Consider the following 72,089-nt stretch of genomic DNA (forward strand, 5'->3'; position numbering starts at 1 on the left):
GTCAAGACAGGTCATCTTTTTCTATCCCTTCTGAGGCTTGTGGGGAGCGCCTAGCGAAGGGAGCTTATTTCGGTAAACGTTTTTCAGTTTCTGGGGTGTCTCCTTTACCTAGAGGCCCCCCTAGGTCCAAAGGTGTTTATGCTCTTACATCAGCAGTTGGCTTGGGGCAAGTTACTCCTTCTTGTCTCCCTTTGGGTGAAGATGTGTCAGAGAATGGGGCTACGGTGGTACAGAGGTCATCGGAAGATGCTGGGCCTTTGCAAGAAGATAATGTTATTAACTCTTCAGACATTGTCTCCATTTTCCTGGCTTCTCGCCCCCCTCCTTGTCACCCGCAGGTGGATTTTGATTCTCCTTTTGGTCCTCAACGTGGTCAATGGATTTGGGTTGAGCATGCTGTTCCTGACTCATCGGAGGCGGATGCTTGTAATCATGTCTCTGGTCATGGTAAGTTATCGCATTCTGGCACGAGCGGCGAGGAGGCGGTAGGTTATTCAGTCCAGCAGGCAGCTCAAGTTTTTCCTCGAAAGACAATTCAGAAACAGGTTTCGCCTTTTGGTAACGTGTCATTTTCATCAAGCGGATCAGGTGCGGATCTTAATATAGCGGCCGGGCTCTCTAATCGGAGGCCTGTGACCAATTGGGAGTTTTACGATGGTGGGGTGGGTGATGGCGAAATGCCAAGTACAAGCAAGGATGTTTTTGAATCTTCAGAGGTGCAGGGTATTCGAGGTCTGGGTTATTTTGATGGTACTGAAGATGTTTTTCCAGAAAAGGATCGTGGGGGTAATGGTTGTTGTTCCGAACATGTTCCTTTCGTGCCTTCAACGGGTGCGGGGGAAACCAATTCTGCTAGTGTCTTACAGAAGTCAAGTGCGGATTTCACGTCGGACCAAGAGCGGCATCGCGATTATCAGCGTCGTGATGATCCTCGGGAATTTCAGAAGCGTGCTGCACAACTAACGTCAGGTAAGCCTCATTGGTGGGCTGCTTGGTCACAACCTTTGGTAGGCAAATTTTTGCCAGGCTCGGTGGGGGTGGACTGGTCAAATACGTCTAAGGTGTTGGGGGTTGGTTTTGGTGGGGATACAAGGGACAAGGTTTTTCGAACATCTATTTCAGGTAATGCGGATAGTTCCAGCAAATGGTCTTCTCTGGGTAGTGGGGTTGCTGAGGTTGGTCCTGCTGGTTCAAGTCAGGTGAAGGTTACTGCTAGGACTCGGCAGAAGCTTCCTTATATGGGTCTTGCCATGCCATTAGGCATACATCTGTCAGTTAACACCAAGAATAAGATTTGGCTGCATGAATTTGTCGACATTTTTAAACTCCTTCATAGGGATATTCAAGCCAGAGAAGGGTCCAAGGAGGAGGAGTGGGAACTTTCTAGGTGGCCCAGGGTCCCAAAGTCTATAGAAAATTGGACTGCAGCTTTTTTGATATATGCTAGCGTGTATTGCGAGAGGTATCCGGACAGGGCTATTTCATTGTTTAAATATATGGACACCATTCGTAAGGCGCATTTGCAGTTTGGGGGCCATGCATGGCTTAATTACGATGAAGAATTTAGGGCGCGGATCAGTATGTTTAAAGATAAACTGTGGGGTGAAGTAGATCAAGAGCTTTGGCTGCAGTGGATGTCCTCTGCTCAGCCGGTTGCGTCAACGCATACTGCAAGTGATCTGCCGATTATATATCGGCCCTTTCTGCCTCGCCCCGCTCCAGTTGGGGCGGGGGTTACAGGAAGGGGTCACTTGCCGACGCCAGGGGCCTGCTGGAATTTTAACCGGGGCTCATGCATTAGGCAATTCTGTAGGTTCAAACACGAGTGCTCTCAATGTGGCGGTAGACATGCCATCACACAATGCTTCGCTAAACAGCCTCAAGGGGGTCCAGGGAGTTTTCCAAGGGGTGGAGCTGGGCCTTTTATTCAATGCCCGTTGGAGAATTTGATAATATCTCCGTTGGGGGTAGTCCCTAAAAAGCGGGTTGGTGAGTTCAGAATGATTTTACACCTGTCATGGCCGGAAGGCCAATCTATTAACGATTTCATTTCCTCGGAGGATTCCAATGTCTCTTATGCGTCCGTGGATGACGCTTTGAGATTGGTACAGGAGGTAGGGGTTGGTGCAGAATTAGCAAAATGTGATATTCAATCGGCCTTCCGTTTACTTCCTATCCATCCATCGGACTTTGAATTGCTAGGTATGTTTTTTAATGGAGCTTTTTACGTTGACAAAGTACTTCCTATGGGGTGCTCAGTGTCTTGTGCTTTGTTTGAAACGTTTAGCACGTTCCTACAATGGTGTTTTTCGGTGAGGAGTGGCCACACACATGTCTGTCATTACTTGGTCGATTTTATGTTCATTGGCGATGCACAACTAAAACAATGTCTTAAAGGTCTCGAATTCTTTCAGGACTTGGCTGAGGAGTTTGGTGTTCCGCTGGCTCCTGAAAAAACGGAAGGTCCTTGCACTAGGCTCGTATTTTTGGGCATAGAGATAGACACGGTAACTATGATGGCTAGTTTGCCAACTGCAAAGGTAGAAGAGATCAGGTATTTTCTTTTGGAGGTTCTTGGTAAGGATAAGATTGAGCTTCGGCAAGTCCAACGGCTTTTGGGCTATCTGAATTTTGCTTGTCGGGTTGTTAGGGCAGGCAGGACTTTTTGCAGAAGGTTGGGTTTTGCGATGTCCGGAGCCTACCTTCCTCACCACAGAATTCGTCTTACCAAAGCCATCAAGGAAGATCTTCTGGTGTGGTTAACCTTTTTGTCAGAGTTCAATGGAGTTTCTTTATATTTTCTTGGTGACAATACTATTTGGCAGATACAGATTTTTTCGGATGCCTCTGGGGCACATGGTTTTGGTCTTTTTTGGGAGGGTCGTTGGTGTGCGGAGGCATGGCCACGCCATTGGTTATCACAAGGGCGCAGTATTGCTTTCCTTGAGTTGTTTCCACTAATTGTGGCCATGATGGTTTGGGGTGTGGAATTCAGTAACAGATGTGTAATGTTCCACATTGATAACATGGCTGTGGTTCAGCTCATAAATAATCAGAAGGCCAAAGATCTACGGGTGTTGAGGCTTTTGCGTTTTTTCATGTTACTCAGTTTAAAATGCAATATTGTTTTTCGTGCAAGGCACATTCCAGGTGTCAATAATTCAATTGCAGACGCCTTGTCTCGTTCTAATTGGCAGAAATTCCGCAACTTGGCGCCTGGTGCAGACACCTACAAAACTCCAATCCCGCAAGACATCTGGGTGCTGGGGGAATGAGAATCATCGAGTTGGTCGAGAAATCGATAGCCCCTGCTACTAGACGCACTTATCTACAGGCTTGGTCTGAATTTTTAACTTTTATGAGATCACACTGTTTTGAAGGTCCTTTAGTGGATTCCAAGTTCTGTATGTTACAGTTTGTTTTATCTTTAGTCAATAAAGGTTTATCACACACAACCATTTCTGGCAAATTGGCTGGGATTTCTTTTTATGGACAGCTATGGTGGGGTCAAGATTTAGTTGGGGATGTTTTGTTGCGGCGGATGCTCTAAGGTTTGAGCAAGGAGCGGATACAGTCCGGGCCTTTACGAGAACCTATTACTTTTGGATTGTTACAGCAGTTACTAGTTCAATTGCCTTTTTGTTGTTATGACCTTTGGGAAGTGTCGCGCTTTCGTCTATGTATGATTTGGTTGTTTTTTGGTGCCTTTCGGGTTTCAGAATTATTGGGGTTGCGAGGACAAATGGGGATTCGGTCCAGTGAAATTGATTTTCAACGTGGGGTGTCAATCAAGTTATTTTTGAAAAAGTCTAAAACTGACCAATTGGGCAAAGGTGTTTGGGTTAAGTTGAGTGGGAGTGGGGTTCAAGGATGTTGTCCTATTTGGGAATGGGATTCATTTGTAGGTTCCCCTGATTTCATACATGGGCCCATATTTTTGCATCAAGATGGGTCAAAAATTACTGATGCTCATTTATTGGCTGTTTTACGCAAATCATTGAAGAGGATTGGGAGGGACCCCTTACTTTTTGGAACTCACTCATTTAGGATCGGGGCAGCTACGGAAGCGGCTAAATTGGGCTGGGACTGGGAGGACATTAAGAGGATTGGTAGGTGGAAGTCTGCATGTTGTTCTCGTTATGTCAGACTATGATAGCTTATCCGTTTGCTATGATACAGGCTAATTTTTACTTTTTCTACCTAGGTCGTGCCATCAATTCTTTTTCCTCAAAAATGCGTACTTGGATCATAGGTCATTCCTTTGTCAAGTGGTCTGCTGTTTTTGCAGAACGTCAGATCTACGGCAGGTCGCTCGGACTTCCTAGCAAAGGCTACGAAGTTCTATGGAAGGGTAAAGGTGGGATGAGGTGGAGCAAGTTGTTTTCTACGCTATCTGAATTATCGGCTGACAGAGGTTTTCCAGACTTGTTAATAATACATTTAGGTGAGAATGATCTTGTACCTTTATCTGGGTTATCGCTCTTGAAACAAATGCAATTGGATCTAGCAGTCATCAAGAACAATTGGGTGGGTACGTCTCTGGTGTGGTCCGAATTTATTTATGGACAACAGTGGAGGGGGGCCCCGCAATCATTCAGCCATGGAAAAAGCTCGCAAAAAATTAAACCGTTCGATGAAAATTTTTTGCAATGCAATGGGTATTCAGGTTTTGTCTCATGATAACATTACCAGTGTCGAGCATCATCTTTTTCAGGAGGATGGGGTTCATTTATCCCAGTTAGGTCAAGCCTACTATATGATGGAATTACGGGACTTGCTGGCGGGTTTTTGGAATGAGAATCTTTGGTGTGATCATCGTTTAAAGTAGAGTATGTTGGTTTTGAGCAATTTTCTTTTGGGGTGGGCCAGGAAAACTCTTTTGGGTTTTCCTGGGTGGCGGTTTTTTGAGGGTTTGGATAGTCTGGAGCGGGCTTATCCTTCCCTCTGGGGCGGGGGGAGGGTGGAAGAAAAGCTGGACAGGTAAACCAAAATAGTCAAAAAGGAAATGATGCCATTGGGGCAGTACATGGGGTAATTTATGGTAAATTTTGGTTGGGGTATTTTTGGAATTGTTTGTGGCAAAAATGTTTGGGAAGCAATTTGATAATATTTATATTGTCTCAATAAGTGGTTCTTAGTTACCTGTCCTAATAAAGTGACCTTTTTTGCTAAGTCAAAGTTTGGTGTGGTCTGTCTTATTGCGCGATGGGACCCGGGGGGACCGCGGCGCGAGCCGGGTGTCCCCCTGGGAGGTTTCGCGCGACGGTACAGACCACGCAGCGAATTACGTGTTAGGTAGGGGGCGGGGCTTAGGTTTTCACCCGGGAGAGGCGGTTGGGCGGGAAACGAGTGCTGAGGCAGCGAGACGGTCGTTTTTTGTGACCCTCCCTCCCACCCTCTTTTTCTGTAAAAAAAAATAAATAAATAACAATAATAATAAAATAAAAAAAATAAAAAAGAACAATAATAATACATTTTTAAAAAAAAAAAAAAAAAAAGAAGAAGAAAAAAAAAATATATATATAAATATAATAATGAATTTTTGATCTTAAGTCACGTTTAGGACAGGTGACATTTTGTTTCATTTCATGTGTGTGTCTTTCATGCGGTTTTTTGAGGGTTTGGATAGTCTGGAGCGGGCTTATCCTTCCCTCTGGGGCGGGGGGAGGGTGGAAGAAAAGCTGGACAGGTAAACCAAAATGGTCAAAAAGGAAATTATGCCATTGGGGCAGTACATGGGGTAATTTATGGTAAATTTTGGTTGGGGTATTTTTGGAATTGTTTGTGGCAAAAATGTTTGGGAAGCAATTTGATAATATTTATATTGTCTCAATAAGTGGTTCTTAGTTACCTGTCCTAATAAAGTGACCTTTTTTGCTAAGTCAAAGTTTGGTGTGGTCTGTCTTATTGCGCGATGGCTCTCCGTAAATTACCTGCGCACCATGTATCTTAAACTGGTCCCCATATTAAGCAGCACTATTGACAATGATGATACATACTTTGTTCAATCGTTTGTACGATTTACAAACAGTGAATACAGGTGGCTATCTGTGACACTTATTTGGGATTACAACTGAAAACTATTTTCCATCTCTCCCTAACATTTTGTGGTTTTTTTGTGGGTGTGAGATCGTTGGCAGTAATCTCCCCATAGCTTTCTGTGACATCACAACTTATGTAAAGATGAAATATGTATATTTGTATATTTGTAAATATTGTATAGAGAGTAGGTTTACATACATGTGAATTCTAGTCAGTTGACCTTCTGACTGTTTATGGATACTGTAGGTCATCTGTGTTTGTTTTTTATTATATTTTAGGAATTGTGAAAACATGGCTACCTGATGAAGGCAGAACGCCGAAATGCGCGTAGACTATGTCTAGCCATGCAAGATAATTAGATTGAGTATCTGCTGTTTAACCCCTTTTTTCCTTTTTTTTTTTTTTTTGTGCCAATCATCAATTTCAGTACACATATATATTATATGTAATGAATTACAAATGTATGAACGCATTTACAATTGAATATGCATAAAACTGAATCAAAAGGACATGTATCCTTATGTGTAAAAAAGGAAAATAGATACATTATAAATATGTGCACTACTTTGTAGATTTATATAATAAATGAAAAAGTTATAATTGCACTCTTAAATTGTCTTTGGTCTCTTGACTGTCACATGTATTTTTATTAATTAGCCTACCAAAGAGAAAGTTTCCTATATATTTTTCGCAAAAAGATTTTGTAGACCCTGATATAGGAAACTACATTAGGGGTACCCCTGTTATAATGCAGTGGGAGTGCATGAATGCCGCTTTGTAATAGGTTCAGTTTATTTTCTGATAGAGTTTAGATTTGATCTCTGAAGGGAATGATGGAGAGTCACTCATGGGCACTGCCTATGCATCTATGTGAGAACCTTAATGTGCCATAACTGTCATGGATTCCAACCTACGTCATAATCCAACTCCTCAAGCACTGAATGCATTTAAGTGTAAGTGCCCCTCTCACCCCCCCCCCCCACCCCCTTTTGGTGCATTCCGGGGACGGGGGTGAGTGAGTGCATGGTCTGAGGAGCTCTGGGCCTGTGACTCTACATTATGGGGAAACCTCAAAGGGGGGCCCGCTTCATGAAGTTGGGAGCATGCTTTTACCGTATTGCTATAAGTAGGCACGCAAGCACACCAGCGCCTTACTTCTTAAATGCCCTCAGTTAGGAAGGCTCAGGATTACCATGGCACATATATTAGGTGCACAAGGATCACAGTTCCTACTTTGTTTCATAAAGGCATTCCTCTCAGGAAAGGCAATAACGTTTCCCCGCTAAAGGGAGTACAGGTGTTCCTGTGGTTATGTGCCTATAATGTGACAGATATGCTTTTTCTGCTGCATTTCATGCCCTGTGCCTACAGGTAATTCTTTTCATAGGGCTCACTATACTACGGTATAACATGTAATAGGAGCGCTGAGTGGCTATACCTATGTGTTTCCTTCAGTTGTATGCGTTTTACCCTAAGTGTTTCCACTTCAAAAGCTATTGTTTGTGCTGTGCTGTAAAATCTGGGAATCACTCATTTATCTGCACAGATTGAATTGTGGAAATCACTGCTGAAGATATAAATATCGCAATTGATGCAGTACTTCAAAAGTCCATAAGATGGCGCCCCCGGTCAGTTGTTGAGACAATAAAAGATGCGTGGTTGGAATTAGTGAAGCCACAAGGAGTGTATGGGACATCCAGCGTCTCTCATGGTTGCTGGCAGAGTTGCCAGCATGAATAATCCCTGCTGATAATGTTTTTTATTAAAAATGCCACGATTTGTTCTGTATAACTTGTATTGTGCAAAAACAGTGCAAATGGACTTGAGGTGTCAGCTGCAGACTCCCTCGCGCACTTACACTGTCTTACAGAATTACACACACACACGCACGCACGCACGCACAAACACACACACTCTTTCTCGCTCTATCTCTCTCTCTCTCTCTCTGACCTTACTTTTCAGGGCTGTTTTTGCTGGGACACTTCCTTGTGCACTTTTCAGATCATATTGTACATTTTCTCTTTCTGTTGCCAGATCATTTCAAATCATTGCTTTGGAGAAGCTCTCTTATTAGCAGGCTCAACTTAACTTACTTGGCACAGCGGCGCTGTTGGCTTTACTCGACGTGTGGACACATCTTTAGGGGTTTGTCTTTCTCCTGCAGAGCATTTTGTTACTTATTCTGAATGACTTCCTCTCAGCTATTTGATTATATCCTTTTAATTTGGCGTCTATTTTGCTTCCATAGACTTTTAATGTGCTCTGTGCATACAACAGATTTTCTGTTTTGTACTATTTTTGTAGGCTGCATTTCCCCAGTAAATGTAACTATATTTACGAAAAAATCTACTGATAAAAAACGGAGTTAGAGCCTTTTAATAAATTATTTTAGCACAATTTTTAATACACTTTGCCTCTCACTGATCCTGCAGATTGACGCTTTTTAATTTATGAAAAGCGTCGATACTCAAAGTGGAGTATCAAGAGCACTTCGGTATCATGAGCACTTCGGTATCAAGAGCACTTCGGTATCATGAGCACTTCGGTATCAAGAGCACTGTATCAAGAGCACTTCGGTATCATAAGCACTTCGGTATCATAAGCACTTCGGTATCAAGAGCACTTTGGCATCAAGAGCACTTTGGCATCAAGAGCACTTTGGCATCAAGAGCACTTCGGTATCAACAGCACTTTGGTATCAAGAGCACTTCAGAGCACTTCGGTATCAAGATCACTTTGGTGTCAAGAGCACTTCGGTATCAAGCACACTTTGGTATCAAAAGCACTGTATCAAGAGCACTTCGGTATCATGAGCACTTCGGTATCAAGAGCACTTCGGTATCAAGAGCACTTTGGCATCAAGAGCACTTTGGCATCAAGAGCACTTTGGCATCAAGAGCACTTTGGCATCAAGAGCACTTTGGCATCAAGAGCACTTCGGTATCATGAGCACTTCGGTAGCATGAGCACTTCGGTATCATGAGCACTTCGGTATCATGAGCACTTCGGTATGAAGAGCACTTCGGTATCAAGAGCGCTTCGGTATGAAGAGGACTTCGGTATCAAGAGCACTTCGGTATCAAGAGCACTTCGGTATCATGAGCACTTCGGTATCAAGAGCACTTCGGTATCAAGAGCACTTCGGTATCATGAGCACTTCGGTATCAAGAGCACTTTGGCATCAAGAGCACTTTGGCATCAAGAGCACTTCGAGAGAAGCTTGGCGTGTGATCTTGTGTGGATTGTAGGAGGAGCTTGTGTATAGACTCTACAGAGGCAGTTGATGGTAAGCATGTCAAGCAGACAATTTAAAGCTAAGTGCAAATGTAATCCAGCAATCAAGATTGATGCTATCTACTTGTCATCACAAATTAGTTTGTGCAGACCTGTCAGCCTTAGAGTGGCCTCCGCCCAAATATTTTGCCTTACTCCATATTTTTCTGAAGGATGGGGTTCATTTATCCCAGTTAGGTCAAGCCTACTATATGATGGAATTACGGGACTTGCTGGCGGGTTTTTGGAATGAGAATCTTTGGTGTGATCATCGTTTAAAGTAGAGTATGTTGGTTTTGAGCAATTTTCTTTTGGGGTGGGCCAGGAAAACTCTTTTGGGTTTTCCTGGGTGGCGGTTTTTTGAGGGTTTGGATAGTCTGGAGCGGGCTTATCCTTCCCTCTGGGGCGGGGGGAGGGTGGAAGAAAAGCTGGACAGGTAAACCAAAATAGTCAAAAAGGAAATGATGCCATTGGGGCAGTACATGGGGTAATTTATGGTAAATTTTGGTTGGGGTATTTTTGGAATTGTTTGTGGCAAAAATGTTTGGGAAGCAATTTGATAATATTTATATTGTCTCAATAAGTGGTTCTTAGTTACCTGTCCTAATAAAGTGACCTTTTTTGCTAAGTCAAAGTTTGGTGTGGTCTGTCTTATTGCGCGATGGGACCCGGGGGGACCGCGGCGCGAGCCGGGTGTCCCCCTGGGAGGTTTCGCGCGACGGTACAGACCACGCAGCGAATTACGTGTTAGGTAGGGGGCGGGGCTTAGGTTTTCACCCGGGAGAGGCGGTTGGGCGGGAAACGAGTGCTGAGGCAGCGAGACGGTCGTTTTTTTGTGACCCTCCCTCCCACCCTCTTTTTCTGTAAAAAAAAATAAATAAATAACAATAATAATAAAATAAAAAAAATAAAAAAGAACAATAATAATACATTTTAAAAAAAAAAAAAAGAAGAAGAAAAAAAAAAATATATATAAATATAATAATGAATTTTTGATCTTAAGTCACGTTTAGGACAGGTGACATTTTGTTTCATTTCATGTGTGTGTCTTTCATGCGGTTTTTTGAGGGTTTGGATAGTCTGGAGCGGGCTTATCCTTCCCTCTGGGGCGGGGGGAGGGTGGAAGAAAAGCTGGACAGGTAAACCAAAATGGTCAAAAAGGAAATTATGCCATTGGGGCAGTACATGGGGTAATTTATGGTAAATTTTGGTTGGGGTATTTTTGGAATTGTTTGTGGCAAAAATGTTTGGGAAGCAATTTGATAATATTTATATTGTCTCAATAAGTGGTTCTTAGTTACCTGTCCTAATAAAGTGACCTTTTTTGCTAAGTCAAAGTTTGGTGTGGTCTGTCTTATTGCGCGATGGCTCTCCGTAAATTACCTGCGCACCATGTATCTTAAACTGGTCCCCATATTAAGCAGCACTATTGACAATGATGATACATACTTTGTTCAATCGTTTGTACGATTTACAAACAGTGAATACAGGTGGCTATCTGTGACACTTATTTGGGATTACAACTGAAAACTATTTTCCATCTCTCCCTAACATTTTGTGGTTTTTTTGTGGGTGTGAGATCGTTGGCAGTAATCTCCCCATAGCTTTCTGTGACATCACAACTTATGTAAAGATGAAATATGTATATTTGTATATTTGTAAATATTGTATAGAGAGTAGGTTTACATACATGTGAATTCTAGTCAGTTGACCTTCTGACTGTTTATGGATACTGTAGGTCATCTGTGTTTGTTTTTTATTATATTTTAGGAATTGTGAAAACATGGCTACCTGATGAAGGCAGAACGCCGAAATGCGCGTAGACTATGTCTAGCCATGCAAGATAATTAGATTGAGTATCTGCTGTTTAACCCCTTTTTTCCTTTTTTTTTTTTTTTTGTGCCAATCATCAATTTCAGTACACATATATATTATATGTAATGAATTACAAATGTATGAACGCATTTACAATTGAATATGCATAAAACTGAATCAAAAGGACATGTATCCTTATGTGTAAAAAAGGAAAATAGATACATTATAAATATGTGCACTACTTTGTAGATTTATATAATAAATGAAAAAGTTATAATTGCACTCTTAAATTGTCTTTGGTCTCTTGACTGTCACATGTATTTTTATTAATTAGCCTACCAAAGAGAAAGTTTCCTATATATTTTTCGCAAAAAGATTTTGTAGACCCTGATATAGGAAACTACATTAGGGGTACCCCTGTTATAATGCAGTGGGAGTGCATGAATGCCGCTTTGTAATAGGTTCAGTTTATTTTCTGATAGAGTTTAGATTTGATCTCTGAAGGGAATGATGGAGAGTCACTCATGGGCACTGCCTATGCATCTATGTGAGAACCTTAATGTGCCATAACTGTCATGGATTCCAACCTACGTCATAATCCAACTTCTCAAGCACTGAATGCATTTAAGTGTAAGTGCCCCTCTCACCCCCCCCCCCCCCACCCCCTTTTGGTGCATTCCGGGGACGGGGGTGAGTGAGTGCATGGTCTGAGGAGCTCTGGGCCTGTGACTCTACATTATGGGGAAACCTCAAAGGGGGGCCCGCTTCATGAAGTTGGGAGCATGCTTTTACCGTATTGCTATAAGTAGGCACGCAAGCACACCAGCGCCTTACTTCTTAAATGCCCTCAGTTAGGAAGGCTCAGGATTACCATGGCACATATATTAGGTGCACAAGGATCACAGTTCCTACTTTGTTTCATAAAGGCATTCCTCTCAGGAAAGGCAATAACGTTTCCCCGCTAAAGGGAGTACAGGTGTTCCTGTGGTTATGTGCCTATAATGTGACAGATATGCTTTTTCTGCTGCATTTCATGCCCTGTGCCTACAGGTAATTCTTTTCATAGGGCTCACTATACTACGGTATAACATGTAATAGGAGCGCTGAGTGGCTATACCTATGTGTTTCCTTCAGTTGTATGCGTTTTACCCTAAGTGTTTCCACTTCAAAAGCTATTGTTTGTGCTGTGCTGTAAAATCTGGGAATCACTCATTTATCTGCGCAGATTTAATTGTGGAAATCACTGCTGAAGATATAAATATCGCAATTGATGCAGTACTTCAAAAGTCCATAAGATGGCGCCCCCGGTCAGTTGTTGAGACAATAAAAGATGCGTGGTTGGAATTAGTGAAGCCACAAGGAGTGTATGGGACATCCAGCGTCTCTCATGGTTGCTGGCAGAGTTGCCAGCATGAATAATCCCTGCTGATAATGTTTTTTATTAAAAATGCCACGATTTGTTCTGTATAACTTGTATTGTGCAAAAACAGTGCAAATGGACTTGAGGTGTCAGCTGCAGACTCCCTCGCGCACTTACACTGTCTTACAGAATTACACACACACACGCACGCACGCACGCACAAACACACACACTCTTTCTCGCTCTATCTCTCTCTCTCTCTCTCTGACCTTACTTTTCAGGGCTGTTTTTGCTGGGACACTTCCTTGTGCACTTTTCAGATCATATTGTACATTTTCTCTTTCTGTTGCCAGATCATTTCAAATCATTGCTTTGGAGAAGCTCTCTTATTAGCAGGCTCAACTTAACTTACTTGGCACAGCGGCGCTGTTGGCTTTACTCGACGTGTGGACACATCTTTAGGGGTTTGTCTTTCTCCTGCAGAGCATTTTGTTACTTATTCTGAATGACTTCCTCTCAGCTATTTGATTATATCCTTTTAATTTGGCGTCTATTTTGCTTCCATAGACTTTTAATGTGCTCTGTGCATACAACAGATTTTCTGTTTTGTACTATTTTTGTAGGCTGCATTTCCCCAGTAAATGTAACTATATTTACGAAAAAATCTACTGATAAAAAACGGAGTTAGAGCCTTTTAATAAATTATTTTAGCACAATTTTTAATACACTTTGCCTCTCACTGATCCTGCAGATTGACGCTTTTTAATTTATGAAAAGCGTCGATACTCAAAGTGGAGTATCAAGAGCACTTCGGTATCATGAGCACTTCGGTATCAAGAGCACTTCGGTATCATGAGCACTTCGGTATCAAGAGCACTGTATCAAGAGCACTTCGGTATCATAAGCACTTCGGTATCATAAGCACTTCGGTATCAAGAGCACTTTGGCATCAAGAGCACTTTGGCATCAAGAGCACTTTGGCATCAAGAGCACTTCGGTATCAACAGCACTTTGGTATCAAGAGCACTTCAGAGCACTTCGGTATCAAGATCACTTTGGTGTCAAGAGCACTTCGGTATCAAGCACACTTTGGTATCAAAAGCACTGTATCAAGAGCACTTCGGTATCATGAGCACTTCGGTATCAAGAGCACTTCGGTATCAAGAGCACTTTGGCATCAAGAGCACTTTGGCATCAAGAGCACTTTGGCATCAAGAGCACTTTGGCATCAAGAGCACTTTGGCATCAAGAGCACTTCGGTATCATGAGCACTTCGGTAGCATGAGCACTTCGGTATCATGAGCACTTCGGTATCATGAGCACTTCGGTATGAAGAGCACTTCGGTATCAAGAGCGCTTCGGTATGAAGAGGACTTCGGTATCAAGAGCACTTCGGTATCAAGAGCACTTCGGTATCATGAGCACTTCGGTATCAAGAGCACTTCGGTATCAAGAGCACTTCGGTATCATGAGCACTTCGGTATCAAGAGCACTTTGGCATCAAGAGCACTTTGGCATCAAGAGCACTTCGAGAGAAGCTTGGCGTGTGATCTTGTGTGGATTGTAGGAGGAGCTTGTGTATAGACTCTACAGAGGCAGTTGATGGTAAGCATGTCAAGCAGACAATTTAAAGCTAAGTGCAAATGTAATCCAGCAATCAAGATTGATGCTATCTACTTGTCATCACAAATTAGTTTGTGCAGACCTGTCAGCCTTAGAGTGGCCTCCGCCCAAATATTTTGCCTTACTCCATATTTTTCTGATCTCGTTTTTGTTGGCCTTAGAATTGGTGAACGATATCACTGCTAACCAGTGCTGAGGTGTGTGTGCTCACTCCTTGAAACATGGGAACATTGGCCTATCCCCAGTTGGGGCATTTAATTTACTTGTAAATCCAAAGTGGTGCCCTGAGCTTGTAAACTAAATGCTACTAATGGGCCTGCAGCATTATTGTGCCACTCGGTTAAGGAGCCCTTTTAACAAGTCTCATGTCTGCCAGTGCAGCCTACGTGTGCAGTTTTAAACAGTCATTTTGACCTGGCAAAATAAACCTCTTGACAGGCTTGAACCTTTCATTTTAACACATATAAGCTAACCCTAGGGTAGGCCCTAAAGAGAGCAGAGTGCACTGTATTTAAAAAGCAGGACATATACCTGTAAATTCTACATGTCCTGGTAGTGAAATCCCCTAAATTTGTATTTCACTATTGCAAGGCCTACCTGTCCCTTTGGATAACATTGGGGTTACCTTATTACACTTAATAAGGATAGCTTCCAAGTCAGTTCATGTTGGGTGTCTTTGGAATTATAATGAAATATCCTCTTTAATGGTAAAGTCGAATCTTTAATTACGATTATGAAAATGCTACTTTAGGAAAGTTGTCATTTTTCTGCCTAAGCCATTTAGTGTTTGAAGCCTGGCTCTGGGTGACATGACTGGGTGAAGTTGGCAGTTGATCTTTGTGTATTCCTTCAAGAAAGCCACACACAATAGAGAGCTTCGGTGTTCCTGGATGTGCCATCTATGGCAGTATGGGAGGGAAGAGCTTGGCACAGCCCCTCTTACTCCTGAATATGCTGCATAATACCCCCTATCATTAGTGTGGCTCAGGGCCGGGGAGGCAGAAACACTGCACTTCAAAGGGAAACCTCTAGAAGCTTCTCCCATTTCAAAGGAAGCACCAGGTATACTTAGATTCCGAACCCTAAAAGAGCATCGACTCCTCCTCCCACCAACATCCCAGACCTGTTAGGGCAAAGACACTGGCGAATATCAGGGTTTCTGAATTATTTCCACAGGGCCACCTGCTAGACCCTAAAAGAAAGGGTATTCTGTCAAGAAACCCTCCCAAATCTTCTATGATTTGAGCTAAAGTACTGATGTTATGATTAAACTGTTATCCTGGAATGTGGCGGGTATAAGGGCCAAGATTAATGATCCTTAATGGGACGTTTTTATTAATTCTCATCATATTGTCTTATTGCAGGTAACTGGGCTGGTGGAACCCCTTCACTGACCAGGGTACCTTTCTTTTACAGTACATTCTATAGCATCAAAGGCAGGTAGAGTGGGATTGCTGGTTTGGCTAAGAATGGATGTATTTAGTAATGCCAAGATCATCTCTAACCCCTGCAATGACATCCTCGGTACTATGATTATGACTGTTACTCCCCCTAAGCTTCACCAGGTTGCCATTTTTAATATTTACATTCGCTCTGTTCTCAATAGCTCTGAAGCAGGCCCTTTAGTCCAGTTGTCTATAATGCTCGATTAACTACACCCTGCCTGCTTTAAAATAGTTGCTGGCGATTGTAATACACCTATTTCGATTGTGGAATCCTTGTACTCGCCAGTTGTCGAAAAAGATGAGACTTGTGGGGTCCCTTCTGTATCTGCTATTGCCTGCCAAAAGCAATCTGGGATTGCGGAACAAATTATGGATATATTGGTGACCCACAGGCTTGGATCTCTTAACTGGAGAATTCAATATTATTAATGTGTTTGGTGTTGTATATTTCCATAGAGGTCTGAGACATTATGACTAAGTTAGGAGTTGTAAATTATGTGGACGTGCCCATTAACACTAAGTCACAGCTCAATCCAGGGTATCTCATCATTTAATCCAAGAAGGTTTGATCGCACGTCTCAGATCCTAATCACTCTGAGCTGGCTCTCCATTGAGGCAAGAGGTGTGAATAAACTGTCCTTCATTACTGACAGGGCAGTTCCCTCTGACTGCTTATTTTATCTACACACTATGGGTCTCATTTACAAAGCCCCTATCAGCACTTTTGCGCCGATGGAGCGTCACTTTATTGACGCTTCAGTGGCGCAATGTGCCGCTGCATATTTACATGACCACGCAAAGGCACTTCGTGAGCCTTTTCATGGCCTTGTAAATATGCGCCCCTTTCACGCAGAACACTGCATGACAGCGGCATTCCTTGGGTGTTCCTGTAGGTGTTCCCATGCAACAACCATCGAATCTGAAGCATTCCCAGATTTATGAGGAATTGTAAACCTGGGAATGTGTACGATTCTCATGCCACCCCCGGGGTGGCATTAGGGAGGCGCAACAAAGAGAAATATCTTCTCGTTTTTCCTCTTTCGAAAGAGGAAAACACCTCTCAAGATTGTTTTTGTGCAGGAAGGTACCCCTTCCTGCCCAAAAAAGTCACCCCTACAAGGCAGACACCCTTTCACCATGGTGCAAGGATGCTTGTGCATGCGCATGGCAGGCAATTGTGCGCCAGCGCAGGGGAAAAGGACAGCAATGCGCCATATCTCATAGATACAGTGCATTCTTGCCCTTTTATTTTGATGCAGGGCAACACAGCAAGATTCCTTGTGGCACTGCCCTGTGGCAAAACCTCATAAATGAGGCCCTATATTTGACTGTCTCGAGTGACCATGACATGTTTGAGACTGAGGGCCAGAAGTACGAACATCAAGAATAGTGATTTCCCAAATATTGATTTTTACTGAAATGCTATTTGGAAATCAATATTCTCAATGTACTAAACTTTACATTTTAAATTAAGAAATTCCTTTTGGGTCACAAATCAATGTACCTCATCAATATTTTGAGGTAGGTCACTGTTTGTGACCCATTAGGAATGATAGCCATCACAGGGATGGCGGCCTGCTCAGGTCAGCAGTTCACCATTTTCCATTTGAAAAGAAAAAATAAAACATTTAAGTTACATTTTTGAGGACTATGCTTGCTCTTAAATATATTTTTTTATCTTCTGAAAGGGGTAGAGGGTCCCATGGAGTATTTGGAAGGGATCCCATCTGAAAATCGGGCCGTTTGTGACCTCAAAAATACTTTGTACATCTGGTCCCGAGACTCCCTACTACTACCCATGTTTCAAATACTCAAATCCTTCACCAGGAGCACCCGTACGGCTTGGTACTCCATCACTTCATACATCAGGGCTATAGGTGCTGACAATTCATTTAAGAAAGAATTGAAATTTCTGCTGTCCCTATAGTATATCTTCCTGTGTGGAAGGCATATCACTGTGGAACAGTTATTATTTAAAAAAAACAAAAAAAAAACACACTTTTGTAACTCTGACTGACAGATTCCCACTTTAAGATGTTATACTACCATGTTGGCTTTAGGGGGGGTCCCTCTATTTTGTACTGGTATTTGTATATTTCTCATTATCAAAATACGACATGCCTAATTTTTTTATGTGTGTAGTTCTCTGCCCTGACTGCGGAACGTCAGCAGTGGTAAACTTACTATTAACCCCTTGCATGCCCGCCCCTTTCCCCGCCCAGTGCCGCGCTTTTTATTAGCGGGCGGAGTTCATGACAAGCTGGACTCGTCATGGGCACAGCGCCACCGCAGCCCATGACGAGTCCAGCTCGTCATGGGCACTGAAGGGGTTAAATCGGAGTTTGTGAATTCCAAAACAAAGGTAAACTTACACAAAAGAGTAAGTTTACCTTTATGAATTAGGTCTCTCAAATTACATGCTTTTTTGGAGAGGACTGTATGTTAAAATATCGTTCAAATGAATAGTGTCTGACATGAATATAATGTCCTAAATATTGTTTAGAAAAATATCCAATGTGATGTAGATTTCCAAATATTTGTTCCAGCGGGGCAATACCTCTGCAAATGATATTAAGGACGCAATATGTCTGTGTGACAATAGTTTTTGAATGATATTCTGGCAGCATAGCCTAAAGGAAGAGCCTCTATGTCAGCATTTTGGAACAGTTAGGTGCACTTGAGAAATGAAGCAAGTAAAGTTCCCCACACTGTAATCCAGCTTGTTTTAAGTCTGCCCAATGCAGAAAGACAGGATCCACCCCCTGAGATCAACATGGAAGAGTTTATAGAAAGAGGGAAATGATTCATTTTAGCTGGTGGCCCTCCGGCACTCATTCTCGTGTATTAACACTTATCTTATGTTATGAGAGCAAGAGAGGGGAAAACACACAAAGTGGAAAGACTGAAGAAGAGGAAGGCAGAAAAGCCACAAAAGGGGAAAGCAGGAACCTGCAAGAGTGAAATAAAAGGGCAGGGAGTGTCTGGTAGACCTGAGAAAAGTGAGAACAATTGTTGTACCATGTTGTCCCATAGTACCAAACCCTTCAGTGATCCTCTACCAGATTCCTCATGATGCAGAATGGTACACAGTCATCGACCTGTGTCATGCCTTCTTTTCCATCCCATTGCACCCTGACAGCCAACAGATTTTTGTGTTCTAATTCGGCGGAAGTACCTTGGCATGGTGCCGAATCCCACAGGGGTATACAGAAAGTCCATCGATATTTAATCAAATTTTAAAGAAATCCCTGGAAGATCTAAAAATGCCCGAAAGCTCAGTATTAGTGCAGTACATTGATGACCTTGTGGTGGCATCGAGAACTAGAGAAGCCTGTGTGGTAGATACAGTTGCATTGTTAAATCATTTGGCAGATGGAGGACTTAAAGTATCCCCATCAAAATTACAGTTTTGCAAAAAGGAAGTACAATATTTAGGCCATAAAATTGAGAAGGGTTTGAGGAAAGTGACTACAGACAGGATCAGAATAATAAAAGGAATTAAAGCACCAATGACTCAAAGAGAAGTGAGAATGTTTCTTGGAATGGTTAGATACTGTCGTCAGTGGATCAGTAACTTTTCACTGATTGCAAAACCTTTGGTGCGATTAACGAAGAGTGACGTGAAAGATCCCCTTGAATTGATCCTGTAGCTGTGGCGTCGCTGGTTGTTTGAAAGCAGTGGCTGCTACCTGTAAGAGCTTGGAACAAGGTGAAGGAATTGTGATGGGATATCCTGTGAGAGTGTTTGTAACGCATGATGTGGTGATCCTTTTAACAAGGAGCCGCACCCAATTTATGACGCATAGTCGTCTAACTAAGTATGAGAAAGTCATTTTGGGAGCGACACATGTGAGCCTTGTGAGGTGTCTCAATGTAAACCCCTCAACGTTGTTGCCCAATGCTGAGAATGTGGAAGTAAAAGATGATGTAGATCATGATTGTTTGGAAGTGCTTAACTATTGCACCAAGCCGCGTCCGGACATTAAAGATGTGCCTCTGAAAGAAAGTGACTATGTGATGTTTGTGGATGGGTCATGTTTGAGAACAGATGGAGGGATCTTGAGTGCACCATACGCAGTATGTTCTGTAGCGGCTGTATTGGAAGCGTCTTGTTTAAAAGAAGTGAGATCAGCTCAAGTTGCTGAACTGTTTGTGTTGACAAGAGCAGGCAAATTGGGAAAGAATCTGAGAATCACTGTGATTACAGATAGTCAGTATGGCTTCGGAGTGGTACATGACTTTGGGCAGATATAGTCCCAGAGGGGGTTCTTGACATCGATTGGAACTCCTTAAGGAATGCTGAAGTGGTTGGGAGGTTGATTGAGGCGATACAGATGCCTAAGCAATTGGCAGTAGTAAAGCGTGCTGCCCACTCAAAGACCGCTGACTATGTGTCGTCGGGAAACGAGTTCGCAAACGACATAGCGCAATACTGTGCGCGCAATCAGAATTCGGTAAACAGAAACAGGGGAAAGGAAATTAATTCATGTCCCTTACTTTTAACTAACACTGTAAATACATGGGAAGAGGTGGCGCAGTTGTAGGGAGAGGCAGGAGATGAGGAAAAGAAACAGTGGATAAAATCAGCATGTGCACCTCGAGAGTCAGACCGAGTTTGGGTTTATCGGGATGGAAGACCAGTTATGCCTGATAGCATGGTCTCTACCAGGGCACGGATGTACCATGGACAGGCACATGTAGGAAGGGATGCTATGATCAGACTTTTCAAACAGACATGGTATAATGCAACATTTCGTCTTGTAGCGGAGAGACTTTGTCAGAGATGTCTCACATGTCAGCAATACAATCCAGGAAGAAAGACAGCGGTGAGTCTGGGAACGATAGGACGGGAAGGAGGTCCTTTCACTAGAATGCAGATTGATTTCATTGAAATACCCCCATGTAATCGGCTAAGATATGTCTTAGTGGTGGTTTGTCTGTTTTCACGGTGGGTAGAGGCGTACCCAACCAGAAGGAGTGATGGGGTTACAGTAGCCAAACTCCTATTGAGAGAGTTAATTCCTAGATTCGATTTCCCAGTTACGATCGAGTCAGATAGAGGAAAGCATTTTAAGAAGGAAATCATAAAATTGATTTGTGAAGCATTGAACTTACAACAGAAACTGCATTGTGCCCACCGTCCAGAGGCTTCTGGGGTAGTGGAACAAGTAAATGGCACCATTAAGAACAGACTGGAAAAAATGTGTTTGGCCACAGGGTTGAAATGGGCTGATGCCTTGCCTCTAGTGCTCATGACTGTTAGATCTATCCCTGATAGGAATACTGGACTGAGTCCTCATGACATTATTATGGGTAGGGCGATGAGACATGTTTTCATTCCTGTCAACAAAATACTGCCTATATCTGATGACTTTGTGTTGGATTATTGCAAGGGGTTGGCTGATTCCGTTCATTCTGTGTTTCATCAGGTTGGATCGGATGCAACCACTCTTGAAAAGAAGCCAGCTCATGATTTGAGTCCAGGTGACTGGGTAAGAATCAAAGTACATAGAAGAAGAAATTGTCTGGTTCCACGCTGGGGAAAGCCACGTCAAGTGATTTTGACCACGACGACGGCTGTGAAATGTGCCAGAGTAAAGAACTGGATACCAGTTCTGAGTCGGACTCAGAAGAATCAAGAGCCAGACCAACGCCAAAAGGAGGAGAGTTGGAACCAAGTCAAGTTACAGAACCAGAGAATTTGCCATTAAGAAGGCGATTGGAGATTTCTGATACTAGCTCAGAGTCAGATCCTGTACAAGAGAAAATACAGGAAAATGTAAAAGAGAATATTGTAGAAACTGTCAAGGAAATTCTTGATAAAAAGGCTCCACATGCAAGTGCCAGAGAAATTCCACCGGAGGTCGTGGAAATAGAAGGTGAGGAATTAGATACAGAGAGAGAGAGGGCAAGATTGTTGCGGAAGACCCCCGAGGAGGTGTAGGGAAACCACACATCCAGGTAGAAGAAGGGAAAGTTAGTCAGCAGGAAGATTGCGTGGAAGAAACACGAGGAGGGACAGATAAAGATAGGGAACAGGAAATTGTGGAAGAAAAATCGACAGAGGGTAAAAGTCAAAGTGAGACCGAATCCGAGGACAGTGAAAGAGAAGTACAAGAGGGACGAGTCTTGAGAAAGAGAACCTGGAAAGCCGAGAGAGGTGAACAGGGGAATAAGTTAAAAAGGCCAGCAAAGGAGGAAATTTGGCCAAACAAAGTAAAAAGACTGAGATATCAATTGACATGAGTGAAGTCATCTAAAGCAGAACAAGTGAATGAGGTGTCGAGCCAAGAAAACTCTGAAGACACTGATCAGACACACTTGAAGAAGGGAAAATGAATTAAGAGACCCAATCAGAGGTATAAGTCACCAGAATGGATGTATGTGGCACTTCCTGAAGTACAAAAGGAAGCAGACAGCCAAGAAAGTCTAGGTGTGACTGTACCAGAAGTGGTTGAGGAGGAAGAAGATTCGGAAATCCTGAAAGTTATCTTGTCCGATATCGGAGAAGAGACGGATGTTCAGGAAATTCTGAACCAAGATTGTGAAAACAAAGTAAAGGATGATCAAATGCCAGACTGAAGCAACAATAAGAGGTTACAGAGAGATTGAATTAACTGGACAAAGGCATATAACCAAAGGAACCAAGTAGGCGCTCAGAGCCTTGGGTTTAGACAAAAGCTAGTGTGAGTAGACAAGGCTAAGTCAAAAGACACTGATCATTTCCAAAATGGCAAACACAGAAGGTAGAAAATCTACGTGTGTGTTCCTTCGAAGATGGTGCAAAGTGTGCTGTTGTTGTACAGGATTGCTAATGCTTCTATGGAGTGTATTAGCTTTAATAGTTTCATTTAAAGTTCGAAACGATAGAGGGTCATACTGAGAATAAGACTAATGTAGAAAAGATTCATGATACTCATGCAACTAGATTGATAGACAGAACTGACTTACATAAGGATAGGTCTATAACCGATTTTTCTAACAACCTTTTTTCAAAGTTTTTGTATGAATATGTAAAAACCATGGATGTTAGAGATTGTTACGTTTGTATGCAATTACCCGCATCAGTGTCAGAAAGGGTGACATATCACCACCTTCCTGTGACTTATGGAATAACATGTAGTTTATTAGCAAGTTTGTTGTACAAAACAGGGTAATTAGAATACTATGTCTCGGATGTAGATAATATTTTCTCACAAGTACCTGTAATTCCAGAACTAAACAAGATAAAACCTGGTAATGTTTTAGGTGAATATTTCTTAGAGACTAGAGTATTGACTTTAGAAGCAGTGTTTAAGAATAATCTTACTTGTAGTCAGAAGAAGGAAGAAAAGACTTTCTTGGACATGGTGGAAGAGAGAAGAATTAAGATGCAAAGAAAGATACCTGATGGGAAAAGGGGAGACGACAGTTTGGGACGTAGAAAGAGAAAAACATTTGAGGGGAGAAACCAGCTATGGATTTAGATTGGCCTTAGAGAGGAAACATGTTTATCAGAAGAAATGAAACTGTGTATGATAACTATTTTATAGGTGCGAGCAAATGCCATGATACATATAGAATCATGGGAGGATGGGGATTTAAAGGAGGAAACGATCCGGTATTCCCTGGGTTATATTTTACAAAGCTTATTATCGGTTGCCGGACCATTGGTATGGCACATGTTATCTAGGCCTGGTCTTCCCAAAGATATTCCATGTGGGAAGGGGAAAGGATGGTGCGCATGAGATAGGTAGACAATTAACACGTAGGAGGAGGGAAAGTTGGTCAGAAATTTTAGGGGATATTTTTGGAGCACTGACACCAGCCGTTGGAATATCTCTGAATGCACATAAAATCAGAAAATTGTCTACAGTAGTGGATCGTTTATCGACAAGCACTGCTGGAGGGTTCTTACTGGTAAATACCGAAATGGTAGTCATGAGAGCCATGGTAATGCAAAATTGACTTGCCCTTGATATTATTTTGGCGAAAGAGGGAGGAGTCTGTGGAATGCTGAAAGTGCAACATTGTTGTACTTATGTTGCTGACGAGAGTCAAGACTTAAAGAAATATATTAAGACCATTACGGACTTGCATGAGGAAATTGTTCCATTGGAGGTTGAAAGTGTTTGGGAGAAGATTGGTAAAGGATTTTCTACTATTAAAAACTTCTTAATTAAATTAGGTAGTTCATTCATAGGTAAAATTCTTAATTCCAGTAACTTGTGTGGTGATATTAGCATTAATTTTAAGATTAGGGTGTGTATGTAGAAAAAGAAGAAAGCTACAAAATAAAATAAAAGGAGAAGTTGCCAAGAAAAGAGAGAAAGAAACAAAGGAAAGAGAAATGGGCCATATAGAACTGGAAGAATGGAAAGAGAATATGTATAAGAGAACAAGAGAGGATGAAATGGGGGAAACAATGATGTAACGTAACATATTGTAAGGGAACTGAAAATCATTTCTATAAAATTTCAACTGAAATTTAGTGCGATTTGTGGTGATATTAAAAATCACCGAAGGGGGGATTGGTGGAGCAGGTAAAACAAAATGTTGTATACCTTCTCTATTTTGCATGAAAATACGAATTACCTAATCATTCGAACTACTAACTTGTACTAATTGTTTGGAGAGTTGGTATTATTCAACAGTACACCTTAATAGACACGAATTATACGCGGGACTAGATGCAGATTGCATGGCAAATAACCCTAATGAATAAATATGGTACTCATATTGACGGTAGGTTGAGTTGATATAAAAAATTGCATGATTTATGGTGCTTTTGTAATGTTCTGCGTTCCTGATGGGACGAAATGGTGAGTATTATTGCTTTAAATGTTGCTAGAAGCTAGGAAAATACTAATATATAAAGGGATTAGTGTGGGTTTAAACATTAGAATCTTCATTTCCATATACTAAGTACTTTTATGTTTGTTTCGCTTAAGTTGGCATTCGGGCCTACTAGGCCACAATATCCAAAATGGAGTTTGGAAGTGGCCACCGTCATGTGAGCGTGATGTCCACTGCGCAGACTTGGATGGTTCTGAAGATCTCCAGGCGTCCTCTTACCGGGTCACAGTGTTCCTCGTCAAGGATAGGAACGTGGAGGACTGCCAAAACTCAACTAGTGTGACTGACAGAGAAGACAAAGCACACCTGTCCTTAGCAGCCTGTATATGGATACTTTGGACCCCTTCATATGAGAACTGCCCAAACCAGGACATGACATCTTTGGGGTTTCATGAGAATCAGAGACTATGGGAATCTTGTCCGATATTGCAAAATTTGACGGCTTAACCAATCACAGTCATTCCCAACTGAGCAAATGTAGCATGTTACCCACATTTTATTATAAAAGGGGGGTCAATAGAAGGGTGGGAGGTTGTTGCGTTCTAGGAGTGTGATCCGAATCCCCATTGACAGACTTGCTCGCACGATTGATGGGCCCCCGGAGATCTTTGGGACTGTGTCGTGCCGAGCGAAAAGGACTTTTCTCCAGACTGATTTGGGTCGTAGCCTGCATTCGATAGAAGAGTCACACCGGAAGGAATTTGACTTATGCAGGGTTAATAGGTTGCGGGAGAATGATCGCCAAAATCAGAAATTAGGTAAATATAATTGTCATACTGATTTATGCCATGGTATTAAAATTCTGACTGACTTTGATGCCAATTATGCCAATGAGAGGGAATTTAATTAGATAAACTAAACATGTATAAAACGAAAATGAGTTTGTGATTCTTTAATGACCTCTCAGTCTCCTGATCCACTTCCCTTCTTAGAATCCAGGGAATATTATGAATTTTATGAACTTTGGCACAGCGTCTCATTTGAGTATTATCCTTCAGAAATACCCTTCCAAAGTTCCAATCCTTCCAGGAAAACCCTGGTATATTTATCTTTGAAACCACATCCCCTTTTTTCTCCCCCCTCAGTGACCAAAACCTGCTCCTGACTATTGGGGTCCAACATAACACCCAACGCTCTCTGGTCCACCCACCCTAGAACAGATGGGCCATATTCTGCGAGATAGATTTTGCTGACTGTCCGTCTCCTTTTGAATTCAACAGTCTACCTACGATACCCAACCAAAGGAATGAGTTCACCCATGAAACTCTCTGAAGCCACATCAGACGGGTTTAAACTATCCCCCAAGACGCCCACACACGTATCATCCCATTCAGTTCCATCCCTGGTGTATGGAAAACCCGAGTCAGTGACTATGGGAATACCCACCCCACCTAACTTAACATCACATACAGGTTTGTTTTACAAAAAAAGTTCACACTTCCACCCTCCTACGTCTCCACAATTCCAAGCACACACTTATTTGGTTAAAAAGACCCCTCTTCCGTAGACTTATCTGATTGTGAGTCTTAATCCAACTCAGATTCTTCCACAACCATACCCACTTTCTTGTTAGACTTACTCTTTCTGCAGACTTTGGTAAAATGTCCTAAAATTCCACAGTCCCCACATTTTTGATTTGGTGCAGGACAATTCCTGTTAAAGGCTAGGTGGTCTTTACTACCACACCTATAACATCTTTTTTCCTGTGGCTTAGAAGATAGTTTATAAAAGATTTTCTTATTCTCATCTTGACTCTGCACCTCCTTCTTTTTCTTCTGTTTGATCTTGCAAACCATTTCTTTCTGCTTGTCTTTGGAGTTTCCCACTTCTGCCAAAACACATTTATATGACATTTCAGCCTTCTTAGCCACCAAAACAACGTTACTAAGCGGAGCTTCTCCATAAATCCAGAGTCTCTTCTGAATGTGTTCATTGTTTTCCTGCATGATGATCTGATCCCTTATTAATTTGTCATGCAGGGAAACAAAATCTACGTTACCGTTAATCTCTTCAAATCAAACACATACTCCTCAATAGGTTCAACCTTATTCTGCTTTCATCTGAAAATAATTATGCCTGTCTATCACTATACAAACAGAAGTTGAATAGTATTTATCTAAATCCTCTAAAACATTTCTCTCCATACCATTATATCCACTAATCCCTTGTGAACTAAAAAAAATACAAAAAAAATGTTTTCTTTCTTGCCTGAGTAAGCTCCTCATCCCCTATAATATTTATATAATTGAAAAAAATACTGTTTCCACTCATTCCATTTGATGGGTGGATCACCCATACCTGTTAAAAATGTTTGTGGAGGTGTAAGGGAGAATGTATGTGAAGCACACATTTTAGCAACACACAACACCAAAAAAGTACAGAATTGCCAGAATTCACAAACCTGCTTTTCTTTACTATTCACACCACTTGCTGCTTTGTCCAAAGTTCCCTGCAACGCCAGATTGAGAGTTCCATCCAAAAGGAAGTGCAGGCAAATGTCAGAACTCATTGCTTCAAATTGCAAGGCTAAACATTCCAGGAATACCCCACGTGCAGAGTAAGCCCCCACTGTGACTTCACCTTATGATCCACTGTTACTTTCAGTAACTCTAATACATAGAACTCCTTAACAGTAGCCTCCAACATGACAGCACATAAGCTGGTACCCTTCCAGATCACAGGAACTGATGCGGTAGATTCAGCGCTGAGCGGAACATTCCCACATGAAGACTAGGGCCCTTCCCACATGATTCCTCTCAGAATAGTGGCAGAGACCTCCACAGTTGCTATGACAACAGCGTCTCAATGCTGTTGGAATGTATGAACTCCTAATATGGCAGCACATCAACAATGTCATTCTGACCTCCTCAGTGATTGATGTAAACTTCATCCACTGAAATGCATGTGCACGCTCTCCTCAGTCATGCACCACACGCACACAGTCTCGTGCAACCAATTCTATTACAGGACCGGAGGCTTGGGATTATGCTTTCTCTTTCTTTACTGTTAAAATTTCAGCAGCCAAAGAAAAACATTTAACATTTAAAAAATCTACATTTACCATCCACCAATCACAGCCTCTCTGTCCCTATAACCAAGACTTTCCACGTAACCATATCCCCTTTCTTTGCTGCTCACAGCCAAGTATAGTGCTCTTCACATCTGTCTCTATCGTTCATTGTATTGTGATTAATCTATTTGCTTGTCCTCTCACTGAATGAGCGTAATGGTGATGTGTAGATTGTTGTTACGGTGCTTGCACACTTTAGCATAATTGTGATTCTTGAATTTATTTAAGTATCTCATACCGGTAATGAGCAGACGCGGGCAATTTTTACGGTCGCGAGCTGGTGTTCGCTTCTGCCAATTACAGGATTTATTTTTCAGGTCTCGCCTAGCGTTGCAGCGCGAATGCGCCGCCATCGCTATGTGAGGCATGCAGTATATACTGTACTGTGTAAGCTTCATGGAAGCTCCGCCCACTCTCTGCCCATTGGCTTTTGTCTCTTAATGCTGTCTTCCGATTGGTTTGAGGCTTGTTAGTCCCTCCTCATTCTTCATTTGTACCTTTCCACGCCTATTGGCCCCTTTACTCCTAACACTATTTTCTTTTAGGTCTCGCCTAGTGTTGCAGCACGAATGTGCTGCCATCGCTTTGCTAGACCTGCAGTATATACTGAAGTGTGGAAGCTTCGTGGAAGCTCTGCCCACTCTCTGCCCATTGGCTTTTGTCTTAAATGCTGCCTTTGGATTGGCTTGCAGCTTGTTAGTCCCTCCTCATCCATCATTTGTATCCTTCCCCGGCTATTGGCCCCTTTACTCCTAACACTATTTTCTTCCTTGTCTCCACACCCCACTGCCCCCTCCCACAGTCTGTGACTTCTCACCCTCCCCCATCCCCCCCACTCCAGTTCATGTTTTTTTGCCTGCCTGCACTTCCGTTTTCATCTTTATTATTGCCACCTTGAAATATGCGAGTTCAAGATGCGTGCTGTACAAAAACTTTTCATGTTTAATGAACTAGATTTTAATGTTACTCTATATATATTAAGACTCCAGGCAACATTCGGGGTATGCATGGCAACTGACGCCTCTCAGTTCAGAAATGGCATTGTTGTCAGGCGGGAGGAGCGGCAGTGTTTTAACTCATGCTTAAATGAGCACTTTTAATAACTTCCTCTCAATTCAGTGCTATAATCTTGTGTACTGAGGTGATGCGCTAAAGAAATGAACTTTTTTGAATTCTGAAGAGACATTATTGCACATTTACATCATGTTTACTGTATGATTAACATGCCGATCATTTTCACGGCTCGCCCACTGGCTCGTATACGTTTGGCTCGTCTCCGGCTGGCTCTACCTGCTAATTCATATATTGGCTCGCGCACCTCTAACAAAGAGAGATGAATGGATACATGACAGTGAGCCCGGTAGATAGTAGAGAAATAGACTGGTGCAGACAAACTGACAAAGTCAGTCTCCATTGCCTCACATCAGAATCATCTCTTTCAATAACCTGGAAATCTACCAGAAACTCCCGCATGCCCCAACCTCATCCCCCTCACCTATTCTTAGCAGGAGCTGCAGATTATGAGCTGTGCCCTGTTGGTGTAGAGGAGCACGGCAGACACTCTAGAAGCGCTTGGATCCCGAGCCTCTCCAGGCGGGCACCTAAGCCTTCCAGGTGCCTTCACACTCAGGATAAATGAATACATTTTGTTCTGTGCTTTATTCGCCCCTCTGTGAGCACTGTCTGGTAGATGAAGCTCTGTGTTAATAAACACATTCAGAGAGGTGGTTGCGAACAAACAACAGCCACAATACCGTATGTTTTGAACGTGTAGTTAAATACCTGCTCATCGAGTACCTCATTGGTTGATCTTTCCATGGCACTACCAAAATTATATTTGGACACATTTGCTTAACTGTAAAACACTCTCTTTTAAGGGTCATTTAACAACTCTGGGCTTTGGGGTTAGCTAACCTACTTTGGATGCTGTGTAAAAGAGTAATAACAAAAATTTATGCAATGAAACTAAGCAACCAGTACTGTCTAAAACACTGAAAACTGACACGCATTCTGACATTTTGTTTAGTTAATGTCGATTATCTCATAGATGCGAGCAACGTACTCTTAACATCTTGCACACTTTTAACTAATAGCACCGGGCGACCTTTGACAACTAGGCAATAAATACATTTTCATGTACCGCCGAAGCCTCCCTGCCCCCCACCCCCTTGGCAAACTTCATTGCCTCCCAGTGTTTGGAGGATAACCAAGATGCAGGAGAGTGAGTCAAATAGTCTAGAAAATGAAAGAGAAGCCGGGATTCGGATTCACATTCTCCGATCCCAATCGCGTTGATTAGTCTGTATGCACTACTTTTATTAATGAGTTTCGCATCAGTAAAACACCACGGTGTGCATGTGTGGTGACACTTCACCCATGAGGTAAGTGCCAAGCAATTGTTGACACAATCCACACTTTGCGTCTTTTTCAGTATATTTATTACGAGGTGCAAGACCTTTCCAAGGGATTTTGCAAACTACATACATTCACTCCAAACATAAAATATGTAGCTAAAAAACATTGCCATTTACAACATCAATAGCTATAACTCACAAATGCAAGACCTATTTGCATTGCAAATGCTTGTTTTGTTTTCCCCTTGCATGTAGTTCAGGCCGGTTTGGGTAGACGCAGGCCGCGTTTTGGGGTCACGAGCCGGTGTCTGCTCTGGCCGGTTGCCGTTTCTTATTGCCTGTTTTCCCCTGAGCGTGCCTCAATAACACTAGCGCATGGCAAGCTTCGCCACAGAGCCTCCGCTTATCAGGCCAGCGCACGTACCATGTAATTTTGAGAGCTTGATGCGCTTAGCCGAATTGGACTGGTTTGGGCTTCTTTTGGGCTACGTGATGTCATGATATGATTTTCCTTTTTTAACGCGGAACACCTCACAGATCATAATTAGCTCTGTGTGGTCCTACGCCTACCCAGGCTGCAAGAACTGGAGCTAGCCCAAGCGTGTGCAGGCATTTGTATAGATTTCTTGGCTCTCCTGACACTCTTTGGACTGCAATAATCCTTATACAGCTGGGCTGTGGAGCACAGGTCTTTTATATAAAGTGCACTAAGGGTTGCTGCCCCTAATTGATTCCTTTCGAATTGACTTGGCCAATTTAGCATCTTCAGTTAATTATATCCCCAGAATGGAGGATTGGGCTACTTTTGAGGAGGGCAATTATGGTTACTATGAGGGGCAGCCGGGTTCCTATTTATAGGACATGTTGGTCAACACCTTGGACGCCTCGGTTAAACAGTCTGTTAATAGAGCCATTGATTCGGCTGTCCTTCAGACTGTCAACCAGGCATTGACAGCTGCCCTCAAACCAATAACTGCGCAGCTGGAGAACTTCGCCTAACGCCATGGGTTACAGTCCCAGACGATTCAGTACCAAAACCGGGCCCCTCCAATGGGGCATTTAAATCCAAAGCCAAGTCACCTACCTACATGGCCTCATGCGCAGGCCTCAGCCAAGCTTCCCCAAGTTCCTTCAGAGGACCATGAGTACTCTGTTCCTCCCACTCCAGCAGGTGCAACACCAGTGTGCAAGAGGACCACAGATACAGGAACAGATACAGACTCCTCGTATCACATCTTTCCCCCTAAGAAGTAGAAGGCAAAAAAGGCACACCTAAGCCAGCCTTCACCATCCAATTTCCAAATTTCTACCCTATTTGATTTCAACCCTCAGAATATTGTCCATCCACAGTCCTTCGATTGGTTCTCTGCCCCAGAGGTCGCAGAGTATCTACATCAGAATTTACGCAGAAGCTTCGATAAAGAAGTCCACAATTGACTGCGAGTGGAATGCCCACGTTCAGATATCCCAGACAAGGTAGCTGAAATCCCGGTTATTGATCCAAAAATGCTGGCATTCCTCAAGAGGTTTGCCATCGACCCTGAGAAGGGTATCAACTGTACCTGGTGCGGCTGTCAGGTCAAACTTCTGGATATAACTGGCCCCATACAAAAATTCTGGAAATGGCCTTAGTGGCTAAAGACACAGGCTCTCCTGTAGATCCCAACATCCTTGCTTGCTGGACATTGTGCACTATTTTTGGGGGGGAATGCCAACTGCACTGTATCAGCTGAAAGACGCAAATCCCTTCTCATGAGAATGGGCTCTAACCTCCTTGAGCTTGCCTCCACTGAAGTGGGTCCCCTGGCTGAAGGCCCCCTCTTTTGGGACAGGTTTGTCGAGGAAATATCAAAGTACGTAGGCACCTTCACCTCTCTTGATAAGGCCCCAACAAACATCAAGAGGGTGTTTCAAGCTGGCCTGTTTGGCAGGGCGAGGTGAGGCAGGGGCTGCTCACAAGGCCGCCACTACTACCAGGGACCTCCTAGAGGTGGCTACAATTGTGGTAGAGGAGACTGGCAGAATACCTCCAGAGGTGGCATCTTCTACCCCACAAGAAGTTCCCACCATCGCTTCCATCGAGGCAGACAAAGAGCAGGCTTCCAGATGCAGATTACATCAAGAAAGACCTCTAGACCCTTTTTCTATTCCTCTGGGGGGTTGTGTCCGTCACTTTATGCACAAATGGACGACCATTACTCAAGATGCGTGGGTCCTGCAAACCATTCATGGTTTCCACATAGACTTTTATCAGACCCCGGTCAAAGAGTTTCCCCCACCAGTTACTTTTTTCCCAACAAGATAGCGATTTTATAGACACAGAAATAGAGGATCTGCTCGCAGAAGAATGCAGTGGCTTTTTGTGACAACTGCCCCAAAGTTTTCTGCAGCAACATCTTCCTACTACAGAAGAGAGTAGGTGGACACAGTTCAGTCCTCAATCTGAAGGAATTCAATCAGTTTGTCAGCTATAGACACTTCAAGATGGAAGGTATCCATCTGTTGGTGGATTTGTTAAGGGAAAGCGACTGGATAGTCCGTTTGGACATCAAGGATGCATATTTAACTGTGCCAATCTTTCCTCTGCACTGGTGTGTCCTACAATTCCAGTGGAAGGACTGATGGCTGGAATATTTTGTTCTTTCTTTTGGGCTTGCTATGGCTATCTGGTGCTTCTCCAAGCTGATGAAACCAATAGTGGCCCATCTAAGGGAACAAAGTATACGGCTAATAATATATCTAGATGACATTCTCATCATGGCTACGTCACTTTCCTTGGCATCACTTCACCTACAGATGACAATGTCCCTGCTACAGGATCTGGAGTTTGTCATCAACACTTCCAAATCTGTTCTGTGTCCAACCCAATCAATAGAATTCCTGGGATTTGTAATCAACTCACAGATGGCACAGTTACAACTGCTGAAATCTAAATTAGGAAACTTGAAGAAGGGAACTGGAAGTAGCCTTATCCAAACGAGTAATGTCTTGGTGAGCAATAGCTCACCTAGTGGGTCTCCTGCCTTCCTCAATGCAGGCCATCTTCCCAGGTCCCCTCAATTATCGGGCCTTACGAGCCTTATGATGCCTCAAATATTCCTCAAAATATGCTACCTTCAGAAGGGTTTATCCTACTAAGATCAAGCTACCCTGACAGTCGACGTCAGGGAGGAGATCCAGTGGTGGCTAGCCGATGTGGACGCCTGGAATGGCAAGACAATATTCGGGTCTCTCCCAGAGATTGTGATAGAGTCTGATGTTAGCTGGCAGGCTCTCTGCGGAGAAGTATCCACAGGGGGCAGATGGTTCCTCTAGAAGTTGTCCCTTCACAGCAACTGCCTGGAGCTTCTTGTTGAATCATTTGCAATTTTAGACCCTCTCCCCCAAGTCAGTATCTTGTTGCATCCTTCTTCGGATGGGCACTATATTGGCGTGCATTACATCAACAAGCTGGTGGGCAGGAGGTATCCAATGTTGGTGGAGATCGCCAAGGAATTCTGGCATTACTGCCTCTCCCACCAGATTTTAGTGTTAACAGAGTACTTACCGGGTCAGACCAACACAGTAGCGGACTGTCACTTGAAAGATTACAGCGATTGGCAACTCCACCCCTCCTTATTTCAAATGATTCTCTTGATCTGGTGCCCTTGTGCTATAGATCTGTTTGCCTCCAGGCTCAATCGCCAACTAGAGATCTTCTTCAGCTAGAGGCATCATCCTCTAGTGAAGGCCACTGATGCTTTCTCACAGGACTGGTCGACGACCTTGAACTATGCCTTCCTTCCTTTTGTCCTAATCCCCAGGGTGTCGAACCAGATCTCCCTCAAAAGGCGGAGATCCTCATGGTCAACCCTCTGTGGAAGGCTCAATCTTGGTTCTCTATGCTGTTGGAGCTGGCATGGACATCCTCTTTTTCTTCCATTGTCTCCGACGAGGCTCCAAGGCCCTAAGGGGGAGTTACATCCACGAGTACTGTCTAGACAACTATCCCTGATGGCCTGAAGGCTTTCAGGAAACAATGGGCATTTACAGGAATTTCAGAAGCAGCTTCAGACTTTATCCAGCAGGCCTGGGCCCCTTCCATGAGGAAACAGTACTCATCAGCATGGCAAGGCTAGTTGGGTTGGTGCATGGAAAAGCACATGGATCCCGTGGAGGCAGAGTTATCTCAGGAGATTCATTTTCTTTTGTATAAAGCCTCAGAAGTGTTAGCGTACAGATCCGTGAACAATTTTCGATCCACCATCTCGACAGGACATGCCCAAGTGGATGGCAGACTGGTGGGGATGCATCCATTGATATGCAAACTGATCAAAGGGATTCGGGTGGTAAACCCACCTAAGGATACGTATTCTGTTTTATGGGATGATTCTAAAGTTTTTTACTTGTTTGAAAGATGGCCAGACAATATGCAGTTATCTAGAAAAGAATTATTGGACAAACCAGCCATGCTTTTTTGCTTATCTGCTTGTCGATGCATCTCTGATGTGAGAGTTTTTGATTGGGTAGGTACAGTATTCTCCTCAAAAGGGGTTTCTTTTACTATTTCTGCTAGAACTAAAATGTTTTCACGTTCAATCGAATATAAGGCTTTTCGTCTAATGCTAAACTGCCTGTGGGTATGAAGAGTACACTCAACTAAAGTCTGGAGGGTTGTAAAAGAGTAATAATTACGTTACAAAAGCGTTTCAAGCCTGTTACATCTGCCACTATTGCAAGATGATCGGTCATGGTAGAGACTGGTATTGACACGCAAGTGTTTGGCGCTTACTCTGTGAGAGGCGCAATGGCGTCAAAGTCGTATATGTTAAGTACAGATGCGCAAGACATAATGAAATCAACTGATTGATCTTCTACGTCTACATTTAAACAGTTTTATTACAAACCTGTGGGCTATATTTCATCTGTTGTTCTTGAGAAGCGTTAAACTAGCATAATCCAAAACTTCCGGTCCAGTAATCGAACAATACATTTGCTATCATTCGCTCCAAAAACTTTCTATTCTATTAAGGACACGGATGAGAGGATTATCCCGCCCAATAAAATCATAACAGTTGTGATTTATTACCTGCCCTTATGTATGGGTGGTTTCTCCTACAGTTATTACGGGTTCATTTTCTGTTGCAGATACAGAACAGAAAGAGGAGTGATCTTTTGCCGTCTTTTTTGTCTAAGTTGACACTTTGTGTCCTGGTTCATGTTTGAACTATTGTTGAAGTCAGTTAGGACCACCTGCAGAGCTGTCAACGTGGGACTATTGCAGGTATTAAGGACATTACTCATTTTGAGGCAAAGAAAGGAGAAGATAGAGAGAGCAGCACAATGACACACTACACATAATTGGCCAAGGAGCTGGGAGGGTCCCCTGGAAAAGAGCAGGTGACAAAGACTTCAGGACAGGTTTTCAGGACAGGATTCAGGACAGGATAGATGTCCTCTTCCAGATAAGACGCCTGCGTCGCACCCCTCTCTGACACTATCTTTCTCCTCGATTCTTCCGCGATCTTCTTCTATTATGTGCCTCCTCGATTCTTCCGCGATCTGCTTCTATTTAATTTGCTCAAATTCTGAATCTGAAAATCGATTCTTCTTCAGCATTTATTCAGTTCTCGGACAGCATCCGGGTCTCTCAGCATCTCGGCAACACGAGCATAACTAACTAACTAACAAATTTTGAAAACCGAGCAAAGGGATTCAGAGTAAAGATCATGTAATGGTGCACGTACACATCAAAATTAAAGTTCTCTGATTAAATTCCAGATGTTCATATCTTGTCTTTATTTCTTGAAAAACTTCTTCGCTGCAAGCCCACTGCCAGCCAACACGTGTTTCGTCCTGACTTTAATAGGTCATGGACTTCATCAGGGCTGAAGACAAAGAAATAACCGAATTTCACAAAGTATATACTAATGGTAACAACGGAATACGTGCAAATGTTCTAACATCAAAAACTAAGAAGCATAAATAAAAAGACATTGAGCTACTTTAAAACCTAATAGACAATCATGATGGTTGGAGCAAGGAATATAGTGTGTAATATCACCGAATAGAAATAGAAATGATAAGTAGTGTGTATAGGAAAGAGGGGAGACTTCAGAGAGGGAGTGGAGATTGTAAAGAAAAGTAAAGGACCCTGTAAGAATAAATATATATAGAGTCCAATGCAAGTCGTCAGAAGATTTATAGAATCTAATGAAAATCAAAAGAAGGTATGATAACCAAGGAGAATAAAAGACTAATTAAACTAAACACTAGTGCCCATAATGGGGGCATATATAGAGAGGGACTGTTATCTTGTATATAGAAAAACTAAGTCAACCTGACCTACCGGTGAAGATGAACTATTGACAAATATAATATACAATCAATTATTAGGGATTTAATCTGGAAATAAAATGTATAATACAAAGGACTCACCAATAAATATTGTTATCAGTAAACGTATCATATAGGTCCAGGAGCCAAGAAAGCAACGTCTGCAATCTACAAGTGAAAGGTTGTATTGCTAATATTCTGTTCAAATAACTAAAGTAATTAATGAGCCAGTGGCAGTTAATAATAGAAAGCGTACCAATTAAATCTCGGGCTGGAGGCTCCAATCCAGGAATTTTCAAATGTATCGGTCTGATGTATTCAGCTCTAGATATCAATCATGTGACCTGAGACAAAAAGTAAACTAAACTTCACCGAACAGACAGCAGTAATTAAAGAAGGTTTAAGTAATGCCTTGCTCGACAGAAACAGTTATAAAAGGAACACTAGTTAGTAACACTATATACATAAATCCATAAACAAACTAGCAAACACGACGTAAGACCGTGTAGGTCAATGGTGTATAGTAAGGCAAAAAAACAGAAATCAAGTTACCCGTGAAGTGTATAAATGGGCAAATTCTCTAAATAGCAAATAATATCAGTGATAATGGCCTGATATGTACTACCTCGGTAACGCGCTGATAGACGCTCTAAATTCACAGTGCTTATTCTATCTAAGTGGCCAATAAGTAAAATACAACAATACACCTCAATACCTTAATAAGTATTCCATTGTCCAACTACACTAAATTTAACTCGTGGTATTCTCGGCGTCTGCAATAAGCGCCATATTGGTGTGGGAATATATAGCCCCTCTAGAAGACGGACTGTGTGACTAATAGTTAATACCTCCGATATGCGCCATGTTGAAGCGGTAACTATATTTATAGATCGGACTAAGTAAACGGCTAAAATTATACAAACTAAAAGAGTCAAAGGCTGTAAGTAAATAGGTTAATTTGTGAAAAAAGATTACCATAAACGGGTCTCAACTCTAGACAACTTACTATGTCCAAGGCGTCTAAGTTACGCGCCATCTTGGGTTGGACTCAACGCACTATGATCAAGGCGTCTAAATTACGCGCCATCTTGAAAGGGGCTGATCTGCCCCTAGCGTAACTGAACAATATTCAAAACTAAAATAAATCCCTATTCAAACTCTAAATGACAGTCACGCCTTACTGTTAGATACAATCTCTAACAGAATAGGTTAACTAAGTAGATAAAGGATCAAAGTAATAAGTATAGGTAAAAAACTCTAAGTCTCAATATAAAATAGTATTAAACTCTACAAGAAAAGAAAAAAATTTAAAGGTGCAGGAAACCAAAAGACCCCACAGTGATAAGGTTTCTGTGAGAGAAAGGCATATGATAATATGATACATATTGATTCGTGTACAATACTTCATCGATTTGACGACATCATATTCTTCAAACAGCCTATATATATTGCTGAAAGATCATTTAACAAAGCGAGAATTTACAGTCATCCAGTAAAACTAAGAAGAGGCATAAGGGAAGGAGTACATAATAAATCTCAAAGGAATTCCACAGTGAATATACGATCTTTAACAAAATTGGTTAGAGATCAACTTCATAACCAGTGTCTAACGTTAGATGGGAGTAATTGAAATACTAACATTGAGTTATGTACCCAAGAAGTACTGTAATTCATTTTCAATATTAATACCCATATTTACCGCATGTAACCTCAGAATCTTCAGTCTGCCGCAGCTTTAATTCTCGATTACCACCTCTAATATCACTTGGTACAGGTTCCAGAGCATGGAATTTAAAGCTCTGTTGTTTACTCTGCTCTGAGCATTCTAAATCATGATGAACTATTGGGTATCTATCATCCATATTTTTCAACGCTCTGAAATTCATATTTCATATTAAATGGATTACTATTTAGATGTTCAAAAAAACCATTTAATTCATCCATACTCCCTGTCCAAATTAAAAGACAGTCATCTATGTAACGACCAAGAAACATTATATATTCCTGCCATCTGGTACCAGATGGGCCCCAGATGTGCCCCGCCTCGAACCACCCCATGAAGAGGCAGGCAAAGGACGGCGCAAATCTGGAACCCATCGCAGTACCGCACGTTTGTTGGTACCACTCTCCCCCAAACAGAAATACATTGTGTTCTAGAATCAATCTTGACATATCTATTATCATTTCCGAATGTTCCAGGAATTCAACTGGTCTCTTGTCCAAAAAATAACGCAATGCTAGTAAACCTTGTTCATGTAGAATATTGGTGTAAAGTGACACCACATCTAATGTAACTAGGGTCATAGACTCATCCCAAGTAATGTCAGTTAATGTGTTTAAGATATGTTTCGTATCTCGAATGGTTGATGGTAAGTTGTGGACATAAGGTTGCAAGAAGGTGTCCACAAACTCAGAGATACGTTCGGTTGGTCCACCAATACCCGACACAATTGGTCTGCCGGGGGGTGAAGTAGCATTATATAATGTTTCTTGGTCGTTACATAGATGACTGTCTTTTAATTTGGACAGGGAGTATGGATGAATTAAATGGTTTTTTTGAACATCTAAATAGTAATCCATTTAATATGAAATTTACAATGGCTCATAGTAAACAACGAATTGTGTTTTTAGATGTGGAACTATTTGTTGAAGATATGTGCATTCACAGTCGCATGCACAGAAAAGAGACAGCCTGTAATTCAGTGCTGCACGCAGCAAGTGCTCATCCTAGGACGCAAGTTAATTCCATTCCCTATGGAGAATTCCATAGAGCACGCCGTAATTGTAGTAAGGATACTGACTTTATTAAAAGTGTTACAGACATTGAAGCAAGATTTTTGGATAGGGGTTATGATAAAAATATAATCAATAGAGCAAAAAGGCGAGCTAATCAACTTAACAGAAATGATACTTTAAAATCATATCATAACCCCAATGACAAACAAGAACAACAAGTGAGAATGATAACTAATTTTCACCCTTGGTCTCATAAAGTGTTTAATATACTTAAACGTCATTGGAAACTTCTCACATCAGACTCAGATCTTAATAAAATATTGACCAATCACCCAAGTCTTACTTACCGGAAAGGTTTAACCATTCGGAATATGGTTAGCCCAAGTTATCCCAAGAAAAATGTGGATACTATGTCTTGGCTCCAAAGCAGAAATTTGGGTTTTCACAAATGTGGTGATTGCAGTATGTGCAAACATGCTTTATCTGCAATAAAAGAATTCACATACAATGGATCTAGAAAATTTCACATAACTCAGTATATTAATTGTAATACCAAGTTTGTGATTTATGTTATCATTTGTAAATGCTCAATGATCTATGTGGGCAGCACAGTTAGAAATCTCAAAACTAGAATTGCTGAACATTTCAGAGCGTTGAAAAATATGGATGATAGATACCCAATAGTTCATCATGCTTTAGAATGCTCAGAGCAGAGTAAACAACAGAGCTTTAAATTCCATGCTCTGGAAACTGTACCAAGTGATATTAGAGGGGTAATCGAGAATTAAAGCTGCGGCAGACTGAAGCTTGTTGGATTCTGAGGTTACATGCGGTAAATATGGGTATTAATATTGAAAATGAATTACAGTACTTCTTGGGTACATAACTCAATGTTAGTATTTCAATTACTCCCATCTAACGTTAGACACTGGTTATGAAGTTGATCTCTAACCAATTTTGTTAAAGATCGTATATTCACTGTGGAATTCCTTTGAGATTTATTATGTACTCCTTCCCTTATGCCTCTTCTTAGTTTTACTGGATGACTGTAAATTCTCGCTTTGTTAAATGATCTTTCAGCAATATATATAGGCTGTTTGAAGAATATGATGTTGTCAAATCGATGAAGTATTGTACACGAATCAATATGTATCATATTATCGTATGCCTTTCTCTCACAGAAACCTTATCACTGTGGGGTCTTTTGGTTTCCTGCAACTTTACCTTTGTTTCTTTTCTTGTAGAGTTTAATACTATTTTATATTGAGACTTTGAGTTTTTTACCTATACTTATTACTTTGATCCTTTATCTACTTAGTTAACCTATTCTGTTAGAGATTGTATCTAACAGTAAGGCGTGACTGTCATTTAGAGTTTGAATAGGGATTTATTTTAGTTTTGAATATTGTTCAGTTACGCTAGGGGCAGTTCAGCCCCTTTCAAGATGGCGTGTAATTTAGACGCCTTGATCATAGTGCGTTGAGTCCAACCCAAGATGGCGCGTAACTTAGACGCCTTGGACATAGTAAGTTGTCTAGAGTTGAGACCCGTTTATGGTAATCTTTTTTCACAAATTAACCTATTTACTTACAGCCTTTGACTCTTTTAGTTTGTATAATTTTAGCCGTTTACTTAGTCCGATCTATAAATATAGTTACCGCTTCAACATGGCGCATATCGGAGGTATTAACTATTAGTCACACAGTCCGTCTTCTAGAGGGGCTATATATTCCCACACCAATATGGCGCTTATTGCAGACGCTGAGAATACCACGAGAGGTCAAGATATTGGACCCTATTAAATACTTCAAGGTAATTGCGGGTATTAGTGTAGTTGGACAACGGAATACTTATTAAGGTATTGAGGTGTATTGTTGTATTTTACTTATTGGCCACTTAGATAGAATAAGCACTGTGAATTTATAGCGTCTATCAGCGCGTTACCGAGGTAGTACATATCAGGCCATTATCACTGATATTATTTGCTATTTAGAGAATTTGCCCATTTATACACTTCACGGGTAACTTGATTTCTGTTTTTTTGCCTTACTATACACCATTGACCTACACGGTCTTACGTCGTGTTTGCTAGTTTGTTTATGGATTTATGTATATAGTGTTACTAACTAGTGTTCCTTTTATAACTGTTTCTGTCGAGCAAGGCATTACTTAAACCTTCTTTAATTACTGCTGTCTGTTCGGTGAAGTTTAGTTTACTTTTTGTCTCAGGTCACATGATTGATATCTAGAGCTGAATACATCAGACCGATACATTTGAAAATTCCTGGATTGGAGCCTCCAGCCCGAGATTTAATTGGTACGCTTTCTATTATTAACTGCCACTGGCTCATTAATTACTTTAGTTATTTGAACAGAATATTAGCAATACAACCTTTCACTTGTAGATTGCAGACGTTGCTTTCTTGGCTCCTGGACCTATATGATACGTTTACTGATAACAATATTTATTGGTGAGTCCTTTGTATTATACATTTTATTTCCAGATTAAATCCCTAATAATTGATTGTATATTATATTTGTCAATAGTTCATCTTCACCGGTAGGTCAGGTTGACTTAGTTTTTCTATATACAAGATAATAGTCCCTCTCTATATATGCCCCCATTATGGGCACTAGTGTTTAGTTTAATTAGTCTTTTATTCTCCTTGGTTATCATACCTTCTTTTGATTTTCATTAGATTCTATAAATCTTCTGACGACTTGCATTGGACTCTATATATATTTATTCTTACAGGGTCTTTTACTTTTCTTTACAATCTCCACTCCGTCTCTGAAGTCTCCCCTCTTTCCTATACACACTACTTATCATTTCTATTTCTATTCGGTGATATTACACACTATATTCCTTGCTCCAACCATCATGATTATCTATTAGGTTTTAAAGTAGCTCAATGTCTTTTTATTTATGCTTCTTAGTTTTTGATGTTAGAACATTTGCACGTATTCCGTTGTTACCATTAGTATATACTTTGTGAAATTCGGTTATTTCTTTGTCTTCAGCCCTGATGAAGTCCATGACCTATTAAAGTCAGGACGAAACACGTGTTGGCTGGCAGTGGGCTTGCAGCGAAGAAGTTTTTCAAGAAATAAAGACAAGATATGAACATCTGGAATTTAATCAGAGAACTTTAATTTTGATGTGTACTTGCACCATTACATGATCTTTAGTCTGAATCCCTTTGCTCGGTTTTCAAAATTTGTTAATGAGTGAGGTAAACTTTGTTTGCCTAAATTACGACGCTGGTGGTCGTCGTATTGTTTACCTTGTAGCAAGGGTTCCAATTCATAGGCAGTATTAATAATTTCATTTCTCAGCGCAAATTGTCCCTACCACTGTGGTTTTTTGATAACTAACTAACTAAACTACCTCAATTATACCTTCCTAATGGTGTGTACCACCCCTTAATGTTTCAATTTCATGGAAGCCCTAATTCTGATTGGACAAGCAAGGAGGATGATCATCACACCATGCTAAGTTTAATAATTTTCTTTAGTTCTTTGTTCAATGTTCCCACCCATTAATTTATTTTCCCAAGTTTTATTTCTCACCCGCATTCACATCTTTATCTACAATTTGTATACATGTGGCTTTATTCTTGTTCAAATTTCAGATGTCCATCAGGTTCCCAGGACATGTTGCGAATATGGCATTGGCTGAGATTCAATTTCACCATCATGGTTTCCCTGCTTGTTGATACTGCGCATGCGTGAGTAGTCAAGTGCTATACAACCATTAGCATCTCTCAGTGGCCCAAATACGAACTAGTAGAGAGGTCAAAAGAAAGCATATTAAATTCAAAATAAAATGATTTCACTGTATACCACCTATCTCTACTCTAACCCCATTTACTTATAGTAGATCTCCCTGCATTAGCATTTAGTACATAGCATGTTTTAGTTTCAGCAAAGCAGATGCTTAGCATGTGCATTTTCAAGCGGCCATATTAGATGCTTATGTGCAGCTGCAGAAAATTCCCTCCAAGCAAAAGACCGCCATACTGCATAGATGCAGTTGACGCATGCGCAGTACAGTTTCCCGCGTTAGCAGCCATTTTAAGTCTCACTCAGGTTACTTGTTAGTAAAACACATATGCAAGCTTCATCTTGCTAAAAAAAAAATTATGAGGTGCATGTTAATTTACACAATACTTTATTAATACAGTGTTATAAGTTACATGAGAGGTTTGCATCCGAGCAAGTCTCTTTTATACGTGCCCTTGCTCCATCAATCCCCTCTCTGATGGCATTTGTGCCATCACAAATGTACCCATCACCAAACCAAATGCCAACTTTAGCATATCTCAATTCCCTTGCCAGTATTTTCAGTTCCTTCTTCGTTTTTATCTTTTAAGTTTTTCATCTTTTTGTATAGCTCGCCTTTCATTTCTTCTAATTGAATTTCTTCATACTTTCTTTTCTTTCCTTTTTCACTTACTTCATGTCTCTTTCTTTTTCCTCAACATTTGTGCTATGTCATTAATGCTAAGACTATTATTATTATTTCAAGTATAGGTAATATTATTTGACCTATAAGACCTTTGCCTATATTAGTAAACCAAGTCCCTATTGAAGTAAGACTGTTTGTTAATTTCTTCCATACACTATCAACTTCCAGTGGTTTCAAATCTTCTTCCAGTTTTGAAATATTTTTAATGTACCCTCCGATTTCAACACTTTTATTAGGAATGTAAGCGCAACAATGTTGCACTGTCTGCATTTTACAGACTCTGACGTCTTTTGCTAGTAATATATCAAGAGCAAGTCGGTTTTGCAAAACCATTTATCTAATTGCAACCATTGCCGTATTGATCATCAAGAATCCTCCAGCAGTATCAGTCGATAGACGATCAACCACTGTAGATAACTGACTAATCTTACGTGAATTTAGAATGACTCCCACTGAAGGTATCAATGCGCTAAATAGGTCACCTACTATTTCTGAAAAACAAGCTCTTTTCTTACGTGTTAGTTCGTTTGTATTTTCCTTGCCTCCAGTGATTCTTTTTACATGATAGACTTTAGGGACTACCATCCCAAAATAGCAACTCCTATACCATCATGCAGGCAGCCTAAAATAAGCTTTATTCCCCCACACATAATAAACTCCAGGAAATACTGGATCTGTTCCCCCGTTTAGTCCCCATCCTCCAATTACTAAAAAGTTAAAAGTTATGTTCACATTCACTGGAACCAATAAATATATTGTTATAGTTAGTCTTTAATCTATGGAGACAGATCTTCCCTTTCTTCTCAAAATATAGGGACATCGCAGCATGAGTCTTGCCAGGCGTATAAATTCCCTCTTTTTCAGCCCATTGAGGAATCTGAGGTTCCTTTTCAGAAGCCTTTCTTTGGAAGTCCTGTCTCCTTTCCTCCACAAATTCAAAAATATATTTTCTTCTTCGTGTAATGAACATGTTAGATTGTTTTTATGTGCTTCTGCTATATCTATTGTCTTCATAGTTAGGAAATATTCACACATAAACTGTGCATCTTTAGTACTAAGAACTGGATTCAAACTCTTACGAATAGGAACTTCTGAAAAAATCACATCTACGTTAGAATAGTAATACTGTAACTTTCCTGTCCTATAAAATAAGCTTGATAAAATACTACATTAAATATCATATGTTAATGGTAAATGGTGATATGATACACCTTCTGCTACTGCTGCTCGTAATTTCTTACATACATAACAATCACTAACCTCCATAGTGTCTACGTACTGAACTAATACCTTTGTGAATACATTTAAAGCAGTGTCATTATTTGTCACAGGGTGATGTAAGTCTACCTCATCTGGTGCTTCTGATTCTATTCTATTTCCTTTTATGTTAGCTACCTTTCCATTAGTGCCTGTGTTATTTTTCTTTTCTGTTACCATCAAATAAGGGATGGCTATTGTTAATATTAACCAAAATATGAGTACTAAAATTATGCTACATATACATATTCTACAACATTTCTATATACAATTTCATTTTGGGCTTCCAGTAACCCTATCATCAGCCATTTTATTTTAAGAAGATTTCTCTTCTTTTTTTTGCTCTATTTTATGCCTTTTGTTTATTTGTTCTCCAAGGAGCTCTCACTTCTCCTTCATCAATCTGTTCAACAATTAATTCTTCTTCACTTTCTTCATTCAAATCTAGATTTTCAAAGTCTTCAAGAATTACATAGGTCCATTCAGGATCTTTGAACTTATTGTTCAAAATTCGCAGTCTTTGACTCCTTTGCAGGGGTTTTGCAATCAATCCCCAGACTGACTAGAGATTCCATTTACTTGTTCAGGTTCTTCACTTATTGTTTATAAGTGATATTTTAATCTTTTAACACCACCTGGCCAATTATCACCTTTTCTGACCTTTTTGGCTTATACTGCACTGTCACTTTCCTCCTCTCTTTCAAGTATTCTTTTATTTTTGTTATGTTCTGGCAAAATTTGATTATCTTAATCTTCAGAGTCCCTCTCTACCTGTCCTTGTTCAGGGCTTACTTTTGTGACATCATCTGCCTGAACGTGTTCTTCTTCCTCTATCTGATCCTGTTCAGGTCTAATTTCGACTTGTTCTTCTTCCGGAACTTGTTCTTCTGATCCTAACTGGTCCTGCTCAGGTCTTACTGCACTCTGTGTTTCTGCAGCCTGAACGTGTTCTTCTAATCCTGACTGTCCCTCCTCAGATTTGTGAATGTTTTGATTTACCTCTGTCTGAGTATATTTTTCTCTCCTGGTCTGGTCCTGCTCAGGGTCTCCAACAGTTTCATTCACCCTTTCCTGAGCTTTTTCTTCTACCCCTGCCTGATCCTCACTAGTTTCCTGCCTTTCTAGTTTTGTTCTACTTCTTGTTTTAATAATCACTTCGGGTATTTCAACCACTGGTATCCAGTCTTCCTGACTTGTGTTCGGTTGTTCCTGATCAGCTGCTTCAGAATCTGTTATTCTAGATCCTTCAGCTGCACAACCTTCAGTGGCCTCAACTTCAGGAGTTAGTTGAGGTCCCTCTTCGTCAGAAGCTGGAACTCTTGTAGTATAACTGGCATGGATCAAGTTAGGTATACCTGCACATTTCACTGCTGTTGTTGAGACCAGTATAACCTGATGCGGCTTATCCCACCTGGGTGCTAGGCACGACTCATGGGTGTGATTCTTCACCACCACCCAGTCTCCGGGATTCAGATCTTGTGCTTGATTTGGCTGCCTGGTAACTGTGTCTTCTCCGACCTGATGAGAGACAGAACGCACTAGGTCAGCCTATCCTTTACAATCTAATACCAGTCTAATACCAGACCATCAGTTATATTCAACAGTTTGTGTCCAGTTATAAATCCTTGTCTCATTGATCTTCCCATGAGAATTTTATGGGGACTCAATCCTGTGTTTCTGTCAGGAATACTTCTGAGTCCCATCAGAACAAGAGGTAATGCATCTGGCCATTCCAGTGAAGTGGATGCATACACCTTTGCCAGTCTTGTTTTGATTGTGCCAATCATTTGTCCCACCACTCCAGAAGCCCCTGGGCGATAAGCACTTTGCAGTTTTTGCTCAATTTTAAATGCTTCACAGATTAATCGAATTATTTCATTATTAAAATGAGATCCTCTATCTGATTCCAAAGTTACTGGAAGACCAAATCGTAGAATTAGCCCCCTTAACAGCAGTTTGGCAACGGTTTTGCTGTCATTCCTCCTAGTTGGGTATGCCTCCACCCACCGGGAACACAAACAAACAATAACAAGGACATACTTCAATCCTCTGCAGGGTGGTAATTGTATGAAATCCACCTGCAACCTTGCAAATTGTCCTTCTGCTTTTCCAATTCTTCCCCAACTGACCACTGTTTTCCTGCCTGGATTTATTTGTTGACAAGCTAAACATCGCTGGCAAAGGCTCTCTAAGACAGCCCTAAACTTTGTATTATACCAATCTTGTCCAAAGAGCCTGATCATGGCATCCCTTCCTACATGTGTGTCTCCATGATACATTTTGGCCATTTGTGAAAGTAAACAATCTGGCATTACTGGCCTACCATCTAGATAAATCCATACATCATCCTCTGTTCTCCTCTAGCATCATAATTTTATCCACTCCTCCTTTTCACTCACTCCCACTTCATCCTGCAGTTGTCGTACTTCCTCCCATGTTTCTATTCCTGAGACTAGCATAAATTGGCATTTGATTCCACTTGTTTCAATTTTCCTGTTTAGTGCCAGTTTATTCCTGGCACAGTACTGGGCAACTTGGTCAGCATATCTATTACCAGCTACAACATAGTCATCTCCTGACTGATGAGCAGCACATTTGACCACCGCCACTTCTTTTGGCTATTGTATTGCTTCCAACAGTTCTTTCACAAATGTTCCTTTTTTAATTGGGGATCCTGAAGAAGTCATGCAATCCCTCTGCATCCAGAGCTGGCTAAAGTCATGCACAACCCAGTAACCATACCGGCTATCAGTGTAAATGGTTACTTTCCAATTTTTCCCAAATTCACATGCTTTAATTTAAGCTATCAATTTCGGTACTTGTGCAGACTTGACTCCTGGTAAATAGGATGCTTCGACTATTCCAGTCAATGTGCATACAGCATAAGCAGCACTTAATCCTCCTTCCTTATGTCTCATGCACGAGCCATCTACAAATAGCTTTCAGGGCCCTTCTAGTATGCCTGGACGGGGCTTGGTGCATAATTCAGTAACTTCCAAACTGTCATGCTCGACTTCATCTCTCACTTCCACCCCACGTACATCTGGTAATAAAGTAGCTGGATTAAGTATAGTACACCTGACCATAGTCACATTTTCTGCTCCTAAAATGAAACTTTCGTATTTAGTCATTCGACTAAGGGTAAGGTACTGCGTTCGATTCTTGTTAGAAGAATTTCGACTAAATGTGGAACACTCACTTTTACCGGATGTCCCATTACAATGGACTCACTTTGTTCTGGACTCGTGCAAGTAGCAGCTACTGCTTTGAAACAACCAAGTAATGCTGACACTACAAGGTCCAAGGTAGCAGAAAAATATGCTACTGGAGGTCTCATCAAACCATGTCGTTGAGTTAATACTGAAAGGGCACAATTTTCTCTTTCACAACAAAAGAGTGCAAATTCTTTTGTATAGTCTGGCATACCTAGAGCTGGAGCTTCACACAAACAATTTCCTAATTTCACAAATGCTTCCATGCTTTTATCACCCCAAACTACTGGGTCCTTTGCCCACTTACGTGTCATTTGTATTAGGGGTTTGGCTAACAAAGAGAAACCTACAATCCACTGCCTACAATATCCCACTACACTAAGAAACATCCATATTTATCTCTGAGTTTGTGGTAACTGCATTTGCTTTATTATTTTTATTCTTTCAGGGGTCACTTTTCTCACTCCTCTTTCTATTTGGTGTCCTAAATATTTGACTCCAGTTCGGCAAAACTGTAATTTTTCTGGAGATACTTTGTGTGCCCCATCCGCCAAATGGTTTAACAAGGCAATTGAATCAGTAACACAATCATCTCTTGACTTTAAAGCTATTAACAAGTCATCCATGTACTGGACTAGAACTGATTTTCTAGGCATCACTAAAGTTTCTAAACACTTCTTCAAAATGTGATTGAATATTGATGGACTTTCTGTGTACCCTTGAGGAACTCGATTCCAGACGGTCCTCAAACTTAAACAAACAAAGGTATTGGCTGTCTGGGTATAAAGGAATAGAAGAGAATGCTTGACATAAATCAATTACAGTAAAGAATCCTGCATTCCATGGTATTTGATACAGAATCACTGCGGGATTTGGCACTATGGGACAACGAGGCACAACAATTTTATTGAATTTTCATAAATCTTAAACTATTCTGTATTTTCCGCCAGGTTTCTTATTGCCAATTATAGGTGAATTACAAGGACTGCTCATTATTTCTTTTAAAATACCTTGTTTAACCTTTCGGTCAATTTCTGCGGCAACACCTGCTTTAACTTTGGGGCTCATTTTGTATTGCCTTCTATTTGGGTAAACTGCACCTTCCTTTATAGTCACCTTAACTGGGTCTACATTTACCTACTTACCTATATACTTACCTACTTACCTATATAGACCTACTTACCTATATATACCTACTTACCAACTTACCTATATAATTACCTACTTACATTTACCTACCTACCTACTTATCTACATACCTTACTTCCTTTCCAGTGAAATCCCACACTTCTGGATTCACCGTGGTTTTGAGTTCATCTGGTAAATCATCTTTTGTCATCATTTCATACATCTCATCCACTTCTATACCTTGTTTTGCCTGCATTATTTTATAGACACCGTCTTCACCAGGGGTCTGAATCGCAACACCATCCGGTGTGCAAAACATTGTGCAATTCATTTTGCACAATAAGTCTCTCCCTAGCAAATGTACTGGACTAGAATCACACACTACAAATTTGTGCATCTCTCTGAAATTACCAATGCGCACCTCCATGGGTTCTGTGATTGGGGTTCTAATCTGATTATTTGTAACGCCTACAACTTGGATGGCTTCTTCCGAGAGGGGTAGGTTTGGGATGTCTGCTGTTCTCACAGTAGAACCGGTAGCACCAGTGTCCAACAAAAAGGTAATATCTTTTCCTTCTACATTCCCATCAATATATGGACCTGACTGATCTACTGGTAAGGATGCGCCAAGTACGCACTCCTCTTCGCCCCCCTCTCAGGCACTGTCATTGATCTTCTCCAAAAAGGTGACTGTCCTGCAAAAGAAACTGTGAAGTTACAAACATTTTCTTACCACTTTCTTCAGGAAATCCGGTGTCAGCACTGTACTTTGCTCTGCTCACAACATTTCGCATAGGGGCAGGTTGCAACTGACTCTGTGGATTTACAACCTGCTGCGGTTGACTCATTATCACCTCATTCTGCGTCTGTGGATTTAAATTTTGATTTCGGCCATTATTATTCTGAAAATTTTTACACTTGTTCTTCCAATGCCCCAATTTTCCACACACGTGTAAAGGAAATGTCTTCTTTGCTTCCTCTCTACTCATCCGTCCCCTAGGTTTTCCCCCATTGTTATCATTCTGACCCTGTCTTTTCACTTGATCATCATTCTGACTATTTTATTTTTGTTCACGATGTTCTGCCAATTTTACTTGCGCCCACATCACCTTTTCTTCCAACTTTTTACGTCTATTATCAATGTCATCTCCGCAATACTTGGCATATTTCAAAATTTAATCAATATGTTTTGCCTGCCAGCACAACATGTGCTGCTGAATCATCTGGGAGATTTCTGGTCTTAAACCAGACACAAAACGATATACAAAATGTCCCATGCCCTTGTCTCTAATATTCTCAAATCCACTACACTGCTTGAACACCTGTAACAGGCGCTTATAATAGGCATGTATAGTCTCATTTATTTGTTGTGTTGGTCAATCTATTTTTACCCAATTTGTTTCTTTTGGTGGGATTTTCCCTTTCAAGAAAGTGATCACCTGGTGATATTTCTTCAGTACCTCCTCTGAAGGGGCTCCTGTTTTCTCATCTCTCGGGTATTCATCACTAGACCAATCAACTGTAATCTTGCATTCTGTCCATAAATCAACAGGCACCACTATGTCAAATAGACCATCCAAATCCTTCAACAAAACCTTCAAAACCTTCACGAACCTTTCAACCTGCCGGTACCATTCAATGGGTTTTTCTCTTAATTTTGGAAAATCATTAGTAAATGACAAAATATCTTGTCGAGTCCAAGGAACATGTACATATCCTCCTCCTGGAACTTCTCTCATTGGACACAATCTTTCTACCTTTCCAGATTCTTTCAATAATAATTCAGATGTTGTTCGATTTGCCTGCGCTTCTTCTTTTTTCCTCATGCACCTAGCTTTCCATTTGTGTAAATCTCCCCATTTTTGTAAAATGGTCATTAATTCCTTAATCTGTAATCTTCTTCTGGACACATTCTTATTTTCCAAATCTTTATCAGTAATTCTGCTCTATATGGCTTCTGTAGTACTTTTGATCTCCCTATTTCAATCCCCATTTCAGAGGCAAGATCTGTCAATTTTTCATGAAATATCTTTGTGTTTCTAGTGATACTTCTACAAATGAACAGTAATTCTTCCTCGCTGTAAGCATTCAATCTATCTAATCCCACATTTCCAGCTATCATTTCTTACAAATCTACTTTCAGTTTGTAAATATCTCAAATCTTCATTTTTTGTTTTGGTTTATCTACTCCCTGTGTCCATCTCTCTGATTCTTCCGGGTACATTATTGTGGCACTTTTGGTTCCTGTAGATGTTTCTAAATGTATCTCTTTTGAACAACTGGCTGGAGAGGGCTTGGAGGACAGGGTACAACATTAAAAATAAAGAAGAGTATAAATAAAGTCTTAGCATTTATAAGAAATTACTCTGAGAAACTAAGGGCCCGATTCACAGAACTAACTTAAGACAAAATCCTAAACTTACTACCATTTTCGTATTCACAGAAGGCACTTACTCATTTTGGTATTCACAGAAGAGACTTACTCACTTCGGTATTCACAGAAGTTAGGAGTCCTAACTTTAGGACTCCTGAATGCCTTCTGTGAATACTGAAAGTCTTAAAATTAGGATTTTTCTCAGTTTAGGAGTCCTAAAGTTAGGACTCCTAACTTTACTACTACTAAACTGAGAAAAATCCTAATTTTAAGGCTTTCGGTATTCACAGAAGGCATTTAGGAGTCCTAAAGTTAGGAGTCCTAACTTTACTACTACTAAACTGAGAAAAATCCTAATTTTAAGACTTTTGGTATTCACAGAAGGCATTTAGGAGTCCTAAAGTTAGGACTCCTAACTTCTGTGAATACCGAAATGAGTAAGTGCCTTCTGTGAATACCAAAATGAGTAATTGCCTTCTGTGAATACCAAAATGGTAGTAAGTTTAGGACTTTGTCTTAAGTTAGTTCTGTGAATTGGGCCCTAAGAAAACTTACTTCATGGAGCAGATAAAAGAGGCCAAATCCTCGTCCAGAGAACTGTTTACGATCATCACTAACCTTACGAATCCAACCAAACCTAACTCACACAGTAGCCTGGCACTGTGTGAATCGCTAGCTTCCTTTTTCCTTAATAATATGGAAGTTATCTTCTCCTCCTTTTCCAATGCTCAAGGGGAGGTGGGTGATGCGGTAACTCGCCCCAAGTCGGTGGTGATGTCGGTTTCAGATATGCTAGAGGGTTTTAAGCCTCTTCAGACCTCAGAGGTCATAAACCTTTTGCTGGCATCTCGGTCAGGGTCTCCTAGGGACCCTTGTCCAGTTGCGGTGTTTAAAAACATTCCTAAGGTCGTTGCAACCACCCTTACACCCTTGTTTAACACCATCATTGACTCAGGCCAATATCCCAAAATCTGGAAATCCGCGTCAATACTTCCCCTGATAAAAAAAACGAATTTGGATAAAAACAATCTCAACAATTACAGACTCATATTCCGACTCTCGCTGACAGCTAGGACGATAGAGAAGGCCATCAACAGGCAACTCAGCTGTTTCTTTCAGAGTACCAATGCTCTTGACCCCACTCAGTTTGGCTTTGGTGCAGGACACAGCATGGAGCTGGCCCTTATCAAAGCCACGGAGGAGGTTAGAGCAGCAGTTGACCAGGGAGATGTGGCGGTCCTATTTTACTGGACCTGTCAGCAGCCTTTAATACGGTCCATCTTGATGTTCTCATGGACTGATTATCAAAGGCGGGGGTGCAGGGTAGGGCCTGGAGCCTCTTAAAATCTTTCCTGACTGACAGAATTCAAACAGTAGATTTGGGGCGGGGGTAAATATAAGCCTTTTGCTCTCCCTTACGGGGTGCCACAGGGGTCCTCCCCCAGTCCCACGCTTTTTAACATTTATGTCAGTCCGTTGGCGGCACTGATAAGATCCTTCGGACTGCAACTAACATCTTATGCAGATGACACACAAATTGTGTTGTCCATACAATGAGGGACTGAAGCGGCTATGGCCTCTAGATGTCATGATTGCCTGAAAGATATCTCTGGCTCGATGGCCTCCAACTGCCTGAAATTGAACGCAGGCAAGACGGAGTTCATTATATTTGGGAACCATCCCAATCTCTGGCAACCTGACCTGTGGCCCGAAGTAATGGGCAAGCCACTAGCTCCCACAGTTAAAGCCAAGAACCTGGGAGTGATCAGGGATCACAAGCTTGATTTTGGAGACCAGGTCAGCGGAGTTGTATCAACTTGCTTTAACCTCCTTAGAATACTGAGGAAAAAAAAAAATTCCTTCCAGATGAGTGTTTTAGGACAGCAGTCTCAGCCCTCATTTTGTCACGGCTGGATTGTTGCAATAGTCTGTACCTGAACTTGAAAATAAAACATCTGTACAGACTCCAGCTAGTACAAAATGTGGCGGCCAGGCTGCTAACAGGCATATCAAGGTCTGCCTCTGCTTGAGATGGACTGCATTAGCTGCCAGTAACAAAACAAGCACAATTCAAAGCACTGTGCACTCTCTTTAAGTCATTGATGGGCAGTGGCCCGGAATTTCTGAGCAGGTGCTTTGTATGGTATGTTCCAGGTAGAGCGTTGCGCTCTTCTGAAGGAAAACTAGTATCTGTTTCCCGAATAAAAAAAAGCTAGCTGGGGTGGTAACAGCTTTTCCTTTTGTGCTGCGAAAGCCTGGAACAGTCTGCCGTTGTATCTTAGGAATGCCTCGGAGCTCCTTTCTTTTAGAAGGGGGCTGAAGACATGGTTATTCGCGGTATAAGACACCCCTCCTTTGGATCCTGTGAGTCCGTGCTTAGCGCCAGGACACCTTTGAGTATAAGTGCGCTTTAAAAGTTTCTATAACATAACTAGGTGTAACTCTTCTCGGGGTGTCATTTATTTGTACTCTTATCAGTAAATCCATTAGTGAAATTAATAAATCACACTCACTGGCTTAGTCAATGCTTCAGAGTGTGTATGCAATTGGGGTATTTTCTGTATTAATTCTTCTCTATTTTTATTTATCGCTTCTCTTTTCTTTTCCTGAAGTGCCCTTCCATTCATTGAATCATGTATCACTTGTGGAACTAAAGGTTTTCCTAAAACAGGGCACTCGGGGTAGTTATACTTGGTCCTTCCTGATATGGTGGAGGATTTTTCGTTAGGATGTCCTCCATAAACTCATCTTTTGATTCCCCATAACCTGTAGTTGTCAAATGCTTAGTTTTCTCTGTACACTTGCTCCCTGGCTGTTCTTCAGCCATTAATACAGGATACAGTCCTTCCGTAATCATTGCTTGTCTCAATTGTTTCATTTGGCTTTCTCGTGAATCACACATTTGTCTAGGGAAAAATCCCCTAGAACACCTACAACTTCTGGATCTGTCGCGCTCAAATGCATGAGTTTCCCGTTCTTCTAATGCCTCATATTGTGTTAATCTAGGTCGGGGCTCTAATTCATTCATCCGCAATCTTAAATTATGAAGAATTCTACCTTTGAACGTACCATTTTCTGGGAAAGCTAACACTCCATTAGTTTTAGTATATTCTATCCAATTTTCTAACCACACACAGGTATGGTAGCCTATCCCCATCATCATAAATGAGGCAGGTGTCTTCAGTGGAGGGATAAGAATTCCTTCTCTAGTCTTAATGAGTTTATCTTTTTTGAAATAATTTTTAATTTTCAGCATAAACAACATTTTTCTCTTTTCCCCGTACATTTTAGGTGATGATTTGTTTATATATTCTTCTCTTGCAAATCCTAAATATCTCCTGTCTGGGCGATTCCCTATTAATGTCGGATCATATTTCCACATACAAACTCCACTGTCCAATATTATTACGGCTTCTATTTTTGACAACCAATTATATTCTTACTCACACTCCGAGTTTCGACCAATCCCAGTGCCGCTTTTATTCTTTTTGGCCAATCCAACTCAGGCTCACTCTATTCATCTAACCAATACTACTATTCACCCGCTATTCACTTCCCTGGAATTTCCAGACAACATAAAACATAACACAAATGGATTTGTTAAAACATACAGTTATAGCCAATAATCACCATACTAGTCAATATTAACCATAGCTCTGCTACCAGAAAACTGATCCAGCGGGTTACCAACCTCAGGTACTCAAACACCATATACTCACCTGGGCCCATAAACACACTCACTATCACATAGGCTAGTAAATACCGCTGGGGTCAATTTTATAATATTTATGAGATTAGTTACCTGTCAAAATTTAACTAATCTTCACTGATCAAAAAGTTCTTTCCTCTGGTCCATGGACCTAATAATTGGAACTAGTTGATGGTGAAATGGCATCAGGGTTATTTATATTACTTACCATTCTGAAATAACCACAGACTCTGGAGAAGTTTTAAATGTTTATCTAGTTAATTCATGTGAGCCAAACAAGAATACAGTACAAACTCCATTTCTCCAGGGAAGAAAAGTCAATTAATTCTTTACTCTTCACCTATATTAAATTGATATTTCACAGTGACGGTGCTTCAGAAAGGAGAAGATAGAGAGAGCAGCACAATGATACACTACACAGAATTATAGTTACCTAGGATGGTGTGGAAACCAACCCCTTAGCCAAGGAGCTGTGGGGGTCCCCCGGGAAAGATCAGGTGACAAAGACTTCAGGACAGGTTTTCAGGACAGGATTCAGGACAGGATAGATGACCTCTTTTAGATACGACGCCTGCGTCGCACCCCTCTCTTTGCCACTAACTTCCTCCTCGATTCTTCCGCAATCTTCTTCTATTATGTGCCTCCTCAATTCTTCCGTGATCTTCTTCTATTTAATAGGCTCAAAATCCTAGTCTGGAAATCGATTCTTCTTCATCATTTATTCAGTTCTCGGACAGCATCCCGGTCTCTCAGCATCTCGGCAACACGAGCATAACTAACTAACTAAACTACCTCAATTATACCTTTCTAATGGCGTGTACCACCCCTTAATCTTTCAGTTTCATGGAAGCCCTAATTCTGATTGGACAGGCAAGGGGGGAGGATCATCACACCATGCTAAGTTTAATAATTTTCTTTAGTTGTTTCTTCAATGTTCCCGCCCATTAATTTATTTTCCCAAGCTTTATATCCCACCCACATTCACATCTTTATCAACAATGTGTTGTATACATGTGGCTTTATTCTTGTTCAAATTTCAGGATTTCCATCAGGTTCACGGGACATGTTGCGAATGTGGCCTTAGACGTGATTCAAGTACACCATCATGGTTTCCCGGCTTGTTGTTACTTCGCATGCGTGAGGAGTCAAGTGCTGTACAACCATTAGCATCTCTCGGAGGCCCAAATACAAACTAGTAGAGAGGTCAAAATAAAACATATTAAATTCAAAATAAAATAATTTCACTCTATACCACCTATCTCTACTCTAACCCCATTTACTTATAATAGCTCTCCCCGCATTAGCATTTAGTATATAGCATGTTTTAGTTTCAGCAAAGCAGATGCTTAGCATGTGAGCTTTCAAGTGGCCATATGAGATGCTTATGCGCAGCTGCAGAAAATTCCCTCCAAGCAAAAGACCGTCATACTGCATAGATGCAGTTGACGCATGAGCAGTACAGTTTCCTGCGTTAGCAGCCATTTTAAGTCTCACTTGGGTTACTTGTTAGTAAAACAGATATGCAAGCTTCATCTTGCTAAAAAAAATGTAATGAGGTGCATGTTAATTTACACAACACTTTATTAATACAGTGTTACATGAGAGGATTGTATCCGAGCAAGTCTCTTTTATATGAGCTCCATCAACACTTTTTGTCCTGGTTCAAGTTTGAACTATCGTTGAATTCAGTTAGGACCACCTGCAGAGCTGTCAACGTGGGACCGTTGCAGATATTAAGGACATTACTCATTTTGAGGGAAAGAAAGAGGATATGGTTATGTGGAAAGTCCTGGTTATACGGACAGAGATACCGTGATTGGTGGATCTGTACCATGGCATCATGGGAAATGTAGTTTTTGTAAATGTTCATTGACTGCTGAAATTTTATCAGCAAAGAAAGAGAAAGCATAATCCTTGCCTCCGTGTCCTTAATAGAATTGAAAATTCTTGGTGCGAATGCTAGCACATTTTTTATCCTTCACCTCATTACACACGCCGCTCTCCCAAAGTACCTCCATGCAGCACTGCTGGTTCCCAGAGGTAGTAAAACGGCAACCATGTTGGCCCCTATCTCACCACCAACTTTCAAATGTGTCCTCCATCATCCAATCAAAACTTCATTGTCCTAAAGCTGATGCTGAAAAAGCCGGCACAAAGAGGTCCATCAGATCTTCGCCAAAATTGTTACATTTTACCAGACAGGAGGTAGTAATTTTAGTAATATCCGGATGTAAGGGCATAGTTGAAGGCACACATCAAGGGGCATATTTACAAGCAAGCGATAAAAAATTATCGCCGCTTTTGCGGCCGTTTTCGGCCAAAAAGCGGCTATAATTTTATTGCCTAATTAGCAAAGCCACGCTAACGCGTGAAACCTTGCTTTAGCGTGGGGATTCTTAACGCCCAGCTTTGCATCTCTAATGAGATGCAAAGTGGGCATTCCTGACCTAACATGACAGGAGAAATGTTCGCTAAGCGACATTTCTCCTATCATCAAGGCCCACGCTATGAAGCATAGCGGCAGGAAAAGTAGCGATAACCCCTGTTATCGCTACTTTCCTTACGCCTGCTTCAGGACTGACTTAGCCATGATATCCTATGGAGGGTGGATATCATGGCTAAGTTTGTGAGTCCCTATCAACAAGCTAACGCCACATTGCTTGAGATTATCACTGGGTTTCCAGCGATAAACTCACGTCAGGCAGTTAGCGTGAGGATTTTTATTGCTGAGGAGATAAGCGTTGCTAATAGCACGCTATCTCAGCGATAAAAATCCACGTTACCCGGCGATAATTATCCTCACGCTAAGAGCGCTGAGCGATAATTATCGCCGGGTGTTCCTGATATGCCCTCTAGTCTCCTCAGCAACGGACCAGTAACTGTCGGTAATGGAATACATAGGGGCTCACGGCTCAATGACCCATACACATTCCAACCTACGTCATAATCCAACTCCTCAAGCACTGTATGCATTTAAGTGTAAGTTGCCCCCCCCCCTTTGGTGCATTCCGGGGACGGGGGTGAGTGCATGGTCTAAGGAGCTCTTGGCCTGTGACTCTACATTATGGGGACACCTCAAAGGGGGGCCCCGCTTCATGAAGTTGGGAGCATGCTTTTACCGTATTGCTATAAGCAGGCACGCAAGCGCACCAGCGCCTTACTTCTTAAATGCCCTCAGTTAGGAATGCTCAGGATTACCATGGCACATATAGTAGGTGCACAAGGATCACAGTTCCTACTTTGTTTCATAAAGGCATTCCTCTCAGGAAAGGCAATAACGTTTCCCCGCTAAAGGGAGTACAGGTGTTCCTGTGGTTATGTGCCTATAATGTGACAGATATGCTTTTTCTGCTGCATTTCATGCCCTGTGTCTGCAGGTAATTCTTTTCATAGGGCTCACTATACTACGGTATAACATGTAATAGGAGCGCTGAGGTGCTATACCTAAGTGTTTCCTTCAGTTGTATGCGTTTTACCCTAAGTGTTCCCACTTCAAAAGCTATTGTTTGTGCTGTGCTGTAAAATCTGGGAATCACTCATTTATTTGCGCAGATTGAATTGTGGAAATCGCTGCTGGTGATGTAAAATCGTAATTGAGAAACACCAAGGAAAAAGATGCAGTACTTCAAAAGTCCATAAGATGTCGCGCCCGGTCTGTAGTTGAGAGAATAAAAGATGCGTGGTTGGAACTAGTGAAGCCACAAGGAGTGTATGGGACATCCAGAGTCTCTCATGGTTCCTGGAAGAGCTGCCAGCATGAATAATTCCTGCTAATGATGTTATTTATTAAAAATGCCACGATTTGTTCTGTATAACTTGTTGTAAAGATGAGGCTTACGATTATTTACTTGAAGAAGTTTATTTCATCATAGGACGACACACTCAACCGGAGGCTGGATGCGTAACTCACATATGGCCACCCAACCAACTGTCAACTGTAACCCTAGAACGTCTAGCTGTCAACATTCCAGCTGGTGAATGCCGCGCGCAGAAAGGGAGGGGCGCGCGGTGGGAGCAGGCAAGCCTGATGCAGAAGCTCTAAGTAATCAACCTAACACATCTCCTTCTCTTAGGAAGATAAGAACTGAGGAAGAGGTAAACACAAACAACAGGTGGGATGCATTACAACTGTTCGCAAATAAAATCCTTGTACTAGCCAGGTTTAACCCCGCTGCGCCCAAAACTATTAGTGATGGCAGTCTGTTCCAAAATGTCTTTATCCGGCCCCAGTTCTTGGTTTATGTCTTGACTATAACTAGCCTCCAAGGTACCACTTGTGGCACTGGTCACGGAATTTCATTTTTCTCCGCCAGGCTAAGGAGCCTACAGTTCCAACTAAAATCCTGTGTCAATACCATTACCAATGGATGCTTCAGATTCGCTTGTACTCAGTTCGGTGTTGACTCCTATGGTTTCGATAACCTTTTGTCTCAAACTTCTCCCTCCGTTTTGACTCCGATGTTGTTGTTTCACGTAATCACCTTCTTCCTCCGAATCCGATGATTCAAGTTGTATCCAGTCCTGTTTGTCATGTCCCCTGCGGACCACATCCATTTTCTCCTTTTCATGTTCAGATATGTCTCTGTTTTCTCATACTCCCAGTGGTTTCGATATTCTCACCATCTTCTCTATATCCCTTGTTTTCTCCATTAGTTTGTGCTCGGAAGCCAATGCCCACCCTCTTCCATGCCAAGTCCGGACACTTCAGGGGTAGGAGAGGAGGACTCCTGCTTGTTAGTGATTCGTCAGATTTCTCACATTGCATGCAGTTTCTCTTTGTTCTTACGATTTTTATCTCGTACCAAGGCCTCCATTGTTTTGTTTTATTTATGTCCAAACGTCCCTCACAGCATAGTTCAATGAGATTCTCTCTTAAAGTGGTCGGAGGTATACACTTCCCTTGTCTTAAAACCGGTTCTTTTTCCATGGGCAGTTCATTCCTCATTTCGCCGAAGGTCCGCAACTCATCTCTCAGAGATATCTTTTTGGACCATCCTTCCACAATACGCTCCCTGACTTCTTTTAAGGTTCCATCTCTTCCGTTCTCTTTGTTCCTTACTACTTCTTTAATGCTCGGGAACTCTTCTTTGATGTTTGCTACACATAGTTCATTTTCCTCTACCTCATTTTGTGTAACCTGGACCTGTTCCACACTGTTTGGGTTTAGAGTTATACCAAGTTTTCCCTGGTCCTTCCAACCAAGTACAGATGACCTTTGACAGCAACGTACATCTTGCTGTAGGTTTTTCTTCCCTTAAATGCAAATTTTATTTTTTTGTAACCCACAAGTTCTATCGGTTCTCCTGTGAATGTTTTTAGTGAAATGTCAGGTTTTTCTAATTGTCTTCCTACCTTACTCCAAAATTTCTCCTTCCAAACTTCACGGTTGACAATGGTGCATGGTGAACCCGAATCAGCTACTATATCAATAAGCACTCCTTCCATTTCCACCACGCACATAGGTTTTTTTTTCCTCCTCTTCTCGTCATTCTCTTTATCCGTTGCCTCAGTTACATACATTACACATAAGTTATACTCCGAATCATCAGATGAGTCATTCCCTAATTCTTCTTCATCCTCATCCTCTATATATTTTACCTTTTCTTTTATCTTCCACTTGCATGCATTCTGAAAATGACCAATGATCCCACATTGGGTGCACTTGTTGTTTCTCGCTGGGTAGTTCCAGTCATTTGCCAAATGCTTACTGCTGCCGCACCTGTAACACTTCAATTGCTCGTATGAACTAGCATTCTCTTTGAATTTTGTTGTGTCCTTCACTCTATACCCGGTACTTTTTTTGTACCTACTTATTTTTGCCACTACATTTGCATCCTCAGTTTTACTTTTTCCCTCATTGATGACTTCCTTAGCACATCTACCTGTCAACTCCGCTTTCTTTACAATATCAATGACCTGTTGTAAGGGTTTTTCCCCTTTGGCCCATAAGGCGTCTTGTATGTTTGAATTTGCGGCACACATCACAATCTGGTCTCTAATTAAATCGTCATGCATATTTTCAAACTTGCATGAAAGTGCCAAGTTCTTTAATGCCGACACGTAATCGTCGATGCACTCCTCTTTTCCTTGTTTCCTTCTGTAGAACTTATACCTGTGTACTGCTACACATACTGTGGGTTTGTAGTATGCATCTAAGTCCTCTATTGCCTCATCATATACTTTCCTCTCTCCTTCTGTTCTCTTTTTTTTAGTAATATTTTTGTACACTGTTAAACCACCTGCACTCAAACAATGTAACAATATCTTTTTCTTTTCCTCTTGTTTAAGTGGTTCATCCTCTTTGTCAAATGTGGAAATGTAATTGCTAAAATATTCCTTCCATTCTTCCCACTTCACGATAGGTGTCCCAGTACCCTTCAAAAATGCTTCTGGTGGCTGCAAGTTATATAAATTGCCTGATGCCATGCTTCTACCTTTACCTTTATTTTTCCACTGTGTGTTAGTTTTTATATAGTTGCTGTTAATTTATTTCTTTAATTTTAATTAATAATTAAAAAAATTCTTAATGTTTCTTGTTTTTTTTTCCTGAACATCTAATCTTATGTGGATAAATTTTCCTGTTTTTTTTTTCCTTAGATTTATTTATTCTAAATTCTCTTATTTATCTCCTTTCCTCTGACCTGCCAAAGGTTAATCCGACCGTATATTTTCACTTCTGCACGAGTTCCTTTATAGTTTATTGTTGCCCCCCCCACACGCCGTGGTATTAACGAGCTATTTCTTTGTTACGAAGATTCCGCTTGTTTACACACGCATTTCCTCAAAGATGGTGGGAAGCAACTCCCTACGTCACTACGCTAATCTGCTGTTGCGTATGCTTCACTTCCTTGTACTCAATCAGTTCAGCAACGTCACGACGTTCTACAAGCAACGCCTTCGTTATGAGGTGAATTTCACAATACGTTAAATTTCTTTAGAATTAAATATTCCTCTCACTTTCAGCAACGCGGTGAACGATCCTTTGCTGGAGTTACTTCGCTGCACAACCAACGACAAGTAATATGTAATTTTTAACCGTACCTCGTTTCTCCTGTCACTTCCATCGTAGTTGTTTAATTTCCTTTACGTTAGTGTGTTGGTTTTCCCTTCATTTGTGTGTCCGTGATAACTCCGTTGCCCCTTCGATCGTTCCTTCTAAAAGTCTCATGTACTTCTTCTTTTTTTTTTCTTGTTAATAGTACACTTGCCAGCCCTCTTCGCGTAACCTTTTGTACTCTTCTCAAGGTCCTTACTCACGTTATTTTCTTGTAAAGTTCCTTGTCTTCATAAAACTATTTACTCATCCTCCGTAAAATTTATATCAATATACTCTGCGATGGAAGGACCTCAGAGGAAGTCATTTGACTGCGTAACCAGGGAGAGCCTTATAGTATTCCTTCCGATTCCTCGTAGTTCCTCACAGGTTTGTTTTACTTTAATTCTCACCAGGTTGCGAATTTTCTTTCCTGCTCTGCCAGAACGGTTGTTCTTTGCTCAGATACTTGCTCATAAATACTGGCTTTAATGAACATACCATGTCAGCATTCACTGCGTAAAATTTTCGCTCTGCACAAGGTCCTTACTAGCGTTTGTAAAGTTCCTTTACAGTTTCAGGTATTTTCTTAGTCCTTCGTCAATTTATATTCAATTATGTCTCACTGTTATTTTCATATATCCGCTACGCATCTTCAACTTCCGTTTCTTCTTTTATTTAATATTTTCCTTTTAAGTCACTTCCCTTCAATTCATTCAGTCCATCACCGTATGGGTCCATCTGTGCGTCGTCCATCCCACTCTCGTCGCCAAATTGTAAAGATGAGGCTTACGATTATTTACTTGAAGAAGTTTATTTCATCATAGGACGACACACTCAACCGGAGGCTGGATGCGTAACTCACATATGGCCACCCAACCAACTGTCAACTGTAACCCTAGAACGTCCAGCTGTCAACATTCCAGCTGGTGAATGCCGCGCGCAGAAAGGGAGGGGCGCGCGGTGGGAGCAGGCAAGCCTGATGCAGAAGCTCTAAGTAATCAACCTAACACTTGTATTGTGCAAAAACAGTGCAAATGGACTTGAGGTCAGCTGCAGACTCCCTCGCGCACTTACACTGTCTTACAGAATTACACACACACACGCACGCACGCACACACACACACTCTCTCTCACGCTCTCTCTCTCTGACCTTACTTCTCAGAGCTGTTTTTGCTGGGACACTTCCTTGTGCACGTTTCAGATTCATATTAGAAGTTTTCTCTTTTTGTTGCCGGATCATTTCAAATCATTGCTTTGGAGACGCTCTCTTATTAGCAGGCTCAACTTAACTTACTTGGCACAGCGGCGCTGTTGGCTTTACTCGACGTGTGGACACATCTTTAGGAGTTTGTCTTTCTCCTGCAGAGCATTTTGTTACTTATTAGGAATGACTTCTTCTCAACTATTGATTATATCCTTTTAATTTGGCGTCTATTTTGCTTCCATAGACTTTTCATGTGCTCTGTGCATACAACAGATTTTCTGTTGTGTACTTTTTTTGTAGGCTGCATTTCCCCAGTAAATGTAACTATATTTACGAAATAAATCTACTGATAAAAAACGGAGTGAGAGCCTTTTAATAAATTATTTTAGCACAACTTTGAATACACTTTGCCTCTCACTGATCCTGCAGATTGACGCTTTTTAATTTATGAAAAGCGTCGATACTCAAAGTGGAGTATCAAGAGCACTTCGGTATCAAGAGCACTTCGGTATCAAGAGCACTTCGGTATCAAGAGCACTTCGGTATCATGAGCACTTCGGTAACAAGAGCACTTTGGTATCAAAAGCACTGTATCAAGAGCACTTCGGTATCATGAGCACTTCGGTATCAAGAGCACTGTATCAAGAGCACTTCGGTATCATAAGCACTTCGGTATCAAGAGCACTTTGGCATCAAGAGCAATTCGGTATCAACAGCTGTTGGACCCAGCCTCGTGGCGTGGTCCTGACTTCCCTGGGATTGGGCCCGTTCCCCGCCCTGGCCTCCACGGGCCACCCGTTCGAGCCGCACGAGGTCACATACACCTCGGGGCTCCACCATTTTGTTGCCTGCCATGTGACCCTGCACACCAGCCCACATGACCCCGCTCAACCCGGCCTCGGGCCCAGCAAGGCCCAGACATTGAGGTACCAAGAACTGGCCAGGGGGAATCACGTGAACACTTCCTCGCTTTCTGGCGGAGGGCGGTATCGATGGGACCCCCAACCGTCCCCACACACCGAGGTGCGATCGACCTCCATCTCTCCTGGGCCGGGCGCCTCTCCTGCTGGGCATCTGGCCGCTCCCAACCCGGCCTCTCTGCCCCCCGGGCGCAAGTGTCCGGACATCAAAGGGCTCCAGGCCTATATCTGGGGCGACCCCGCAACAGACCGGCAGTTGTATCCCGGAGTCGAGAGCCCTGCTGATCGAATCACGGCCGACCCTACGGAGAAGAACTCTTGCTTGAAACCACCACGAGCCCTGCAGACTGCGTCGCGGCTCCTTCTTGCTGAAACCTTGAAGCCACCCGGAACATCGGGGCCCTGCTGACACGGCCCAACCTCGCTGAAACCTCCCTCGGAGCCCTGCTGACGACGTCGCGGCTCGAGCTGAGCAGAAACCATCTTGAGAGCCCCGCTGACCAGGTCGCGGCTCTCCACGAACTGAACGCCAGAGCCCTGCTGACGCCGTCGCGGCTCGACCCCTCCGAGATCCGGAGGCCCTCCAGCTTGAGGATAAGAACTGGGTCCCAGGTACCCTCGTACCAAGCGCCTGCCAAAGACTGTCCCGCTACCCCTTCCCTTCTAAAGAGACACTGAGACTTTTGTGGATCCCTTGATCCCTTTCGTGTAAATATTGATCCCGTAACCTTTAAGTGCTGATAAAGAATTGCTCGTCTTGAGACAACCTCCTTGAGTCCTGTGTGGTGGTGTTACTGTGCTAGTACATGATAGGAGAAGGACCTCTCTGGAGGCTTCTCAGCAGCGCTCGGCTACTTCGTACAGTGTGGGGGCCCCTCTGGGTGGTCTTTCCAACTCCCCGAGGTCCGCCTTCCAACATTTGGTGGCCAGCGACGGGATCCGAGCCGAACGCAGTACGTACAAGCCAGTAACCCACTAGCTACCCATCCAGACAAACGGAAGTCATGAGCAACCAAGAAAACAACACGACCACGGAGTTCCAGCCCGAACGGTTGGAGGAATACACGCACAAAGAATTGAAACAGTTCTGCAAGGACAAGGGCATTGCAACCACCGGCCTAGGTACCAAAGAAGAGATGCAGAAAGCCCTGAGGACCTGGCTAGAGGCCGAGGCAGGCCCCTCCCAGAACGAAGGTCCCCTGCCCCTGACTGTGGCCACATCAACCGCACCGACTCCGGCAACCGGAGGAAGAAACAGCTTAGAAACCGGCCTCTCCGCAGAGGAGATACGAGAACGGGAGAAGGTCCGGAACCACGAACTAGAGCTCGCACGACTGCGGCTGGACGGCGAACTCCAGCTGGCGGAAAAGAAAATGGCCCTAGAGCAGCTACGGCTACAAGAGGAAATAGAAGAGAAGAGACGGCATCGAGAGTTGGAAGAAAAGAGACTGACCCTTGAGCACGAGCGAAGTCTCAAAGAGCTCGAGCTCAAGGCACAGAAAGGGGGGACCGACACCCCCAGTAATAGAGACGCCCTACCGCCTGCCGAAGCCAAGGTACATATCCCTAAAGATGTCGTCAAGGAGTACTATAAGAATGACGACATCCAACAAGGGTTCAAGGCATACGAGGTGGCCATGACCTCCCATCGGGTGCCCCGAAAGGACTGGGGTGCCGGCCTGTGGGGTCGGTTCCTTAGTGAAGGTCGAGACACACTGCTCCAGCTGCCAGAAGAGGTGATGACCTCCTACGACCACATGAAGGAGGCCCTGCTCACCCGCTACGGGCTAACCGCGGAAATGTACCGCCAGCGGTTCAGAGACTGCAAGAAGATCCCTGGTACCACCTGGGTGGAATATGTGGACTTTTTCAGCCGGGCCCTAGAAGGGTGGATCAAGGGTAGCAAGGTCACCACCTACGGGCAGCTAGTCAACCTCATTGTTTGGGAACATCTCTCCAACAACTGCTTCGTGGAGCTAAGGCAACACCTCCTCGACAGCAAGATGACCGACCCACGAAAACTCGCCGTCGAGGCCGATCGATGGGTCAACACCCGAGTCCCCCGGAACTCGATGGGGGAGTACTAGAGGAACCCCACCGGACCTCCCCGCCAACGCGGTGGAGGGGGAGGGCCGAACCGGAACCGGGACCCCCCCGCCGGGGCCCCCCGGAGCCCACCTCGAGGGCCGCCGCAGCAACACCTCTCCCCGAGCCTAGCCCGAAGAGGGGCAACCCCAGCCAGAACCGGACCACGGCCCCCAATAACCTGCTACGGCTGTCAACAAACCGGGCACTATGCCAGCGATCCGGTCTGCCCCTGAACCGAAGAAGCGGGGCCGGCGGACCCCCGCCCCGACAGCTGGCGGCCGCCGCCCTGGGGGAAGGAGAGGAAGAGGAAGAACCCCTCGACCGAGGAACCACCGAGTGGGAGCCGGCGGCCATGTCCCTGGTCTGCCTGGGCAGCCGAGAAATGGTGCCCCGCACACCCATCCCAAGCAACACCCAGAAATACCAGCAGCAGGTCACCATCAATGGACGACGTGCCGAAGCCCTTCGCGACACCGGCGCCAGTGTCACCGCTGTCCGCTGCCACCTGGTGACCCCCGAACAAATCCTACCCAATGTGCTGTGCCCCGTCCGGACGGCCGACAACAGCGAAAGCCTGTGCCAGATGGCCCTGGTCCCCTTCGAGTGGGGAGGGGTGACAGGCCTACTAAAAGTGACTGTCCGCGACGACGCACCAGTGGACTGCCTCCTGGGGAACGACCTAGAGAGTTCCCCCTGGGCTCAAGTGGAGCGACGAGAGCACCTCCGAATGCTGGGACTATCCGAATGGGCCTGCGCCATCACCCGGTCCATGGCCGCCCAGGCCCCCCGCTCGTCCCTGGCCTCCGGTTCCGTCAAGCCCGCGGGGCTCGCACCACCCCCCGCCTGCAGCGAGGGGGAGGCGGACACCGACACTGGACCTACTGAACCCTCCCCCGAAGAGATCGCTTCCCTCGGCGCCCTACCAGAACTTGCACAATGGCGCCACGAAGGGGGCCCCACCCGAGAGCAGTTCCAGCAAGAAGAGCAGTCCTGTCCCTCTCTCGAAGGGGTCCGACAACAGGCGTCCGCACAAGCCAACGGTGACCAGACCGGCACCCACTGGGTCTACTGGGCCGAGGGCCTATTATACAGTGAACAGAAAGTGGCAGAACTCGGGGCCAGCCGCGTGTTGGTGGTCCCCCTCCGCTTCCGGGAGTTCCTTCTCAACCTGGCACATGACGTGCCCCTCGCCGGACACCTAGGGCAAGACAAAACTTACAGCCGTCTGGTGACCCACTTCTACTGGCCCCGAATGCGGAGAGACGTGGACAACCACTGCCGGTCCTGCCAGACCTGCCAAGCCAGCGGGAAGACGGGGGGGTCGGGTCAAGGCCCCCCTCCAGCCCTTTCCAGCCGTCAGCACCCCGTTCGAACGGGTCGGGATCGACATTGTGGGGCCCCTGGACCCCTGGACCGCCCTGGGCCACCGCTTCATCCTGGTCCTCGTGGACCACGCCACCAGGTACCCGGAGGCTGTCCCGCTGAGAACTGTAACGGCCCCCGTGGTGGGCCGGGCCTTAATGGGAATCTTCTCAAGAGTGGGATTTCCTCGCGAAGTGGTGAGCGACCGGGGCACAAACTTCATCTCCAAGTACATGCGGTCCCTGTGGCAGCAGTGCGGGGTCACGTACAAATTCACCACCCCCTATCACCCTCAGGGGAACGGACTGGTCGAGCGCTTTAACAAAACCCTAAAGGGGATGATTCAGGGCCTGGAAGAGCCCCTCCGGCGGAGATGGGATGTCCTACTGCCATGCATCCTGTTCACCTATCGGGAGGTCCCGCAGAAGTCCCTGGGGTTCAGCCCGTTTGAACTGTTGTATGGGCATCCGGTCCGCGGGCCCCTCAGCCTGGTCAAGGAGGGCTGGGAGACGAAGCTCCAAGGCGCCCCTCCTGATGTCTACCGATACCTCCTGACCCTACGAAACCAGACCCGCAAGTTCCGAGCCCTGGCCGAAGCCAACCTCGAGGCCAGCCAGGAGGACATGAAGCGGTGGTACGATCGGAACACCTCTACAATCGAGTTCGAGCCAGGCCAGTGGGTCTGGGTCATGGCCCCTGTTGAGCCCTGCGCCCTCCAGGACAAGTGGACCGGGCCCTTCAAGGTGGTGGAGAAGAAGAGCCCCGTCACCTACCTAGTCGACCTGGAGTCTCCCCGGAACCCCCTCTGGGTTCTACACGCTAACCGGCTCAAACCCCACTTTGCCCGGACCGAACTGAGCCTGCTACTGGCGACCGACGAGGGGGGCGAGGACGACTCCGAGCCCCTACCCGACCTCTTGCAGAACGACGTCCACGACGGATCCATCAAGGGTGTCCAACTCGCCTCCTCCCTGACCCCGGAACAGCGTAACGACTGTCAACAACTGCTGCAGGACTACGCAGCCCTCTTCTCCCTCACCCCGGGGGTGACCCACTGGTGCGTCCACGACGTCGACACCGGGGACAGTCCCCCCGTGCGACACCGAGCCTACAGGGTACCCGACCGAGTACGGGCATGCATCCAGGCCGAAGTAGCGAAGATGTTGGCCCTCGGGGTCATCAGGCCCTCCGACAGCCCGTGGGCCAGCCCTGTCGTCCTGGTACCGAAGGCCGCCGCACAAGGCCATCCCCCGGAGTTACGATTTTGTGTAGACTACCGAGCTCTGAATGCTGTGACCAAGACGGACGCCCATCCTATACCCCGGGCCGACGAACTCATCGACCGCTTGGGGTCCGCCCACTACCTGAGCACGCTGGACCTCACCGCCGGTTACTGGCAGATCCAGCTGACCCCCGGCGCCCAGGAAAGATCCGCCTTTTCCACCCCTGATGGGCATTACCACTTTCGGGTGATGCCCTTCGGCATGAAGAACGCCCCGGCCACCTTTCAGAGACTCGTAAACAAGGTTTTGGCCGGGCTCGAGGCCTTCAGCGCGGCCTATTTGGATGACATTGCCGTGTACAGCAACCACTGGGCTGAGCACCTGGGTCACCTCAAAGCAGTCCTGGCCGCCCTCCAAAGGGCAGGGCTCACGATCAAGGCCAGCAAATGCCAGATCGGCCAAGGATCGGTGACCTACCTGGGCCATCAGGTGGGAAGCGGTCAGGTGGCCCCCCTCCAGCCAAAAGTCGATGCCATCCAGGCATGGGAACCCCCCACTACCCAGACCGTTGTACGGGCCTTCCTGGGCCTCACCGGATACTACCGGCGGTTCATCCGGGGCTATGGGAGCATTGTTGGGCCTCTCACGGAGCTCACCTCAAAGAAACAGCCCAAGAAAGTGCACTGGACTCCCCGCTGCCAATCAGCTTTCGAGACTCTCAAGGCAGCGATGTGCACTGCCCCGGTGCTCCAGGCCCCGGACTACAGTAAAGAGTTTATCGTGCAGACAGACGCCTCCGAATATGGGATCGGGCCGTCCTGTCTCAGGTTGATGAGAAGGGACTCGACCGACCAGTGGCCTTCATCAGCCGACGGCTGCTGCCCCGGGAGCAACGATGGAGCACCATCGAGCGCAAGGCCTTCGCAGTAGTGTGGGCCCTTAAGAAGCTCCGGCCCTATCTCTTCGGTACCCACTTTCGGGTCCAGACCGACCACCGGCCCTTGCGGTGGTTAATGCAAATGAGAGGCGAGAATCCCAAGCTGCTGCGGTGGTCCATTGCCCTGCAAGAGATGGACTTCTCTGTGGAGCACCGGCCCGGCAATGACCACGCCAATGCTGACGGCCTATCCCTCTTCTTCCGCCTTGACGAGGAGAATCCCCAAGGAGATGGGTGACTCTCCCTGCCTTCGGCTGGGGGGGACGCCTGTTGGACCCGGCCTCGTGGCGTGGTCCTGACTTCCCTGGGATTGGGCCCGTTCCCCGCCCTGGCCTCCACGGGCCACCCGTTCGAGCCGCACGAGGTCACATACACCTCGGGGCTCCACCATTTTGTTGCCTGCCACGTGACCCTGCACACCAGCCCACAGGACCCCGCTCAACCCGGCCTCGGCCCCAGCAAGGCCCAGACATTGAGGTACCAAGAACTGGCCAGGGGGTATCACGTGAACACTTCCTCGCACCTGGCGGAGGGCGGTATCGATGGGACCCCCAACCGTCCCCACACACCGAGGTGCGATCGACCTCCATCTCTCCTGGGCCGGGCGCCTCTCCTGCTGGGCGTCTGGCCGCTCCCAACCCGGCCTCTCCGCCCCCGGGCGCAAGGGTCTGGACATCAAAGGGCTCCAGGCCTATATCTGGGGCGACCCCGCAACAGACCGGCAGTTGTATCCCGGAGTCGAGAGCCCTGCTGATCGAATCGCGGCCGACCCTACGGAGAAGAACTCTTGCTTGAAACCACCACGAGCCCTGCAGACTGCGTCGCGGCTCCTTCTTGCTGAAACCTTGAAGCCACCCGGAACATCGGGGCCCTGCTGACGCTGTCGCGGCCCAACCTCGCTGAAACCTCCCTCGGAGCCCTGCTGATGACGTTGCGGCTCGAGCTGAGCAGAAACCATCTTGAGAGCCCCGCTGACCTGGTCGCGGCTCTCCACGAACTGAACGCCAGAGCCCTGCTGACACCGTCACGGCTCGACCCCTCCGAGATCCGCAGGCCCTCCAGCTTGAGGATAAAAACTGGGTCCCAGGTACCCTCGTACCAAGCGCCTGCCAAAGACTGTCCCGCTACCCCTTCCCTTCTAAAGAGACACTGAGACTTTTGTGGATCCCCTGATCCCTTTCGTGTAAATATTGATCCCGTAACCTTTAAGTGCTGATAAAGAATTGCTCGTCTTGAGACAACCTCCTTGAGTCCTGTGTGGTGGTGTTACTGTGCTAGTACATGATAGGAGAAGGACCTCTCTGGAGGCTTCTCAGCAGCGCTCGGCTACTTCGTACAGTGTGGGGGCCCCTCTGGGTGGTCTCTCCGACTCCCCGAGGTCCGCCTTCCAACAACAGCACTTTGGTATCAAGAGCACTTCAGAGCACTTCGGTATCAAGATCACTTTGGTATCAAGAGCACTTCGGTATCAAGCGCACTTTGGTAACAAAAGCACTGTATCAAGAGCACTTCGGTATCATGAGCACTTCGGTATCAAGAGCACTTCGGTATCAAGAGCACTGAATCAAGAGCACTTTGGTAGTAAGAGCACTTTGGCATCAAGAGCACTTCGGTATCAACAGCACTTTGGTATCAAGAGCACTTCGGTATCAAGAGCACTTCGTTATCAAGAGCACTTTGGTATTAAGAGCACTTTGGTATCATGAGCAGTTCAGTACCAAGAGCACTTCGGTGTCAAGAGCACTTCGGTATCAAGAGCACCGTATCAAGAGCACTTCGGTATCGAGAGCACTTCGGTATCATGAGCACTTCGGTATCATGAGCACTTCGGTATCATGAGCACTTTGGTATGAAGAGCACTTTGGTATGAAGAGCACTTCGATATCATGAGCACTTCAGTATCAAGAGCACTTCGATATCATGAGCACTTCGGTATCAACAGCACTTTGGTATCAAGAGCACTTCAGAGCACTTCGGTATCAAGATCACTTTGGTATCAAGAGCACTTCGGTATCAAGTGCACTTTGGTATCAAAAGCACTGTATCAAGAGCACTTCGGTATCATGAGCACTTCGGTATCAAGAGCACTTCGGTATCAAGAGCACTGAATCAAGAGCACTTTGGCATCAAGAGCACTTCGGTATCAACAGCACTTTGGTATCAAGAGCACTTCGGTATCAAGAGCACTTCGTTATCAAGAGCACTTTGGTATTAAGAGCACTTTGGTATCATGAGCAGTTCGGTACCAAGAGCACTTCGGTATCAAGAGCACTTCAGTATCAAGAGCACCGTATCAAGAGCAC

Source organism: Triturus cristatus, chromosome 7, assembly GCF_964204655.1.
Source record: "Triturus cristatus chromosome 7, aTriCri1.1, whole genome shotgun sequence".
Lineage (NCBI taxonomy): Eukaryota > Metazoa > Chordata > Amphibia > Caudata > Salamandridae > Triturus > Triturus cristatus.